At 44.7% G+C, this 72,089-nt stretch overlaps 3 pseudogenes; 2 read left to right on the top strand and 1 right to left on the bottom strand.

The window, feature by feature from the left end:
- Window positions 1-15,428: 15,428 nt before the first annotated feature.
- On the top strand, window positions 15,429-28,972 carry LOC148511586 (uncharacterized; annotated as a pseudogene).
- Window positions 28,973-30,534: 1,562 nt separating this feature from the next.
- LOC148511585 (5S ribosomal RNA) lies at window positions 30,535-30,653 on the bottom strand (annotated as a pseudogene).
- Window positions 30,654-49,955: 19,302 nt separating this feature from the next.
- On the top strand, window positions 49,956-65,730 carry LOC148511584 (fucolectin pseudogene; annotated as a pseudogene).
- Window positions 65,731-72,089: the final 6,359 nt, after the last annotated feature.

Here is a 72,089-nt window from a genome sequence, read left to right as displayed (position 1 = left end):
AGCAAGAGGTTGTGACGCGGTGGAACTCAACCCTCTATATGCTTCAGAGGATGGAGGAGCAGCAAAAGGCCATACAAGCCTATACATCCACCTATGACATAGGCAAAGGAGGGGGTATGCACCTGACTCAAGCGCAGTGGAGAATGATTTCCGTGTTGTGCAAGGTTCTTCAGCCCTTCGAACTTGCCACACGTGAAGTCAGTTCAGACACTGCCAGCTTGAGTCAGGTCATTCCCCTCATCAGGCTTTTGCAGAAGCAGCTGGAGAAAGTGAAGGAGGAGCTAAGACGGAGCGATTCCGCTCGGCATGTGGGACTTGTGGATGAAGCCCTTCATTCGCTTTGCCAGGATTCCAGGGTGGTCAATCTGTTGAAATCAGACCACTACATTTTGGCCACCGTGCTCGATCCTAGGTTTAAAGCCTATGTGGTGTCTCTCTTTCCGGCCGACACAAGCCTGCAGAGGTGCAAAGACCTGCTGGTGAACACACTGTCAGCTGAAGCGGAACGTGACACGTCAACGGCTCCTTCTTCATTTTCTCCCGCAACTGGGGCTGCCAGGAAAAAACTTAGGTATCCTAAGCAACCCGCTGGCGGTGATGCAGGGCAGGCAGGACCAAGTTTGGACATCTGGTCCGGACTGAAGGACCTGGCAACAATTTCTGACATGTCTACTGTCACTGCATATGATACTGTCACCATTGACAGAATGGTGGAGGATTACATCGGTGACAGCATCCAAGTAGGCATGTCAGACAGTCCATACCTGTACTGGCAGGAAAAAGAGGCAATTTGGAGGCCCCTGTACAAACTGGCTCTATTTTACCTGAGTTGCCCCCCCTCCAGTGTGTACTCCGAAAGAGTGTTTAGTGCAGCCGGGAACCTTGTCAGCGAAAGGCGTAGGAGGTTGCTTCCACAGAATGTGGAGAAGATGATGTTCATCAAAATGAATTATCAGCTCTTCCAGGGAGACCAGCCTCCAGAAGGTACAGAGGGACCTGTGGTGGTGGATTCAAGTGGGGACGAGTTAATACTTTGTGAGGATGAGGATGTACACACTGAAGAGGGTGAGGAATCGGTGGATGAGGAGGATGAGGATGACATCTTGCCTCCGTAGAGCCAGTTTGTGCAGGGACACATTAATTGCCAGCTTGTTTTGTGGGGGCCCAAACGAACCAATCATTTCAGCCACAGTTGTGTGGCAGACCCTGGCGCTGAAATGATTGATTTGTTAAAGTGTGCATGTCCTGTTTATACAACATAAGGGTGGGTGGGAGGGCCCAAGGACAATTCCATCTTGCACCTCTTTTTTTCTTTGCATTATGTACAGTTTGGGGCCTAGTTTTTCTAACTGCCATCCTGCCTGCCACTGCAGTGTCACTCCTAGATGGGTCACGTGTTTGTGCCGCCCACTCGTGTCGCTTAGCATAGTCATCCAGCTACCTCGGTGCAACCTTTTGGACATAAAAACACTATTGTGAGGTGTGAGGTGTTCAGAATAGACTGGAAATGAGTGGAAATTAAGGTTATTGAGGTTAATAATAGCATAGGAGCAGAAAAACCTACAAATTCTGTGATTTTAGCTGTTTTTATGCTTTTTTTCAAAAAAATACAGATCCAAAACACAAAACCCAGAACCCAAAACACGGAAGGGTGGTTTTGGCAAAACCAATCCAGATCCAAAACACGAAGAAAGATCCAGATCCAAAACCAAAACACAAAACACGAAAAGTGGCCGGTGCACACCCCTAATATATATATATATACACACACACACACACACACTGTAGTTTTGGTGAGTGTCCTCACTCCACGTTCTTTTTTGTGTGTGGTATTTGTATATATTATTGAACTGGCCTTTTGACCTGAGGAGGAGCACCCCCATACACTATTTTCACTTGATGAGGATGTGAGTGCAGAGATGAACTGTTCATATATACATATATATAATTAGTGTGTGTATGTGTACAAGTATTGATGAATATAATTAACCCACTAAATATATTGTAAAGATATTAGAAAAATTCAAACAAACACAAACCATGTATTGATGAGGATGTTATTGTGAACCTAAACCACTGCCGACGTTTCATCTCTTAATCAGAATTCTTTCAATTTATCATTTACTCATCGATACAGTTCTAACCACATAGACTTTCTGGATATAACCCTTGAAATCAGGGACGATGCTATTCATTCCTCAAACTACATGAAATCAGTCAGTACTCCATCTTATTACACTATAAGAGGGCTCATTACCACCCTTGGAAGATGAATATCCCCAAAGGTCACTTAATGAGACTGCGGAGGAATTGTTCTTCTCTAGAAACTTTCCGCACACAAGCAACAAGTGATATTTTAGTCTCGTTTAGAAAAAGAGGTTATCCAAAATATATTTTACATAAAGCTCTCGATGAGGTTTCACTCATGGAGAGATCCAGCCTATAAGAGAATAAAAAGAAGGACCTCTATACGACCAGCTGAAAATACAATCAATAGATGGATTTCATTTATATGTAAATATAATTCCCCTCATAAAGAAATTAGAGATATTATTCACAAAAATGACCTTATTGTACAACAGGATAACATCCTGAGCGATATCCTACCCCCCAAACCCACAATCATTACGGGAAGATCAAATCATTGGATCTATCCTACTGTTAGTATTGTCTGTATGTGTTATCATCCTTGTGTATGCTTTGTCACCAGCAGGGGTCACTAGTCCCGTCAGAGATGTACTGCAGTGCTGGTCCCTGCCAGAGGTGGTGCTCTATGGACATTTCTTGATCAAGTTTCCTGTTGAATTACTGCTAATTAGTATCATGAGCTACACGTGTTTGCTAGGGTTATAGGCTGCTTGGAGCCAGCTGGTCATTGTTTTGTTATCCTTGCATTTAATTTGTTCTTTGTTTCAGTTCTGCCTGTCTAATGGTACATTCACACGTAACGATTTTGTAACCAACGATTTTCTGTGTAATGAATGATTTTTTGAACGATGAACGAATAATGGCCCTGATTCAGAGACGGGCGCTCTGAAAGAGCGCTCGCTCTGAATCTGGGCGTTTTTTTTTTGTGCGGCCTCCTGGCCGCTCGCATAGCTGTGGGTGACCACCCACAGCTATAGCGAGCGGCCAGGATGATGGTTGCGATGGTCAAGACCATCACGACCATCGGGCTTGCGACGAGACCCTTGTGGTAGGGTCTCGTGGCCGCAAACCCAGAGAGCTTCTGGCTCTAATAGAGCCGGAAGCTCTCCCACTGACATCACTTGTGATGTCAGTGGGGCCGCCCCCAAACGGCAAGCGTTCCTTTGGGAACACCTCCGTTTGGCCAGCCACCCCCCCCTGCCCGCCTACCAAATGGGGCAAGCTGTCAATCACCATCGACAGCTCGCCCCCTTTGGTGTGATACCCGGAGCGACGGAGCACCCGTCGCTAGCCGGGTCTCGCGCATGCGCACGACGGAGCTGGCTCCGTCGTGCGAATGCCCAGTGGGCATACATCGACCCGGTTGCGAGCGTTCAGCGCTTGCGACCGAGTCTGAATCAGGCCCAATGTTCCTTCCCTTAATGAAAATCGTCATGTTGGACAGTCTGAAATGGACGATGAACGGTAACTACAAACGGGAGTGCGCATTTGTGATTATTGTTCATCGTTATAACTCATAAACTGAACAAGTTTTTTGAACGATTTAACGATAACGACGTCGTTATCGACAAATCATTCAAAAACTCGTTACGTGTGTATGCACCTTAAGCCATTGGAATCTCCCTGTCTGCAAAATGAAGGTATCCCTGCAAGTTCTATGTGTTTCCAGCATGTGGATGTCTCTGGACTTTTTTGCAAATATGAACCATTACATTAGTCAAGATTTAGGAACCTGTATCTACTTACCAGTTTGCTGTCTAGCATTTTTAAGAAAGTGGTGAAGAATAGCAATAGCAATTTGCAATCGATTGTGTACAAAAATCTTTTCCTTTTTCAACCGATTGTGGCAATTCTGCAATCGATTGAATAGGGGAAAGATTTTTATACACAATCGATTGCAAATTGCACAATTGCTGCAATCAATTGCTGATGTATGGGGACCTTTAGTCATGTTTGTATTTCAAGTTCATCTGCATTAATTACCCTGACATCATTTTCCAAACCTTAGTAAACATTTTGTGTTTAACTATTATTTTCTGACCTTGTGATTCTGCAGTACTCCAGGGGTTCTCATGACCCTTATGACCTCATTCAGAGACGGTCATTACGGTCGTACGCCACCGATGTTCGCTAAACTGCGCATGCGTAAAGTTCGCAATGCGCGTGCGCAAACTAGCCGCTACGATCAGAAATTTCTCTCTCCTTGAACACAGCCAGGTCGGTAGTTTGAGTGACAGATGGAGGCGTTTGTGGGTGGTAACAGGGGAAGGTGCTTGAAAACGGGGGAGTGGAGATCCGAACGCAGGCGTGCCTAATTATCCAAACGGCGTTTTATGGGAGTGCATAATTAACAAAGTAGCGTCATGGCACACGTGACATGGGAGGTTTTTACACTGACATGATCGTAGAGCTTAAGAGAGGGTATGGTCAGCCTTAAGCTCTACGACCAGTTCCGATGGTTCCCGATGGTCTCGATTAATCCTTATATGCCCGGAGATGACGTGTAATGCGTACGAGAAGGGGGCGTATTTTTTTGTCTTCCGGCCTCTTCCTCCCCTAGGTCGGCCAGCTAACGATCCGAACTTAGGGACGCAACTTGCGAGGGAATCATTTGCATATCCAGCCCCTTTTCCTGTGCGGCCGCAACGACCGACTCTGAATGAGGTCCTTAGCTCCAAGTCATCTTACATTATGCAAAGATTTAACTTCTGTCAATTTACAGTGGTTACCATATAGACCTCCTGGCGTTCACCATTGTGGGAAGACCAGATACACAATGTGCTCTTTTACACCTAAGAAAACCACAACAATATATACAAATGACAAGGATCTCTATACAATAACACATTTTATATATTGTGATTCAACGTATGTCATTTATTTGATCACTTGTGGATGTGGCCTCTGTTATGTGGGTCGCACCGCAAGACCTCTTAAGAGATGATTCATGGAACATCGTCATAATATCCTTAATAAGGTTACCACACATAGGGCCTGATTCAGAGCCGCTTGTAAGCGGCAGTACGCTCGTTCCGTGTGATGTTCGCCCATCTGCTCATGCGTACGGTTTTTAATACGCATGCGCGAACCAGTCAGTGCGGCCGAAAATCGTTTGTTCGCTATATAGCGAATGCCTGCTATTTTGAGTGACAGGATGAGGCGTTAGTGGGTGGTAACAGGGGAAGGTGCTTGAAAACGGGGAGTGGAAATCAGAACGCAGGCGTGCTTAAAGGTCAAAGCGGGCGTTTTATGGGTGTGCATAATTAATACAGCAGCGTCATTGCCCACGTCACCTGGTTGTTTTAAAGTCAGAACTGCTCGCAATATAGTTGTAGGAAAAACCAACCACAAGAATAGCGAGCAGTTCATACGCTGTTCGATGTACTCGATTAATCTAATATATAGCGGACATGGTGTATGATGCGAGCGGCCAGGGGGCGTATTTTTCACATAAACGTCCGCATGTTTTGTTCGCTCGTTCAGACATGGAGGCAGCAACAGACCGCAAGGAGCGAACGGTTCATTTGAATAGCCACCCCCTTTTCCTGAACGAGCGAGCGCTAATTGCGTCCGGCTCTGAATCAGGCCCATAGGGCCATATTCAATTAGGCTGCGAATAGCCGTTATCGGCGATACTTTATTGCCGATGACATAATTTTTATATTTCTCACTTATCCCCGTATTCAAGTTTCCCGACTTTTCGCCGGTGTGAAAGGTCAATGCATCAGACCCTGCGAAAAAGTATCACCTATCAATAGGTGGCGAAAAAAAGTGGAGAATTGGGGTTTTGGGGTACAAACTTCCAAAAATCACCCTGCACCCCTTGGACAGTCCTCCAAAGGTATTCTGTGTCCAAATGTATTTAAAAAGTACCACAGGAGACCCCAATAAAGGTACTTTCATTTTGGGGGTGAACAATTAAAAGTAGGGGGACAAACTTCTAAATTAGCTAAATAGACTCGGGGGACCCCAAGTATACGCCAGGTGTTTTTTTGATTGCAGGTGGTTGCAGCAGGTGGATTTTTCACGATTTTTCAAAGGTCACATTAGCCACTTTTAAATATGCTTGAACCCCTTTTCATGTACCCCAAATTTGATAGAACTACTTTTTTTGCCAAAAATAAGTCGTTCTAAATGCTATTCTTCACCACTTTCTTAAAAATGCAATATAGCAGCTATTGAGACCATTTAAAGACCCCACAAACCTTTAGTAGGGCAATTCGGGGGTACCCATAGTGAACCCCCATGTCAGACCATCTTTTGGGAGGTGTCAGGCTGATTTCCCCAAAAATGACAGAACTTTACGCAGATTTCCCTTTCGCTGGGTCCTGTTTTCACCAAATTGAAATTGAATACGGGGAATCACGGGGATGAGCGCGATACTTTTTCGACCTGGAATCTAGTGATGACGGCGAAGTCTGGCAACGGACTTTTCGCTCCAGATTGAATATGCCCCATAGACTTTCATTAGGGACCATTTTTGCTGGATTTGGTTTTGGCTATGGATGTGCAGGCTCGGATAGGTTCGAGTATGCACGTTGAGTTCTGATTTTTCCCTCCAAAAAAACGGAACTCAAAAAGAAACTAAACGTCATCTTACATGGACGAACATCATGTTTAGCCTCTTTCTGAGTTCCGTTTTTTTGGAGGGAAAAATCAGAACTCAACGTGCAAACTCGAACCTATCCAAGCCTGCACATCCCTAGTTTTGACTCTGATTCATCGTCCGGATTTGGATTTGCCAAACCTGCTGTGACTGCCTTTTGGATTTGGATTTTTTACAAAAATTTACAAAAAAAGATAAAATCACACAACTTTTTTTTTTTGTTCCTAGAGTATTATTAACCTCAATAACATTAAGTTAGTCAATTTAGACCACCTCACAGCATACAATATTGTTTCCACCATTATTGGCCAAAGGCTGCAGTGAGCTGGCTGGTTACTAAGCAACAGAGCAGCGGCACAGACACCACAGTATAAAGCACATCTATGACACATTGCTACACAGCTGTGGCAGAAATGAAAGGTAGTGCAAGATGGAATTGTCCTTGGGCTCTCCCACCCACCCTTATGTTGGATATTAAAAAGGACATGCACACTTTAACTAACCAAGCATTTCAGCGACAAGGGCTGCCACTTTTGTGGTTAAAGTGCTTGGTTTGTTTTGGTAGCTTGCTTTGTGGGGGCCCAATTGGCTTAAGGCAACAGCTCTACAGTGGAAAAATGTTACCGTCTTTGCCATCCTCACTCTCATCAGTATGTACATCATCCTCACACAATATTAATTCATCCCTGCTGGAATCCACCATTACAGAAGACTCTGTACTGTGACGTAGTTGCCGGGAAAGGTCTTCACCGTGGAATTTCCAGTTCATTTTGATGAACATCATCTTTTCCAAATTTTGAGGAAGTAGCCTCCTACGCCGCTCACTCACAAGGTTCCCAGCTGTGCTGAAAACTCTCTCCGAGTACACACTGGAGGGAGGGCAGCTTAAGTAATGCAAAGCTAGTTCATACAAGGGCCATAAAAATTGCCTTTTTTTTTCCTTCCAGTACTCGAAGGGACTCTGTCTATTTGTACGTTGTCATGAAAATAATCCTCCACCATTCTTTTTATCAGATGGAGTTATGGTAGAGGTGTCACTAATGTTGGCCAATTCTTTTAGACCTGACCAGGTGTCAAAATGTTGGGTTGACTTATCTGCATCACCACTGGGTCTTTTGGGAAAGCTGATTTTTCTTTTCTGGCTGCTGCTGAAGAAACTGAAGGAGGAGACGTTGTAGTACTTGTGACACTTGCCAACTTGCTCACCAGTAGCTCTTTGCATCTTTTAAGATCTTGGTCAGTTGAAAAAAAGACACAGCACACGACTTAACCCTAGGATCAAGCACGGTTGCTAAAATGTAGTGATCAGATTTTAAGACCATGGCTACCCATGGATCCTGGTGAAGCGAATAAAGGACTTGATCTACAAGTCCGACATACTTTGTGGATTCACTTTGTTTAATCTCCTCCTTCAATTTTCCAAAAGCTTAATTAGAGGAATCACCTTACTCAAGCTAGCAGTGTCAGCACTCACTTCACATGCAGCTACTTCAAATGGTTGGAGCACCTTGCACAAGACAGAAAGTACTCTCCACTGTGCTGGGCTAAGGTATATTCCCCCTCCTCTCCCAATGTCATGGCGTGCTGCATAGCTATGGATGGCTTTTTGCTGTTCCTCCATCTGCTGAAGAATATAAAGGGTGGAGTACCACTTCTTGCTTCAGATGATGGCAGGGCAAATTAAACTGTTCTTGCAGGTGCTGCAATCTCCTGCATTATGTCACTGAATGCAGAAAATGTCCCGAAATTTTTCGGCCCACAGACAGCATCTCCCGCACGCCCCTGTAATTTTTTAAAAAACCCTGCACCACTAAACATAGAAACATAGAATTTGACGGCAGATAAGAACCACTTGGCCCATCTAGTCTACCCCATTTTAAACATATTGTTACCTCAACCCTTATTGATCCTTACTTCTTCTGAAGGATATCCTTATGTCTATCCCATGCATGTTTACATTGCTCTACTGTCTTAGGCCCTCATTCAGAGCCGCTCGTAAGCGGCCGTTCGCTCGTTCCGAGCGATGTTCGCACATCTGCGCATGCGTACGGTTTGTAATACGCATGTGCGAACCAGTCAGTGCGGCCGAAAATTGTTTGTTCGCTAAATAGCGAGTGCCTGCTAATTTGAGTGACAGGAGGAGGCGTATGTGGGTGGTAACAGGGGAAGGTGCATGAAAACGGGGAGTGGAGATCAGAACGCAGGCGTGCTTAAAGGTCAAAACGGGCGTTTTATGGGTGTGCATAATTAAAACTGGAGCGTCATTGACCACGTCACTTGTTTTTTTTTTACTCAGAACTGCTCGCAAAATAGCGGTTGAAAAAACCAACCACAAGAATAGCGAGCAGTTCATACACTGTACGATGTACTCGATTAATCAAATAAATAGCGGACATGACGTATGGTGCGAGCGGCAAGGGGGCGTTTTTGTCAAAATTACAACCGCAAGTTTTGCTTGCTCGTTCAGGCTTAGAGGCGTGAACAGACCGCAATGAGCGAACGGATCATTTGAATAGCCACCCCTTGTTTTTGAACGAACGACCGCAAATAGCGAGCGGCTCTGAATGAGGGCCTTAGCCTCTACCACCTCTGATGGAAGGCTATTCCACTTATCCACTACCCTTTCTGTGATGTCATTTTTCCACAACTTTCCCCTGAACCTACCACCCCCCCAGTGTCAGAACATTGTTCTAATACTTCTCTTTGAAGAATGTCTCCTTCCTTTACCTTGTTAAAAAAAAACCTGTATATATTTGAATGTTTCTATCATGTCCCCCCTTTCCCTTCTCTGCTCCAAACTATACATATTAAGATCTTTTAGTCTTTCCTGGTACGTTTTGTGGTGTAGACATCGCACCATTTTAATTGCCCTTCTTTGAACAGTCTCTAATGTATTAATATCCTTCTGGAGATATGGCCTCCAGAACTAAACACAGTGGGCCTGATTCAGAGCCGCTCGCTCTGACAGAGCGCTCGCTCTGAATCAGGACCGGTCTTTTTTTTTTATTTATTTTAGAACGGCCTCCTGGCCGCTCACATAGCTGTGGGTGACCACACACAGCTATAGCGAGCAGCCATGATGATGGTCGCGATGGTCAAGACCATCACGACCATCAGGCTTGCGACGAGACCCTTGTGGTAGGGTCTCGTGGCCGCAAGCCCCAGAGAGATTTCGGCTCTAACAGAGCCGGAATCTCTCCACTGACATCACTTGTGATGTCAGTGGGGCCGGCCCCAAACAGCAGGCGTTCTCATGGGAAAGCCTCGGTTTGGGCAGCCACCCCCCCCCCCCCCGGCCTGCCCACCAAAGGGGACATGCTGTCACTCAACATCGACAGCACGCCCCCTTTGGTGCGAGACCCAGAGCGACTGATTGCCTGCCACTATCCGTGTCTCGCGCATGCGCAAGACGGAGCCGGCTCCGTCGTGCGCATGCGCTCTGGGCCACCATCGACCCGGTTGGGAGCGCTCAGCGCTTGCGACCGGGTCTGAATCAGGCCCACTATTCGAGATGAGGACGTACCAATGACCTATACAGTGGTATTATCACTTCTTTCTTTCTGCTACTGATTCCTCTCCCTATGTACCAAGCATCTGACTTGCCTTCCTCATTACTTTGTTACAATGTTTGCTTGCCTTTAAGTCACCTGAAATAGTGACTCCTAGATCCCTTTCCTCCTCAGTACTTCCAGTATAGTGCCATTAATACTATATTTAGCCTTTGGACTTTTGAGACCCAAGTACATGATCTTGCATTTTTTGGCATTAAACTGTAGTTGCCACATTCTTGACCATTCCTCTAGTCTACCTAGATCATCAATCATTTGTCAATCATAGATCATCATTATGGGAGTGTCATGGGAGTGTCATGGGAGTGTCATGGGAGTGTCATGGGAGTGTCATGGGAGTGTCATGGCAGTGTCGTGAACTTGTTATGTGAGTGTTATGTTTCTGGCAAACTTGCAGCTCAGGAGTTTGAGTGTTTGAAACTTCATTTGCTCTGCGAGTTTGCTCCAATCTCACCCGAGATTGTAATCTCGATTCTTAGTAAATTTGCAAGTTGCATCTTTTTCATGAAAAGTACTTCCAAGTTTGGCCGATGGTGAGTTGATTCGAGTTTACGACCTCACCCGAGTGAGAAGAGAGAACTCTTTCCTAAACTCACCAGAGTTTGTCTTTAGTAAATGTGTGAGATGAAAAACATGGCTAAACTCACCCGAGATTATCATCTCAGCCAAACTCGAATCTTAGTAAATGTAGCCCCTGGTATCATTCATTTTGCAATTTTATTGACAATCATTGACCCAGAGAGACAGATTATTTCTTAATTTTGACTTTTTTTTTACATATATTGTTCAATATGTGAGTCAGGGATCTATTTATCAAGCAGTGAAAAGTGTGTAGAATTGGACCAGTGGAGAAGTTTCCCATAGCAACCAATCGGCTTTGAAGTAGCATTTATCAAGTACAGTCTATAAAATAATAGGATGGAGCTGATTGGTTGCTATGGGCAACTTCTCCACTGGTCACTTTTCCACGCTTTTCCCTGCTTGATAAATAGACCCCTCAGTGTCTTCTCTTTAATGAGTGTCCTCTGTCCTCTGACGATCTTTGGCCCTCATTCAGAGCCGTACGCTCTGAGCAGAGCGTACGGTCTGAATGAGGGCCGGGCTCCATTTTCATGGAGCGTCCTCCTGGACGCTCGTATAGCTGTGGGTCACCACCCACAGGCTATACGAGCGTGCATTTTGATGGCCGCGATGGTCGTGACCATCGCGACCATCGAAATTGCGAGCCGGAGCCTGCGGTTGAGGTTTTCAACCGCAAGCTCCGGAGTGATTTTGGCTCTATCAGAGCCAAAATCACTCCCACTGACATCACTAGTGATGTCAGTGGGCCGGCTTCTGACGGGAGGCGTTCCCGTGGGAACGCCCCCGTCAGGGAGGCACGCCCCCGGCACGCCCACCAAAGGGGGCGTGCTGTCAATCAACATAGACAGCACGCCCTCTTTGATCGGACACAACGAGCGAAGGAAAGTCCTTCATAGGGTACCCTATGCAATTTTTTCCCCCTATATTTAAAACCAGGACTGGCCCTGCAGCCTGGTGCTGGTTCTTAAATTACGGTGGAACTCTACTCATTTTGTTGCCAGTAATTGTAGGAACCAGGACTGACTTATTTTACAGGTTCAATACACAAGCAGCCTTCACATATTTCACTGATATGTGCTGGTTGCTTGCTCGGGTGAGTTTTGCAGAGAGAAAACTCTGCAATCTCGCGTAAGTAATCTTATCTAAACTCTCATCTAAACTCTCCACCACCGAAAAACTCACTTTCAGCTAAACTCACTTCTTAGTAAATTTGCGAGTTTTAAAAGGGAAAACACTCCCGAGTTTTGGTGAAGTAAAGTGAGTTTAAAGACGAAAAAACTTGACCAAACTCGATTCTTAGTAAATTTACCCCTGTGTTTCTGTTATTAGTGTACTGTAGCTCATAAACCCTGTAACATGCTGTGATGTCTGTTATTAGTGTACTGTAGCTCATAGACCCTGTACCATGCTGTGATGCCTGTTAGTAGTGTACTGTAGTTCATAGACCCTGTAACATGCTGTGATGTCTGTTATTAGTGTACTGTAGCTTATAGACCCTGTACCATGCTGTGATGTCTGTTATTAGTGTACTGTAGCTCATAGACCCTGTAACATGCTGTGATGTCTGTATTTAGTGTACTAAAGCTCATAGACCCTGTATCATGCTGTGATGTCTGTTATTAGTCTACTGTAGCTCATAGACCCTGTATCATGCTGTGATGTCTGTTATTAGTGTACTGTAGCTCATAGACCCTGTAACATGCTGTGATGTCTGTATTTAGTGTACTAAAGCTCATAGACCCTGTAACATTTAGTGTACTAAAGCTCATAGACCCTGTATCATGCTGTGATGTCTGTTATTAGTCTACTGTAGCTCATAGACCCTGTAACATTTAGTGTACTAAAGCTCATAGACCCTGTATCATGCTGTGATGTCTGTTATTAGTCTACTGTAGCTCATAGACCCTGTAACATGCTGTGATGTCTGTTATTAGTGTACTGTAGCTCATAGACCCTGTAACATGCTGTGATGTCTGTATTTAGTGTACTAAAGCTCATAGACCCTGTATCATGCTGTGATGTCTGTTATTAGTCTACTGTAGCTCATAGACCCTGTACGATGCTGTGATGTCTGTTATTAGTGTACTGTAGCTTATAGACCCTGTATCATGCTGTGATGTCTGTTTTTAGTGTACTGTAGCTCATAGACCCTGTATCATGCTGTGATGTCTGTTATTAGTGTACTGTAGCTCATAGACCCTGTACCATGCTGTGATGTCTGTGCCCCAGTTTAGTAGCACTTGTCTCATCTATGTCAGCTTCTGTGTATGTATGTTTGGCCTCTGGGAGCACCCCCCCCACCGCCCCCGTTTGTATAGTTTTTGGTATCTTATATGTTTATGTCACAGCCCAGCGTCTTTAGGGCCTGATTCAGAAAGGGACACAAAGGAGAGAACGCACGCATACACTTGGCCGATGTTTGTGCACTGCGCGTGCGTGACCTAGCCATCAATGCAGTGTGTACGCAGACCCTTCCGATATTGATCGACAGGTAGTGCCGTTTGTGGGTGGTCAGGCGAACGTAGGCTCGCCTGTGCATTGGGACGCTATTATAGGCGCGTGCATAATTAAGGCAGTGTGGCATCATACGCAGCCATACCGTAAGCTGTACACAGGTAGCGGGCAAATTCCTGCGGCAGCTCAGGTCAACCACTATTGTGCATATGGGTCCGATGGTACTCGATGTTACCGATGTTGATGCTATCTTGCGTACTGATTAGACTTAAATGACCAGGGAAGGGGGGAATAGCGGGATATAGTTTGAGCACAGGATATAATATATTGGATATAATTAGTCAAAAGAATAATGAAAATCCACAATTTATAAATATCAAACCCTAGTATAGGTGTCAAGCAAAAATATTGTAAAGTGTGGAGGTGCTCCCCATGAGAGTATAGATAAACGTAGTATGGGGGAGAAGAAGAAAACTCTCTTGTTGGGGGCACTCGAATGTAAAGGTTATAATAAGAATAATATATAAAAAATAACTTTTTATTAGATATATTTTAAAATACCAAAAACAAGTCTGTTATTTATTGGCATTACTGTTGGAATAACAGCTATAAATTATCACAAGCAGAACACGAACATACATAGAACATAAGACAACATATAATACAATACTTATCACAATTATGTGAAGCTAAGTGAAATATTACAAATAGGTCTATAATTCTCTGTCTCATACAATATTGAGACCTATATAAAACATTTACTAGTTCAATGACCTCATAATGTCGTCATAGCACAATGGCTAATCAGAATTACGGCAGAAGCATACAAGGAAATCTTCTAGAAAAGAATGTGATAATAACCATACAATATTCAATATAGGTTACGTGAGATATCACAGCACAATAACACTGAACAGTAATCAGAGAAATACAATGATAAGGGGGTCAGATGAAATAATAGCTGACCCTGCAAATATCAAAATGAATATAAGTAAATCACAGGTTGTAATGAGAGGCAGATCACACGTAGGTCGCCTGTGATGCCACCCAGGTACTTGTAGACAGTAAGGTTATAGGAAAAAGTAAAGCTACTCCTTTATGTGGAGTTTACAAAATAGCAGCTGCTGCATGCCATTGTATAGCCATTGAATGGCATGTGAGCGTACTATAAAGGTACTCCCAGGGTAGGGAATAAGTACAATGAGTATCTGCTGTTGGACTGCGTTAAAAAGAAGGTCCTGGTGTAAAAATTGCAGGAACCTCTAATAGGCGCACCCCAATGAGAGTACTCATAGAGACAATAGTTATCGTAATGAAATAACACAGCATAGGTTTGCGATCTGTGCTGCTGCCAGTCATATACCAAAGGTAGTGGTGAGTGGTGGGAAACCCAGATCGCATATGCAGTGATAGGAAGAAAGAGTATGAGTGTAGCTGCACTATGGCTAGTACAGGACAAGTGGAGCTCTGTTGCCCTAAAGGTATGGCAGGGTCACAAACTTGTCTCTGTTAAATAAAGTCACTCAGTGCGCTAAAGAAAGTGTAAGTATGAAAAGTACCTGAGCGCTCACCTCCAGGGAGCCGGTGTGTAGTATAGAAAATCTGCCGCTAGAAGAGCCTGTCAGTATGCTGCCATGACGAATCCCGCCTGGACACAGCCGGATTCGCGGGTCTGAGACGCGCGTTTCACTGTCGCTTCCTCAGTCAGAGGCATGGTTACTGATTAGACTGTAAGTAAAGGGGGCTGGGCGTCTGCATCTTGTGCTGCGATCTCCGTGCGTATGCATTGATTAGCATATTCTTGCAGCGGACGGGTGCGTGGGTCTGCTTGCGTGCGTTCCTTGCTGAATCAGGCCCTTATTAGCTGACTCGCCCACGTGGGAACTGTGAGGAGCCGGAGCCGGAGCCAATCAGTGGCTGCTCTACAGTCAGTGGCCGCTGATTGGCTGGCGGCTCCTGACTCTTCTCACTGTTCAGTCAGGAGCTGGTTAGTGGGGTATGTGGATCGGGTACTCTGTTTGTTTTTTGCAAAGCCCCCCCGCCTGGATGCTACGGAGTCCAGCACAAGGATGGAGGTGAGTATTTGATCTTTTTTGCAGGTCATTCCACACAGATACTGTATCTACATTGGAGAAGAGGACAGACCGGCTGGTACAGGTAAGTATGTGTGATTGATGTTTGTGTGTAATAAGCTTGTACTATCTAAGGTGTGTGTGTTATGTCTTTATTTAACTATTTATTTTACAGTGGGGGTATGGGTGCTGGCCGCATGCTGGCACTTGTAGTTCCACAAGTGCCAAAGGGCAGGCATGCTGGCACCTGTAGTCCCACTGAAAAATGCAATAGTTTACTTATTTATTACTTTATTACCCCCGTACCCACAGCCCAGGGGTGCAGGGAAGAGCCCCGGGCTTCACACCAAGCCTGGGGTTTTGGGGGGGGACCACTTCCCCTGAGATCCCTGGCTTGGCTTGACCGGCTTGGGGTGATAATGCTTTGGCCACGGAGTCCCGATGAAAGGATCTCCGGGCTGTGGCATTATAACCCGGTCGGTTTGGGTCCAGTGCTGGTTTTAATTATAGGGGGACCCCTACGCATATTTTTCTCCCTTATAAGAAAAACCAGGACTGGCCCTGCAGCCTGGTGCTGGTACCTAAATTATGGTGGAACCCTACTCGTTTTGTTCCCCGTCATTTTCGGTACCAGGACAGGCTGCCAAGTCTGCGGCTGGTTAGGCTTTTTTTGAAACAATTAACACGTTTTTTCCAGGTACAAAACACAAGCAGCTTACACATATCTCACTGATATGTGCAGGCTGCTAGCTCGGGACAGTTTTGCAGAGAGAAAACACTGCAAACTTTGGTGAGTAATCTCCTTCCAAACTTGCTACTCGGGGGAGAAATCTCGATCTGCTTCACCATTGTCCATCTCACTCTCAGCTAAACTCACTTCTTAGTAAATTTGTGAGTTTCAGGAGCCTCAAATCACCCGAGTTTTGGCGATGCTAATGGAGTTAAAAAAAAAAAAAACTCGATCAGACTCGATTCTTAGTAAATTTACCCCTAGGAGTTAGCAAATAATCTACCAGCTGCTGGAAGTCTAGAACTATGCAGTGCAGAATACACAGCCGTTTCGGTGACTATAACTACCCCCTGTAGCTGCAGTAAAGACAGTTCAGCTGTACAGATAATTTGTGAGAGTTATAAGAGAAGTTCCTATCCGGCTAGTTATCTGAAATAAATCATCCCTCCGCAGAGCTAGGAAGAACTCCGGTATAACCTCTTCAGGAGCTCCACAGGCATCAGTTTCAGCAATACCTGTAATTGAAGCTACCTTTAATACACAGCAAGCATCAGGACACAGGGACCTTAACGTTTAAATAAAGGAAACTATTACGCAGTTTGGATTATTACGAAGTTCAAACGTTAGTAATTCTAACTAAAACCGGGGCACCGTTACCACATTGCGCAATGCTAAAATAATAACTTGTATGTAGTAATAAAGGGTAATTGACTGAGCGTAATAGGGACATTGGACTCATGTGTTACTTTTGCAGCTAATGTATTGTGTTATGTTGTGAATATGCACTAACCCTTCCCTCCACAGTTCAAGGCAAGTGCAAAGTCAGTCTATTGTTCCAGATTAAATAAAATTACCCTGGACCTGCGTGTACCTTTACTGTGTGTACCTTTATTGTAATGCTTGGCATATATGTATTGTACTGTGTTTTTTATTGTTTGCTATTGTATTGTATTAATTGACTCCTTAGGGAGATTGTAGTCTAGTAAATAAATTCACCTTTGTTGTATACGTGTTTGCCTGCACCTTACTGAACCCGAGCCAGAATTCAGGTGGCCGCTGGACAAGGTAAGAACACTCTGCACCACATCACAGGTTGGGTTTAGGGTGTTACACTATATGCCGCTGATTGGAGATGGGACTCCTCATGCTGGGTGGGCTGCTGCAGTAGCACTGAGCCTTGGTGTCAGCCAGGGTTCGCACAGGGCACCACAGGTCACCACAGGGCAGGGGGCACTGTTTGGGACTGTCAAATTTCTGTTTATTATCATTCTCACTTGTAGCTTCCTCTTCTTTTATCCCCAGCATCTCCTGGCCTCCCCTATCTCTTCCCTGACCCTTCCCCATGAGGCCATGGCCCTCTCTCAGGTGCACTATATTATGTCCCTATTTATCCCCAGCATCTCCTGGCCTCCCCTATCTCTTCCCTGGCCCTTCCCCATGAGGCCCTGGCCCTCTCTCAGGTGCACTATATTATGTCCCTATTTATCCCCAGCATCTCCTGGCCTCCCCTATCTCTTCCCTGGCCCTTCCCCATGAGGCCATGGCCCTCTCTCAGGTGCACTATATTATGTCCCTATTTACCCCCAGCATCTCCTGGTCTCCCCTATCTCTTCCCTGGCTCTTCCCCATGAGGCCATGGCCCTCTCTCAGGTGCACTATATTATGTCCCTATTTATCCCCAGCATCTCCTGGCCTCCCCTATCTCTTCCCTGGCCCTTTCCCATGAGGCCATGGCCCTCTCTCAGGTGCACTATATTATGTCCTTATTTATCCCCAGCATCTCCTGGCCTCCCCTATCTCTTCCCTGACCCTTCCCCATGAGGCCATGGCCCTCTCTCAGGTGCGCTATATTATGTCCCTATTTATCCCCACCATCTCCTGGCCTCTCCTATCTCTTCCCTGGCTCTTCCCCATGACGCCATGGCCCTCTCTCAGGTGCACTATATTATGTCCCTATTTATCCCCAGCATCTCCTGGCCTCTCCTATCTCTTCCCTGGCCCTTCCCCATGAGGCCATGGCCCTCTCTCAGGTGCACTATATTATGTCCCTATTTATCCCCAGCATCTCCTGGCCTCTCCTATCTCTTCCCTGGCCCTTCCCCATGAGGCCATGGCCCTCTCTCAGGTGCTCTATATTATGTCCCTATTTATCCCCAGTATCTCCTGGCCTCCCCGATCTCTTCCCCGGCCCTTCCCCATGAGGCCATGGCCCTCTCTCCGGTGCACTATATTATGTCCCTATTTATCCCCAGCATCTCCTGGCCTCCCCTATCTCTTCCCCGACCCTTCCCCATGAGGCCATGGCCCTCTCTCTGGTGCGCTATATTATGTCCCTATTTATCCCCACCATCTCCTGGCCTCTCCTATCTCTTCCCTGGCTCTTCCCCATGACGCCATGGCCCTCTCTCAGGTGCACTATAATATGTCCCTATTTATCCCCAGTATCTCCTGGCCTCCCCTATCTCTTCCCTGGCCCTTCCCCATGAGGCCATGGCCCTCTCTCAGGTGCACTATATTATGTCCCTATTTATCCCCAGCATCTCCTGGCCTCCCCTATCTCTTCCCTGGCCCTTCCCCATGAAGCCATGGCCCTCTCTCAGGTGCACTATAATATGTCCCTATTTATCCCCAGCATCTCCTGGCCTCCCCTATCTCTTCCCTGGCCCTTCCCCATGAGGCCATGGCCCTCTCTCAGGTGCACTATATTATGTCCCTATTTATCCCCAGCATCTCCTGGCCTCCCCTATCTCTTCCCTGGCCCTTCCCCATGAGGCCATGGCCCTCTCTCAGGTGCACTATATTATGTCCCTATTTATCCCCAGCATCTCCTGGCCTCCCCTATCTCTTCCCTGGCCCTTCCCCATGAGGCCATGGCCCTCTCTCAGGTGCACTATATTATGTCCCTATTTATCCCCAGCATCTCCTGGTCTCCCCTATCTCTTCCCTGGCCCTTCCCCATGAGGCCATGGCCCTTTTTTGGGAGCATTATGTCACTTTGAAAAATGAGGGGGGCGCCAAAGCTCTTTCTGGCACAGGGCACCAAAAAGTCTAGTTACGGCTCTGGTGTCAGCTATAACCATTGTGCACATAATCCGGGTGTGAAAGCAAAGTAATAGACAGACAGTATAACATGCTATCACGCGCTCTATAAGGACTGTATAAAAGCCCTTTATAACCGTGAGGAGCAGCAGCTGATCATAGTATTATAGAACAGATTCATAATACAAGGCTTGAAGGGATTAAGCTAATTAGAAATATATTCATGATTGTCCAAGCAGATGGAGACAGGGTATGTTCCAGTTAGGCAGTGTAAGTATAAGTATTGCTACACCTCACAACCTTCCTGCAGGAGACCCAATTTAAATAAGGAATTACAGTGTAACTACTCGCAATTCAGGGAAGATATTTCTTATTAAATTCTATAGACTGAAACTAAATATCTAAGTGACATCTACGGCAGCCAGGGAAATACCATTATAACCGTGCCTACACCCTTGTTCTCTGGTTTTTGCGATTATAATCCCACGGGAGATTATTTTAATGGTTTTTTTTTGTGAAAAATATATGTTCACAGAGATATTTCAACACAAGTACTTTATATGAATCTCACATTAGTGCTAAAGGGAGAGAATTTATATTCATTTTAAGGATAGTGTTGACCACAACCTCAACAAGTGAAGGTATGGGACAATTAAAGAAGAAGGACAATTAAAGGTGCTGAGCTGGAAGTAACCATATGGGACCTGGACTATTAATATACCATAGTTCCTTGGCTCAATTTATATATATAAGATCTAATTGTATTATGGACTATTGAAGGCTTATAATCAGTCATATCTAACTGTTGTGGAAACGTGGTTTAGTGTTTGTGTACTAAATGTTATATATATATATATATATATGTAATGGTGTATACATATCTTTTCATTTTATCCCTTTATAAAGGATATTTGAATACAATTCTGTTAATGTATATACTTACCTGGTGTAGACAGCGCGAGAATCCCAGCACAAAGAGGCCTGAAATAGGAAAGAGACAGGTGGTAAATGTAAAACTACTGATATATTGTTATACTGTATTTGCTTGCCAAATATACATCACACTATACACTACATTGTTAGGTTTTCCCAGGTACTTACATTAGCTTGGGTAGAGGCACTTTAATGAGCTATTAAGTCATTTGTGACCAGGGGTTACATTTTGGAGGCAACCTGCTGAGATATGAAGATTACTTAGGAATAATATAATGAAAACTTGTCTGAGATACCCATACAACCCTTAACGGGATTAGTTATATGGGGATTGAGGGCCTGATTCAGACCCGCTCGCAAGCGGGTCGATGGTCGGCCAGTGCGCATGAGTGGCGTGCGCAATGTGCGTGCGCGGTGTGCACAATGTGCGTACGCGAGCCCTGGAGCGAGTGAGAACTTCACTCGCTCCAGGGCTCGCTACAAAACGCGGGCGGCTGTCGATGTTGATCGACAGCTCGCCCTGTTTTGTAGGCAGGGAGGGGGGGTGGCTGGACGGACAAACGGAGGCTTTCCCGAAGGAACGCCTGCAGTTTGTGGGCGGTCCTACTGACATCACTCGTGATGTCAGTAGTGAATTTCCTGCTCTATTAGAGCAGGAAGTTCACTCTGGCTTGCGGGAAACGAGACCCTACCACAGTGGTCTCGTCGCAAGCCCGATGGTCGCGATAATCGCTACCATCGCCAGGCCGCTCGCAAAAGCTGTGGGTGGTCACCCAGAGCTATGCGAGCGGCCTGGAGGCAGATTTATTTTTTTTTTAAATCCGCCCTGATTCAGAGCGAGCGATCGCAAATAGCGAGCGCTTCTGAATCAGGCCCTCAGTACAGAAGAGTATCCTTATTTGGGCTATATACAAGCAACCTTAGAATTTACAGATGATAATGAAGAAAAATGACAGGTTCCATTCATTGCGCTAATTTGCCCAGAAATTCCTGGGGGGAGAGATGAGTTGCCCATTATTATTGGGACCAATACTAAAATGTATCATATACTTACTGAATGGTGCCAAAGGGAAGCTGAAAGATTTCAAATCACCACATTAAATGTGCAGATGGGGGTGGGAGATGGAGATTTTGATGGTGAGGGTAGATTCGCTATGTGTTTCCATGATAGTGACATTTCCATTGAAGACGGCCAAAGTTTAATAAGTGAATTAATAAAAAGAGGACAGGTATTCTCTTTGGGGGAGTGGGATTTAGGGAAAGCAAAGGGGGTTGAACATCAGATTAGGCACACAGATGAGACCCCATTTTGGGAACATTCTCGCAGGATAGCTCCTGCTGACTTTAACAATGTAAGACTACTGTCATGTTTGGCTTTGGGAAATCCCCTACTGAGGGGGTGAAAGCTGAGGTCCCGGGCTGAGGGAGGGATCGGAGGTGAGGGGCCTATGTATAAGATCTCCTCATCCACGACTATCGGATGTTGACGAGACCTGACTAAAGGTGCGGAGTATAACCTGCTGGTAGGTGTTCAACAGTGACCCCACCAAGCGGGATATGGGTTTAAGCTGCACCCAGCTGGCAGGTCACGGTCCTTTGGTCAGGTATCCGATACCCATGGGAACGGAGAAAGTACAACAATGGCCCAAGAGAAATACTTCAGTAAGAACTACAGCTGCACCTAGAGTTAGTATTTGTAGTTGTACACAAGTAAAGGGTTTTAGATGCACTATTGCACCAAGGAGGTGGCACTTGAAATGGCACACAGGTGCTATGATGCACTGCTGCACAACGAGTATGGTTCTTGTATAGCACACATGTTAGGACGCACTGTTGTACACTGAGACAACACTTGAAGGGCACACAGGCAGGATGTTTAGATGCCCTGTTGTAAATAATACGGATGCTGACACTCTCTCTAGAATGCCGAACCAGCCAGCTGATGAAAAAGAAGACGAGTGGGTGGAGGTGCCAGTTGGAGACATCAAAGGGACGTGTCGTACAATAAACACTAGAACTGACAGTGGGCAAGAGCAAATAAGTAGTTTAGGGGCATCTTACAAAGCACTACCCTTGTCATATTGCTGGCTTAGTGTGGTAGAACTTAAAGGGGTTCCTAAAATTAACCATAGGCAATAACGATAGGAACAAATGCAAGATCTAGATATAGGATATATGTATTCAATAATGACTAGGACTGCAGCCACCCAAACCTCAGGTCAAAATTCAAAAGATACTCAGATATTGATTAAACAAAGGAAGAATTTATACATAAAAAAAGGGATTTTATACCCCGAGATCAAATGATAAGGGAAAATCCCAGATAGTATTACCCAAAAAGTATCGGACATTGGTGATGCAGAGATTGCATGGCAACCACGGACATCTAGGATTTGAGAAGACCTTCGGTGGTTTAATATCCGATAGATTCTATTGGCCAGGCATGAGGATTGCCATTGAGAAGTACAGTCATTCACGTGGGAATTGCATTGTACAAAAATCATTGCCAGCTAGGGTAGCCCCTTTAGTTAACATTCAAAGCAATGGTCCCATGGACCTAATACAGTATGTGTAGATTATCTCCCTTTGGAAGTGGAACCAGGGAAGAAATGCAATGTGCTAATAGTGAACGACCACTTCACCCGGTATGCCCAAGCGTATGCCACCCCTAACCAGAAAGCCTCAACCGTGGCTAACACTTTGTGGGACACATTTTTCATCCACTATGGCTTACCAAATAGACTGCATTCCGACCAAGGACGGGATTTTGAAAGCAGGTTAATTAATGAACTTTGCACCATTTGCGGAATCCCGAAATCCCGCACAACTCCCTACCACCCTTAAGGCGACCCCCAACCTGAGCGGTTCAAACACACATTACTTAATGTGTTGGGTACTCTAAACCCATTGGACAAGTACAAATGGAAGCGTTATATAAATAAGTTAGTACATGCTTATATGTTAATGTTTGGGAGGGAGGCTGAACTTCCGATAGACGTTTGTTTGGGGATTACTCCAGGAAATAAAACATGCATATCCCATACGAAATGTATTGAAAATGTAAGGGAAGAGCTGAGGAAAGCCTATGAACTAGCAAATGAAACAGCTACCAAACTGGGAGAGAAGGATAAAACCTATAATGACCGGAAGGTACGTAATCAGGGATTAGTTATATGGGGATTGAGGGCCTGATTCAGACCCGCTCGCAAGCGGGTCGATGGTCGGCCAGTGCGCATGAGTGGCGTGCGCAATGTGCGTGCGCGGTGTGCACAATGTGCGTACGCGAGCCCTGGAGCGAGTGAGAACTTCACTCGCTCCGGGGCTCGCTACAAAACGCGGGCGGCTGTCGATGTTGATCGACAGCTCGCCCTGTTTTGTAGGCAGGGAGGGGGGGTGGCTGGACGGACAAACGGAGGCTTTCCCGAAGGAACGCCTGCAGTTTGTGGGCGGTCCTACTGACATCACTCGTGATGTCAGTAGTGAATTTCCTGCTCTATTAGAGCAGGAAGTTCACTCTGGCTTGCGGGAAACGAGACCCTACCACAGTGGTCTCGTCGCAAGCCCGATGGTTGCGATAATCGCTACCATCGCCAGGCCGCTCGCAAAAGCTGTGGGTGGTCACCCAGAGCTATGCGAGCGGCCTGGAGGCAGATTTATTTTTTTTTAAAATCCGCCCTGATTCAGAGCGAGCGATCGCAAATAGCGAGCGCTTCTGAATCAGGCCCTCAGTACAGAAGAGTATCCTTATTTGGGCTATATACAAGCAACCTTAGAATTTACAGATGATAATGAAGAAAAATGACAGGTTCCATTCATTGCGCTAATTTGCCCAGAAATTCCTGGGGGGAGAGATGAGTTGCCCATTATTATTGGGACCAATACTAAAATGTATCATATACTTACTGAATGGTGCCAAAGGGAAGCTGAAAGATTTCAAATCACCACATTAAATGTGCAGATGGGGGTGGGAGATGGAGATTTTGATGGTGAGGGTAGATTCGCTATGTGTTTCCATGATAGTGACATTTCCATTGAAGACGGCCAAAGTTTAATAAGTGAATTAATAAAAAGAGGACAGGTATTCTCTTTGGGGGAGTGGGATTTAGGGAAAGCAAAGGGGGTTGAACATCAGATTAGGCACACAGATGAGACCCCATTTTGGGAACATTCTCGCAGGATAGCTCCTGCTGACTTTAACAATGTAAGACTACTGTCATGTTTGGCTTTGGGAAATCCCCTACTGAGGGGGTGAAAGCTGAGGTCCCGGGCTGAGGGAGGGATCGGAGGTGAGGGGCCTATGTATAAGATCTCCTCATCCACGAATATCGGATGTTGACGAGACCTGACTAAAGGTGCGGAGTATAACCTGCTGGTAGGTGTTCAACAGTGACCCCACCAAGCGGGATATGGGTTTAAGCTGCACCCAGCTGGCAGGTCACGGTCCTTTGGTCAGGTATCCGATACCCATGGGAACGGAGAAAGTACAACAATGGCCCAAGAGAAATACTTCAGTAAGAACTACAGCTGCACCTAGAGTTAGTATTTGTAGTTGTACACAAGTAAAGGGTTTTAGATGCACTATTGCACCAAGGAGGTGGCACTTGAAATGGCACACAGGTGCTATGATGCACTGCTGCACAACGAGTATGGTTCTTGTATAGCACACATGTTAGGACGCACTGTTGTACACTGAGACAACACTTGAAGGGCACACAGGCAGGATGTTTAGATGCCCTGTTGTAAATAATACGGATGCTGACACTCTCTCTAGAATGCCGAAATAAGTAGTTTAGGGGCATCTTACAAAGCACTACCCTTGTCATATTGCTGGCTTAGTGTGGTAGAACTTAAAGGGGTTCCTAAAATTAACCATAGGCAATAACGATAGGAACAAATGCAAGATCTAGATATAGGATATATGTATTCAATAATGACTAGGACTGCAGCCACCCAAACCTCAGGTCAAAATTCAAAAGATACTCAGATATTGATTAAACAAAGGAAGAATTTATACATAAAAAAAGGGATTTTATACCCCGAGATCAAATGATAAGGGAAAATCCCAGATAGTATTACCCAAAAAGTATCGGACATTGGTGATGCAGAGATTGCATGGCAACCACGGACATCTAGGATTTGAGAAGACCTTCGGTGGTTTAATATCCGATAGATTCTATTGGCCAGGCATGAGGATTGCCATTGAGAAGTACAGTCATTCACGTGGGAATTGCATTGTACAAAAATCATTGCCAGCTAGGGTAGCCCCTTTAGTTAACATTCAAAGCAATGGTCCCATGGACCTAATACAGTATGTGTAGATTATCTCCCTTTGGAAGTGGAACCAGGGAAGAAATGCAATGTGCTAATAGTGAACGACCACTTCACCCGGTATGCCCAAGCGTATGCCACCCCTAACCAGAAAGCCTCAACCGTGGCTAACACTTTGTGGGACACATTTTTCATCCACTATGGCTTACCAAATAGACTGCATTCCGACCAAGGACGGGATTTTGAAAGCAGGTTAATTAATGAACTTTGCACCATTTGCGGAATCCCGAAATCCCGCACAACTCCCTACCACCCTTAAGGCGACCCCCAACCTGAGCGGTTCAAACACACATTACTTAATGTGTTGGGTACTCTAAACCCATTGGACAAGTACAAATGGAAGCGTTATATAAATAAGTTAGTACATGCTTATATGTTAATGTTTGGGAGGGAGGCTGAACTTCCGATAGACGTTTGTTTGGGGATTACTCCAGGAAATAAAACATGCATATCCCATACGAAATGTATTGAAAATGTAAGGGAAGAGCTGAGGAAAGCCTATGAACTAGCAAATGAAACAGCTACCAAACTGGGAGAGAAGGATAAAACCTATAATGACCGGAAGGTACGTAATCAGGATCTAGCTCCAGGGGATACAGTTCTCCTCCTGCAGCTAGGAACGCTCAGGAAATTCAAGATTGCTAACATAGTCACAACCCCGGTCTGTTTACCCTGTCACTGGGTCACTTAACAATTCTGCCAGCGTTCTCTATCACATCCCAGACACACAGGCTTCAGTGTTTCTTGGGCTGCTAGGCCTCAAGCAAGATCTAAGCCCAGAGTACAGAGTACTGCAGTGACAAGTCCTGATCACCTGTTTGCAACAGCCAATCAAGCCTGAGCCTCACTGTACCACCTGTCTCTGCTCAGCCTATCCCGGGTAACCCAGGGGTATATATCCCAGCTACTGACTCTACCTAATTGCCAGTACATCATTATCTAACCTCAGTTCCTACTGAGCTCCTGTTGCTTACTTGAATCCAGTTTCTGCAGTTTTAGGTTCTTCTGTTATATGGATTCCGTACTGGGCAGGTGCTGGACCCGTACTGGGCAGGTGCTGGACTGGTACTGGGCAGGTGCAAATAGCAAGTGCCTCTGAATCAGGCCCAATGTACCAGGCAGCCACCGTCGCTGCCACCATCTGTTGCCAGTAGGAGGACACAAGAAGACCAAAGACCGACCACGCCAATGACACCTCCCCGTGCGCATCCATTTGGTAAGTATCTGTGATGAACAAGGCATGCTTTAGCATTTTTAATTTCAGCCAAATGTCTTGAAAAAAGAAACGTAATACATGTCTGGGTTTCCTAGAAAAAGTGCCAAACCACCTCATATGTTACACTTCATCAAAATTCAACATAAAATACAAAGTCTTGGTGAGAGATGCTTGTGTACAGCTCTGTGATTATGATGCTGCACTCCACAATATATCATGTGTTTACATTTGGAAAAAGCATCATACATACACCTCTTTTCCTTTCAAGCACTAAATTAAACATCTGCATTTTGGAATGGCCTTTTTGGGATTTTGTAAAAGGGTGCACCTACCTGTTTAAACTTTTTTTTTTACTTTTCGGAGGCAGAATCAAACATTTCTTATTCTGTTGTTTGTGTGTTGACTTGTTTGTCAGGTATGCACTCATACTAACATATTATTTTCCCTTAGATCCACACACTGAAAGTTTTCAGTCACCAACAAAAGAGCCATGTTGGTCACCCTGAGGAAACTAAAGAGGAAATAGTGACTTTAAATCTGTTTCCCGCAACACCACAACGATCCCAAACACCAAGCCCACCCAGCCCTGACTTACAAGAGTCAGCAACTAATATGTCAGGTGATGCTGTCTCTGCATTTCATGACCGACATGTTACTCTAATGGACAGACAAATGGGACACTTGTCACATATGACAAGGCTAATGCATTGGCATGACAGCAGATTTTCTGCTACTAATGCTACTCAGATGAGCCAAAATGAAAATGCTACCAGGCATAATAACCACACAATATAAGTTATCTCTGCATGTTGCAAACTCTCACCAATGTGGTAAGGGGACATGAATGGAAAAAATCTGGTCACTTTAAATGTTACCATAATTAGTAGATTCCCTGCGGCTACAAGTACTAATGATAGCAGTTTAAACCCCTCACTGTGATGTGGGGGGGAGGGTTAGTTTTAGGCACTCCCAGGGGGCACTTAGAGTTAGGCACCACCCCAGGAGTTTTAGGGTTAGGCACCCCTAAGGGAGGGTTAGGGTTAGGGGGGGAGAAGGATAGGGTGAGGGTACTTACATACTCGATCGGGATTCTCCTCTGTTGGGCTTCCGGCATCTGCATTTCATCCTGGGGGCTATTGAGCTGCCAGGATTTTATACCCAACCTGATGTACCTTGATTTTCACTGCTCGGTGTTAGTGAACTGACCCTTTTCCTGTCCTTTCTGGGATCAGACAAGGCTTCCCTTTTTCACCATTTATTTTTGTTTGTGTTATAGAGCTCCTGTCTGCATGCATCAGACAGAATCCAGAGATCAGGGGGATCACCGCACCAGGTCCAGATTGACAAGAGGCCAAGTGTTCGCTGTACATGGACGATGTCACTGTCTTCTGCAAAGACCAGTGCTTGATGACAACACTTGTCCAGACCTGTGAGAACTTTGGCCGAGCTTCTGGAGAAAAGGTCAACTGCTGGAAGTCAGAGGCAATGCTCTTCATCCTCTGCACCATTTCCCTTCACTATCAAGCCTGACTTCATCAAAATCCTGGGAGTGTGGTTTGGTGGAGAGGTGCAGACCTGAAATGTTGGGACAAGAGATTGGCAACTATTAAACAGAAATTTGGACTGTGAAGCCTGAGATACCTCAACATCCAAGGAAACACTTGTGCTGCACAATGAGACCTTTCCTGTTCTGCAGTACACAGTGCAGGTGTGGTCACCTCTAGTCGCGGTCTGCAGGACCATCATAAGGGCAGTGTTTCATTTCATCTGGGGCTCCAAGATGGACAACATTAAACGATCCATTATGTACAAGGAGCCCCTTAAAGGTGGGAAGGGAATTCCCAATATCCGACCATGCTGCAAGACTTCTTGGTGTGTAACTGCATCCGCAGGCCTCTGCAAAAAAACCAGCAGCTCTGCAGGGAACTCCATGTCTCACTTTTTCCTTCTCCCCCTTTCGAGGCGCCTCTCCTGGGACAGGTGGGACAGCTCCATTCCTTACAACTGGGACACTCCCTGGTCTGTACCTGGACGTGGCCAAGTTTGTGAGGGAACACCAAATGGAGGGAGTTAAACCTGACTTGTGGAAAATAAAGACAATCCACCAGCACAGCAAGGGAAAGGACACGATGGAATCTATTCCAGGGTTCCCAGATGCAACAACCAGGCATGTTTGGGAGAATGTGGCCTCCAAGAGGCTCACAAATAGACATAAAGACATGTCATGGATGGCCATCCAAGGGGGTCTGTCCCTCAGGTCATTCATGTATTCTCGGAAACCTGTGCAGATACTGACATTGCCTCTGGTACATCCAACATCTATGCACTTGTTTTGGGACTGTCCCTCTGCACAGGCATTGGTGGATGCCCAGGAACAGCCTTTGGTACCACTCAGTACTTAACAGACTATTTCCTGGCACCCATACTGTTGTAATACCCCTAAATTGTTTATTGGCTAAATTATATAGAATGCATTTCTACTTTAATGTCAAAGATAATTAATATATTTACACTGTGTTAAAGAGTAAAAAGTAGGCTAATTGATGTGTATGCCCAGTCCACTAATTCCTATGTCAGTTCATTTATACAGTATATACGTAACCCCTCACAGAGGGGAACGTGGAATGGCCTGCCCTCGCTGGACTGTGGCAGCAGAGAGGCTCATGGCCCAGGATACTGCAAATATAGCCGCAGGAGAGAGGGGGGAGAATGGCCCCAGGAGAAGCCCAGTACGTTCAGTGAGCTAAAGCGGTGCATGCGGGTGGCGGGAAGAGGACCACTACTATATGAGGGACTCTTGGTAACTCAAAGGCAAAAGTGCAGCTTCCCAACGCGTTTCATCCAATGGGACTTTTTCAAGGGATGATAGCTAACAAACATTAGTCCATATTTATACCAGGTTTTAACAGAACTGATTAATCCACCTTAGGTCAATTGATGACCTCATATCCGGTCTAACGATGGGATTTAACAAAAAGGAAATTCCAAAGCACTCCTATGTGGTAATGCATTATTTAAAAAATAAAAAAGGATTCCAGTAATGTCCAGATAATGCTAAAAATATATAAAAATAAGCATTTAGCTTGGCGGTTACGTCCGTCCAATAGAGGTGAATTTCCGCCCTTAGCACCAACATCCGCCCTCTTCCGGATCTAGACTGAGACTCATGGCAATGAGGTCGACATCCGCTTGATGTACACGACTTCCGCCCTCACTGTAGGCTCCACGCAGCGTCCATTCTCCTAGTAAGCGTCCGGGAATAGTATCGCAGGTGCACAGCTCACGTCTGGTCCATGTGACTTCTGCCCTGGCTTGATTGTCCACCATAGATTACGTAAGTGCATCCCGCCGAGGTCCAGCACTTTCTTCCCTTAACGTGGTCAGGATCTTTAATAGGCAAAAGACTTAGTAGTTTTTTCGAATTTACAAGTGCCATTTTGGAAAAGGGTAGCTTAACCCATAATTAAGAGACACACCAATTAAATAGGCATACCATAATAATAATAACAACAGTGAAACATGGTCTAAAACTGAGAATGACAGTGAAACACGGTCTAAAAACACAGTTTTGGAATCATAAAATTATTAATTAAAAGTGATATAAATGAATATAATTAAAAATGACGACATTAGCACGATAATAAAAATCTAATTAGATAAAAATAGAAAAAAATAAATAACTGAGAATATTAAAAATAAGAATATTAGCAATTTGAATATTAATAGAGAGCAATAGTGAAAATGACGGAGGAGGGGATTGTAGATACAACTCATATTTAACCATGGAACAAGGGTAGAGAGTTAGATCCATACAGAGACCCAGTGACTGTCTCACGCCCTGTTGTAAATATGCATGGACACTACAACACCTGGTATTCCCAGGAGGTCTCCCATCCCAGTACTGGCCAGGCCCACATATGCTTAGCTTCCAAGATCGGGTGAGATTGGGCATATACACACTGGTGTGGTTGTAGGTCCCTTTTAACATATACAACTACCACCTCGTCTCTTACAAGAATGGAGCAATCTCGTAAGTCTCATTAAATCCTTGTGGGGCCATGGTATTCAACTCAAAGATCCAGAACATTTCTCTTCTTGAAAGTTTGTTCCCTAAATCACCCCCTCTCTCTCCTAATTTCACATGCTCTATTGCTTTAAAAGTAAGGTCCTCTGGATTGGAATCATGGTGAACAGAAAAATGCTTAGACACCGCATGTCCATCATCCTTGTTCTTAATATTTCCGACATGTTCTTGAATTCTCAACTTTAATGGTCTCTTAGTTTTCCCCACATACTTCAAGCCGCACTTGCAGTCTAAGAGGTATATGGTGGAGATGGTATTACAGTTCATGTAATTCCTGATTTTATATTCCTTTGAACCATCAAAGTTGTAAAATACTTTTCTTCGTGGGTGAATGAACTTACAAACATTGCAATGTCCACACTTGTAACAACCTAAACATTTGGGGAGGACTTCATTAGTTTTATATGTCCCACTCTTAATTATGCTTGGTGCTAAAATATCTTTCAAGTTCCTGTTTCTTGTAAATTATGTCAGGCCTTGAGGGGAGAACCTCTTTTAAGACTGGGTCCATGAGTAAAATATGCCAATGTTTCTGTAAAGAATTCCTTATTTTATTCTCATGTCCATTGTAGGTGGTCACGAAAGGCACACAATTTTTCCTTCCCAGATCTTTATTTTTATATTTTAACAATTCATCCCTTGCCAGGTCCTTGTTTTTTTCTGCCGACTGTGATAATAATTCAATTGGATAACCTTTGTTGATAAATTTCTCAGTATAAATCTTAATTTGTTCTTACTGAGAGTAAGGGATGTTGGTTTTCCATCTTTTCAAGTGTCCACTTTTAAAATGTAAATAACTATTAGTGTCAACTTCTTTAATGTAGTTATTTGTAATGATCTCCCCATTTTCATTTAGTAAAATCAAGTCTAAAAATTCCACCGATAAAATGCTAAAATGGGACGTGAACTTCAGATTAAAATTGTTATTTGCAATGTAAGTTAAAAAATCTTTAAAAACTTCCTCAGAACCTTCCCAGATAATTAAAATGTTGTCAATATATCTTTTGTACAGTACAATATTCTTATGAAATGGGTTATTTTTGTAAATATAATTGTCTTCCCAGCACCCCATAAAAATATTCGCAAAACTGGGGGCAAAAATAGTACCCAAGGCCGTGCCACATATTTGTTGATAAAAGACATCCAAAAATTTGAAATAATTATGAGTGAGAATAAAAAGCATTAGGTCACATAGAAACTCTCGATGGAGGGGACTAATGGATTCGTCCTCTTCTAGGACTTTCCTGCATGCATTAATTCCTTTGTTATGCTCAATGCATGTATACAAAGCCTGTACATCTATCGTGACCCAGGAAAATGTTGGTTGCCATTTAATCCCCTTCAAACATTGTAAGACATTCATAGTATCTTTCAAATATGAGTCCAATAGGATAACATATTTCTGTAAAAATACGTCAACGTACTCGGAGAGATGGGAAGTAAGCGAGTCTATGCCAGCCACTATAGGGCGCCCAGGGGGTGAAGTCATCGATTTATGAATTTTGGGCAAAAAGTAAAATATAGGGGTAGTGGGGTTGGTCTGCATGAGAAACTGAAATTCGTCTTTAGTTACAACTCCATTACGAAGACCGCATAACAAAAGTGACCTCCTGGATGGAGTGAAATGAACAGTATTTCTGGAATTCTGGAATCTCGACCATTGTTTAATTCTATTGGTTTCATAGTCCTTAACTATGGACTAAGCTACCCTTTTCCAAAATGGCACTTGTAAATTCAAAAAAAACTACTAAGTCTTTTGCTTCCGCAGATGTATGGCTGTGCCTATTAAAGATCCTGACCACGTTAAGGGAAGAAAGTGCTGGACCTAGGCAGGATGCACTGACGTCATCTATGGACGGATGCTCGCTGAGATGGTGGACAATCGAGCCAGGGCGGAAGTCACATGGAGCGGATGGAAGCTGTGCACCCGCGATACTATTCCCGGACGCTTACTAGGAGAATGGACGCCGCGTGGAGCCTACAGTGAGGGCGGAAGTCGTGTACATCAAGCGGATGTTGACGTCATTGCCATGGGTCTCAATCTAGATCCGGAAGAGGGCGGATGTTGGTGCTAAGGGCGGAAATTCACCTCTATTGGACGGACGTAACCGCCAAGCTAAATGCTTATTTTTATATATTTTTAGCATTATCTGGACATTACTGGAATCCTTTTTCATTTTTTAAATAATGCATTAACACATAGGAGTGCTTTGGAATTTCCTTTTTGTTAAATCCCATCGTTAGACTGGATATGAGGTCATCAATTGACCTAAGGTGGATTAATCAGTTCTGTTTACACCTGGTACAAATATGGACATGTTTGCTAGCTATCATCCCTTGAAAAAGTCCCATTGGATGAAACGCGTTGGGTGGCTGCACTCTTGCCTTTGAGTTACCAAGATAAGCACTTTTATCTACTGCTGTTTTTAGAACCTAATTCTCTGTTTATTTGATATTAGTATATATTATTGGGCCTGTGCAATATATACTATTGTCTATCTGCACTTTATTCAATTATTATGGTGCTGAGACTTGTTGACCTGTATTTTTAATATAGCTTATGATTAATTAGTTTCATCTTTCCTCCTTTATATTATACCAACTAGCTTGACACTTTTAAAGGATCAATTCGTATTTTTTATCATTCTGTGCACTTTATTTGTTTATTTATATTATGTCCTTATGAATTTTGAATAAATTGTTTTTATTTTATATATTTATTGCACTGTGCACTTTAGAGATGCCTGTCGCTGTATCTTTCACCGTTTCCATATTTCTGTTTGGGATTTATGCCCCTATCCATATCACTGATATCCAGCCGACACCTTTAGGTAGAGCGTCCTGTTGTATTCTTCACTATAGTAAAATATTCATAATTGTTTAAATTTTATTTCTTTATATACTGTTATTGGCTGGCGCCATAGCTATCACATTGGTTCATATACCCACCAGTAGATTTGCATTAACAGCAGACAGTATTTGCGTCCCCAGTAACTGTACTAAGGAGTAGGAGCAGTCAGCTAAATGTAAAGAAAGGACTGAACCCAGCTATTCATTTGCCTTCAGTTTAATAACTGCCTGGACCTGCAGCCAGATTCAGATAGTGACAGTAAGGCCCTTTTGTTAAAGTCTGTTACCTACACGCAGGACTACTCCATCCAGATTCCTAAGGATATAGTGAGAGTAATATTAGTCATTATGTAGTAAAGCTTTCTTCAGCTACTGTCCAAAGTTAACCCTACAGTGAGGTCATCTCTACAGCCATGCAACATTAGGATTACGCAATGTACACAGGGAGAGAAGCTGTAAGTGTTTCAACCATTGGCAACTAGTGTACTACCTTTGGAACACATTCCTACTACTGTTACAAATGTTGCAATAGTTGACCCACTTTGTTGCCATCACATAACAGTATTAAACTGGTCCTTACTAAATAGTGCAGACTTATTACAAAAAGGAACAGGAAACTGCAGTAACTGATATAACAGATTTGCATCACACAAACTCTTAATTGTATCCACACCTCTCTAAGGAGCATAGGATTACTTAGTCGACCCATGTGCACCACATATACAGAGGTAGCTGGCCAGCATTTGTGAACTAGAGTGACTTGATATCTTGAAGTGTACAGTAATTACTTAAGGTAGTTTGACAGTTATAGAATATTTTGTGAAATTGTATTGGTAACTGTTAATTGTGCTGCTTTAACCCATTTCATTTATAGACGAACAGCCATGGAGTTGACGCAGTTCCAGTGAAATAAAAAAACATCTGTTCACGTGTAATTTATCTACATTGCATTGTTGCTACTTGTAATGTGTTGAGGGGACTAATTTTGATTCCAAGTGTTTGCAAATGTCATTGTACAACTGTTAATAAAATTTCATTTGTTCGGTACCAATTGGTGTGCGATACTTCATAGCCATCTGGTTACGTTCATGCTAACAAACAAGAGAAGCAGCTACAGAAGTGTTCCTGAGAAAGGGAGATTCGAGTAAGTGGTTTGGTACTCTACACGACAGTACCAAACTGATCCACCAGATTGAGGGTGTTACACTATGAGGCAACCCAGGAGGCCTGGCGCCATATGAACTGAGTTAAGGATGCTTTGTGGCTTTCCAGGAACTGCCTCATCCTGAAAAGGGAGAAGATGTTGATCCAGGACTACCGCAGGCTGATTCACAGCCTGAAAAGAGACGATTCCATCATGGACAGTACTCAGGAAAAAGAGGATTAAACTCCACTTCTTCTCCAATATATGTGTCTGTCCTCCAAAAAAGCTTTGGGCATGTGACTCCCTCCCTCACCCTTTTCCCCTAACACACCCATTGACCGGTAAGCAATCGGAAAGCCGACTGCCTAAATACCGGCAGCCGGCTTCCCGACTGTCTTATCCCAGCAAGGGTGAAATGCCGGGCGTCTAGATGTAGACGCCCGCATTTCCCCGATGCCGGGAGACCGGCGCCCAGCATCACGATCGTAGTGATGCCAGGCACCACGAGCGGACAGCCGCGGGGGGGAAGGGTTAGGTTTAGGGCTCCGGGGGGGGGGACTTAGGGTTAGGCACCCCCCCGGGAGGGTTAGGGTTAGGCTAGGGGGAGGGAGGGTTAGGGTTAGGCACCCCTGGGGGGACTTATTGTTAGGCACCCCCCTGGGGGACTTAGGTTTAGGCAGCGGGGAAGGGGGTGGTTAGGGTTAGGCACTTAGAGGGGGCATTAGGGTTAGGCACTTGGGGAGAAGTTAGGGTTAGGCACCCCTAAGGAGGGTTAGGGTTAGGGGGGTTAGGTTAGTCTATACTTACCTATACACGATCGGGATTTCCAGCGCTGTTGGGCTTCCGCTGCTTTGAACTCTGCTCCTGTCGGGCTGCCGCTGACGGGAATCGAACTGCCGGCCATGCGGCCGGCGGTATTTCATACCCATTCCCTTTGACCTTGTTGACTGTTATACAGTTTATGTAATGAGTGAATAGTGCAGTACATGATATATAGTGTAGGATATCTTATGCCATATGTCTAGTATTGCCCTATAATGTATGAATGATTCATATTTAGGAATGTATTGTGTTTTTGGTTGTGACACAGTACACTTGAATGAAAAGTCTTATGTGTGTTTTGTATGTAAATGTAAATAAAGACTGCTTTTTTCAGTCAAAAAAATATCGCCGGCAATTTGGCCCACTAATCCGTCTGATATATTATATTACCAGCTTGGAGGGTAATAACGGAAATTGCCGGCAGTGCTTAGAGGTGTGTAGGGGTTTTACCCTTAAATCACATTGCAGGGAAACCGCTATCAGTAATGTTAAAAAAAACAGATCTCTCTCCTTCAATAATGGGTCACGTGCTCATCATCATCCACAGTCCTCTAGGGGAGGGGGATGCCCTGCCCAATGCACTGGGCTATTTCCAGGTACCCCTTATCAGAGGGTGTAATAATTCCCATGTTGTGTATGTAAAGGTGAATCCAGCCACAGCCTATAATGAACAGAATACCAACATACAGTGATAGATTGAAAAAGGTGACAACCAGTAGATGTCACATCAGATTAATTTCTTTGCAAGGTTTTATACCTGTTGGAGAGATAATCCTTCAGGTAATAAGGGAGGGGACAAGTCACTATTTGCATTCACCATTATACAGATCATCACCTGAGGGGAGGAGAGAGGAGTAAGATGCCCTATAAATGCCCAGGGCTGAGGCTGTTACAGGTACAGAGGCTACAGGACGTCTCCCATGTAAGTATCTTCTTATCTCTCCTAAACATACACAATAGTTAGATAGTGCTGATGTCTGATCACAAAACCTTAGTCCAGCGCAGGGTGATGAGCAGTGAATGTAGTGTGAGGCTGGGCCTGTCCTCTATAATACTCATTATCCATTCTCAGGACAGTTACTGGGGTGTTACCAGTATATATCAGCCATTGCTAGAAGGGGAGTACCGCCATTCTCTGCAGAGATAAAGGGAGCGCTGTTCTTACATAGTACTCATAGCTGATGGGAACCGTTCCTCGGATCTATAACTCTTTCTATAAAAGTCATTTCAGTCTCTCACCCTCCGATTATAAAGTATATTTCCATGTTCTACAACTATCTTTTAGGGCCATATTCAATTTGGAGCGAAAAGCCGTTTTTGGCGAATATTTTTCGCCGATGATGTCATTTTCGCCGTTTTCACTTTTCCCCGTATTCAATTTCAAAGACTTTTCGCAGGTGGGAAAAGTCTTTGCAAAAATCCAGGGAAAAGTTTTCACCATAGAATAGGTGGCGAAAAAAAGTGCAGAATTGGGGTTTTAGGGTACAAACTAAAAAAAAACAACCTGCACCTCTTGGACTGTCCCCCAAAGGTATTCTGTGTAAGAAAAAAATTAAAAGTTCCACAGGACACCCCCAAAAATGTACTTTCGTTTTGGGGGCAAAAAAAAAAAAAAAAAGTTGGGGGACAAACTTTTAAACTAGCGAAATAGACTGTGGGAGGGTCCCCAAGTGTGCCCCAGGTGTTTTTTTGATTGTGGTTGGTCGCGGCAGGTGGATTTTTAACAAATTTTAAAAGTTCACTTTAGGGAATTAAAAATGTGCTTGCACCCCTTTTCATGTACCCCAAATTTGATGGGACTAGTTATTCTTCACCACTTTGTCAAAGACGCATAAAAGAACCTATTGAGACAGTTTAAATACCCCAAATACCTTTAGCAGGGCTATTCGGGGGTACCCATAGTGATCCCCCATGTCAGTGCATATTTTGGGGGGTGACAGGCTGATTTCCCCAAAAATGACCGGACTTTTCGCTAATTACCTTTTCGCCGGGTCCCGTTTTCACCTATTTGAAATTGAATACGGGGATACACGGGCAGGCGCCAGATAGTTTTTCGCCCAGAAAAGCAATGGCCCTTTCACCGCGGCGCTGGGGACACCAAGAAGGCACAGGTAAGTAGGCAGGCTGTAGCTCAGGAATGCCGGCTGCAGAGGCCCGTAGGGACTATCGAGCAGAACCCAGACCACCCATGACGAAGGTAGGTAAAAGAAGGCTATAAAGTGGGGTGAGGGGGAGAAATGAATGAAATATATAAGGAGAGGGGGTGAGTGGGAGAGAATCTGAAACATATGGGGAGGGGCTGAACAGTTGGTTGGAGGGGGAAGGGGCCATATTTTATATATATATATATACTGAACTACATTGGCTCACAGGAACATATGCCCAGGTGCCCTCCACACTCCACACAACAAACTGGTGAATATATAGACCAGGAGCGTCGGCTCTCTTAGGACTTATACAGATCAATAAATCACAGTATTAGTGGCTCCTTCGCTCTGATAGTTTTCCTCCAAAGCTTTATCCTTGTTAGAGCAAAGGAGCCACTTATAGCGTGATTTATAGATGTGAATAAGTCATAAGAGTGACGCCTGTCCTGGTATATATATATATATTGTGTAATGTGATCTGTTAGTGCGCTGATCATATAATAGATCCACAATAGTATATATAAACGAAAGTCAAGTCAGTTCCTCTAGATGGAAGAATTTCAACTGAAATCATTGGCAATGTACGCGTTTCGTCACTAGGACTTCATCAGAGGGCTGGCTTGGCTGTCTTTACTTTTTTTTCTTTATACTCGGCAGTATTTAAATAGTAACCGTTCCTTTGTTACAACTTTAATTCTTTATAACTATTTTAGTTTATAATTGTTTGTGTATATATAGAACTGCACTAATTGTATGTATCCGATGTAAAACACACAGTTTTTATGTGAATCTGTTGATGTAAAAATGTGTGTGTGTAAATTGTTTTGTTTTAAGACTGCATATAACATGCCATCGATCAGACTTAAGATTAAGCCTGTTTCATATGATCAGCTAATTAGGTAACAGCTAGCTAGATCATCTGTCTAGCGCTAATAAAAGTTGTAACAAGGAAATGGTTACTATTGGATACTGCCAAGTATAAAGAAAACATGTAAAGACAGCCAAGCCAGCCCTCTGATGAAGTCCTAGTGACGAAACGCGTAGGGACGTGGCTTGGCGTGGACACGAGGACCTTTGGATTTGCTGTAGCCGGAGGCATTCTTGTTTCATGCTGTCACACCTGCGGTGGATGAACCGCTTATATTGGTAGGAGCGCACTTTGTGGTCAGATGTATATGTTTAAAGAAAATCTTTAATATCTTTTAATGCACCATGTGGCGCCCCCTTTATTTGCTTCATTTATAAAATATATATATATAAGACAGGATTAATCACCCTGCGGTTGCCAGGTGGGTGGGAGAGGGAGTATCCCACCCCCTCCACAGACACCGCCCCTCAACAGACCCGCCCCCGTTATGACTGCTACCAGGGTGGGGGAGCCCTGTCTATTTTTTTTTAGTCTCGGGCCCCACAGTGTCTCATGGCAGCCCTGCTGCTAGTGACTGTTATTCCATGAATGTGCTTATAGAACTACAAGTAGCAGCATGCACTGGATTATTTGTAGTGCCACAAATGTTGGCCCCTTTCGGATAAGAAACACCTATTAGCAGGGCAATTTTTCTGGAAAAATAGGTTCAGGAACTGTGGGTGGAGCTATAGAAAATCTATGATATATATATATATATATATATATATATATATATTGATATATACAGTATATACAGTTGTGCTCTTATATTAAGGCTACATCTAAAAAACTGCAATTCCCCCATGGAGAATTCCAGAGAGGGGGGCATGGTCTAAGGGGCTACACCTCAAATGCTATTGGAGGTACCAAGCTGAAATTTGGCTCGGGCGGGTAGAACTGTTGCACGGTGCTGCATGCCAAATTTCAGGGCAAAAACATAAAAAATTAGGATTTGGGAGTAATCTAAAGCTCCAACTGTCACTTTTTCCTGACACTCTCAATTAGGAACCCTTTTCTGCTATTCTCTATATGGAGGCTCTTTGGGAAGGCATAACTCAGGGTAGGGGCCTAATTTAGACTTGGGGTTTGTTTTGTTAGGTAGTTATTGTGCCAGGGTACGTGCTTTTGGGGATCAGGCAAATTAGAAATTGAAAGTTTTTAAACTATTACCTCAAAAATACACCATTGAATAGATAGGAAATTTCAATTTGTTGCGCAGCCTCAGTAGGAGCCTCCAGCAGGTGTACTCACTGTGGCTTCACTTGGGTGCACAAAGATGGCCATCGTTTGCGGGCTTTAGCAGTGGTGGGCTCGGGGGAAGGAAGCTGGCAAGAGCTGCAGCGGGACCCATGGGAAAGGTGCGGGGGGGGTAGTGGGCGTTAGCTGCGGCTAGGAACCGGGGGATGATAGTGGGCCTTAGTAGCGGCGGTGCGGGCGGCAGTGCGGGCGGCGGTGGGGCAGGCATTAGGACCCGGGGGATGTGCAGCAAAATAAAAAACTTTAAAAAATTGTATCTTTTTTTATTTTAATATTTCTTTTGCAGGGGTACTATAGGTACCAGCAGGCCCTTAATACCCCGCCTGCTGGTACTTGTGGTTCTCCAAGTGCCAGTATGCGGGGATGCCTGCTAGGACATGTAGTACTACTGCAAAAGACAATATTTATATTATTTTCATTTGCACCACACAACACAATCAACCCAGCACCCACCAAACAGGGGTGCTGGGGATAGCCCCGGGCTATCAGCCTGGGCCTGGGGTGCCCTGGAGAGGGGGATCCCTTAATGGGGGGGTCCCCAGCTCTCCAGGCATCCCCAGCCTGGGCTGACTAGTGGTCAGGGGTGATGCTTCAGCTCGGGGGCCAGGTGAAAGGACTCCCCTGGCTGTGGCATCGCCACCCCCCCACTAGAAAGAGTCCAGTGCTGGTTCTGGAAAATACAGGGGGAGCCTATGCATTTTTAGCCCTGCATTTCCAGAACCAGGGCCGGCTCAGAGCCCAGTGCTGGTTGCGCTGAATACGGGGGACCCCTACGTCATTTGTCCCTCGGATTTTGGCAACCGGGGCTGGTTCTGACTAGCCCCGGTGTTGGTTGTGCTTGAGTACAGGGGATCCCTACGTCATTTTCCCCCTGTATTTAAACACAACCAGAATTGGCTGTTAAAAGCCTGGTGCTGGTTGTATTTTGGGGGGGGGGCACCTTTTTTTATTTTACACATTCAATTTTTAACATAGATGCGTAGATGCATTCGTGCATCTGTGACTTGTTGATTTTATTTTCTCAGGTGCATGCGCACTACCAGTGAGCCCTCTGTCGCCCACTGATGCCCCCTTTTGCACTGCACCGCTACCACTGCTCTGCAGCAGCGCTGCTACCGGTACCCTGTATGCCTACAGCCGTCTCGCACTCTGCACCTCCCAAACCACCTCCTGTGTGCTGTCCCCTCTTCCACCTGCGCTAGTGTACCATTTTGTTGCCCTTTTCCCCTGCAGGTGGCCCCGTTTGCTCATCCAAACCCTGATAGTTAATACATTTTTAAAAAGCTATGAAATTCCATAGACAAAAAACCTTACGGTTTCATATGTCCCATTAAGGCTGCTTAGACATGATCTGAAAATTCACAAAACCTATTGAATTTCTGCCACTCAAACTCCAAAAACCAATGAAATTAGGATCGTTAAGGCTAACGCCTTAATGCTTGTGTTCCTTGTGTAATACAGATATGGTATGCCATCACACCATGTGGTTAACTGCAGATTCAGCACTGCTGTCACTCACAAAATGGTGGAGCTGCTACTTCACAGAATTGTGTGCTCATTGGAATACACACATGCAGTCTATGCAACTGAGGTCTGAGCAGTTATGTGGCTCCCACATCCCACTCAATGCCCACAATCTTCCCATTCAGTCACTACAATAATCCCACTGGGTTCCAACATCCTTCTAACTCAATACATATTTCTCATGTATTATACACATTCAGCTTCCTAATTGCTCCCTGGTTACCATTACCTTACAACTATGGGCCGTATTCAATTAGCGGCGAAAATCAATTTTTTGCAAAAACATGTTGCCGGTGACAACATTTCGCCGGCGGAAACTTATCCCCGTATTCAATTGTTGCGACTTTTCGCAGGTATGAAAATGTAATCCAATGTACCCGGCGGAAAAGTTTCGCCAATGAATAGGTGGCGGAAAAAAGTGCAGAATTGTGGTTTTGGGGTGTAAAGGTGGGGAAACCACCCTGCACTCTTAGGACGGAATGGGTACTTGCAGCCGGCAGTTCGATTCCCGTCAGCGGCAGCCCGACAAGAGCAGAGTGCGACGCAGCGGAAGCCCGACAGCGCTGGAAATCCCGATCGTGGATAGGTAAGTATCCACTAACCTAACCTAACCCCCCTAACCCTAACCCTCCTTAGGGGTGCCTAACCCTAACTTCCCCCCCAAGTGCCTAACCCTAATCCCCCCTCTAAGTGCCTAACCCTAACCACCCCTTTGCCCGCTACCTAAACCTAAGTCCCCCGGGGGTGTGCCTAACCCTAAGTCCCCCCCGAGGGTGCCTAACCCTAACCCTCCCTTCCCCTAGCCTAACCCTAACCCTCATTCCTCATCCTACCCCATCATTCCTCATCCTGTCCTATCAATCCTCATCCTATCCCATCATTCCTCATCCTATCCTATCATTCCTCATCATGTCCTATCATTCCCCATCCTCTCCTATCATTCCTCATCCTACCCTATCATTCCTCATCCTATCCTATCATTCCTCATCCTATTCTATCATTCCTCATCCTATCCCATCATTCCTCATCCTGTCCTATCATTCCTCATCCTATTCTATCATTCCTCATCCTACCCCATCATTCCTCATCCTGTCCTATCAATCCTCATCCTATCCCATCATTCCTCATCCTATCCTATCATTCCTAATCCTACCCTATCATTCCTCATCCTATCCTATCATTCTTCAACCTGTCCTATCATTCCTCATCCTCTCATATCATTCCTCATCCTGTCCTATCATTCCTCATCTTACCCTATCATTCTTCATCCTGTCCTATCATTCCTCATCCTATCCTATCATTCCTCATCCTGTCCCATCATTCCTCGTCCTACCCTATCATTCCTGATTCTTTCCTATCATTCCTCATCCTCCCCTATCATTCCTCATCTTACCCTATCATTCCTCATCCTGTCCTATAATTCCTCATCCTATCCTATCATTCCTCATACGATCCTATCATTCTTCATCCTGTCCTACCATTTCTCATCCTATCCTACCATTTATCATCCTGTCCTATCATTCTTCATCCTATCCTATCATTCCTCAACCTATCCTATCATTCCTCATCCCACCCTATCATTCCTCATCCCACCCTATCATTCCTCATCCTATCCTATCATTCCTCATCCTATTAATCCCCATCCTGTTCTATTATTCCTCATCATGTCCTATCATTCCTCATCCTACCCTATTTTTCCTCATCCTATCCTATTATTTCTCATCCTGTCCTATCATTCCTCATCATATCCTACCATTCCTCATCCTATCCTATAATTTCTCATCCTATCCTATCATTCCTAATCCTTTCCTATCATATCGTTCCTTATCCTATCATTCCTCATCCTATCCTATCATTCTTCATCCTATCCCATCATTCCTCATCCTATCCTATCATTCCTAATCCTACCCTATCATTCCTCATCCTATCCAATCATTCTTCATCCTGTCCTATCATTCTTCATCCTATCCTATCATTCCTCATCCTATCATTCCTCATTCTATGATATAATTCCTCATCCTATCCTATCATTCCTCATCCTATCCTATCATTCCTCATGCTTTCCTATCATTCCTCATCCTATCCTCCTATCATTCCTCATCCTATAATATCATTCCTCATTTTATGATATCATTCCTCATCCTATCCTATCATTACTCATCCTACCCTATCATTTCTTATCCTACCCTATCATTTCTTATCCTACCCTATCATTTCTCATCTTACCCTATCTTTCCTCATCCTATCCTATTATTCCTCATCCTGTCCTATCATTCCTCATCCTATCCCATCATTCCTCATCCTACCCTATTTTTCCTCATCCTATCCTATCATTCCTCATCCTACCCTATTTTTCCTCATCCTATCCTATCATTCCTCATCCTATCCTATCATTCCTCATCCTATTATTCCCCATCCTGTCCTATTATTTCTCATCTTATTCTATCATTCCTCATCCTGTCCTATCATTCCTCATCCTATCCTATCATTCCTAATGCTTTCCTATCATATCATTCCTCATCCTATCATTCCTAATCCTGTCCTATCATTTCTCATCTTATCCTATCATTCCTCATCCTGTCCTATCATTCCTCATCCTGTCCTATCATTCCTCATCCTATCCTATCAATCCTAATACTTTCCTATCATTCCTCATCCTATCCTATCATTCCTCATCCTATCATTCCCCATCCTGTCCTATTATTTCTCATCTTATTCTATCCTTCCACATCCTGTCCTGTCACTCCTCATCCTATCCTATCATTCATCATCCCATCATTCCTCATCCTGTCCTATCATTCCTCATCCTATCCTATCATTCCTCATCCTGTCCTACCATTTCTCATCCTATCCTACCATTTATCATCATGTCCTATCATTCTTCATCCTATCCTATCATTCCTCAACCTATCCTATCATTCCTCATCCCACCCTATCATTCCTCATCCCACCCTATCATTCCTCATCCTATCCTATCATTCCCCATCCTATTAATCCCCTTCCTGTTCTATTATTCCTCATCATGTCCTATCATTCCTCATCCTACCCTATTTTTGCTCATCCTATCCTATTATTTCTCATCCTGTCCTATCATTCCTCATCATATCCTATCATTCCTCATCCTATCCTATAATTTCTCATCCTATCCTATCATTCCTAAACCTTTCCTATCATATCGTTCCTTATCCTATCATTCCTCATCCTATCCTATAATTCTTCATCCTATCCCATCATTCCTCATCCTATCCTATCATTCCTAATCCTACCCTATCATTCCTCATCCTATCCAATCATTCTTCATCCTGTCCTATCATTCTTCATCCTATCCTATCATTCCTCATCCTATCCTATCATTCTTAATCCTTTCCTATCATTCCTCATCCTATTATTCCCCATCCTGTCCTATTATTTCTCATCCTATTCTATCATTCCTCATCCTGTCCTATCATTCCTCATCATATCCTATCATTCCTCATCCTATCCTATAATTTCTCATCCTATCCTATCATTCCTAATCCTTTCCTATCATATCGTTCCTTATCCTATCATTCCTCATCCTATCTTATCATTCTTCATCCTATCCCATCATTCCTCATCCTATCCTATCATTCCTAATCCTACCCTATCATTCATCATCCTATCCAATCATTCTTCATCCTGTCCTATCATTCTTCATCCTATCCTATCATTCCTCATCCTATCCTATCATTCCTCATTCTATGATATCATTCCTCATCCTATCCTATCATTCCTCATCCTATCCTATCATTCCTCATCCTTTCCTATCATTCCTCATCCTATCCTATCATTTCTCATCTTACCCTATCTTTCCTCATCCTATCCTATTATTCCACATCCTGTCCTATCATTCCTCATCCTATCCCATCATTCCTCATCCTACCCTATTTTTCCTCATCCTATCCTATCATTCCTCATCCTACCCTATTTTTCCTCATCCTATCCTATCATTCCTCATCCTATCCTATCATTCCTCATCCTATTATTCCCCATCCTGTCCTATTATTTCTCATCTTATTCTATCATTCCTCATCCTGTCCTATCATTCCTCATCCTATCCTATCATTCCTCATCCTATCCTATCATTCCTAATGCTTTCCTATCATATCATTCCTCATCCTATCATTCCTAATCCTGTCCTATCATTTCTCATCTTATCCTATCATTCCTCATCCTGTCCTATCATTCCTCATCCTGTCCTATCATTCCTCATCCTATCCTATCAATCCTAATACTTTCCTATCATTCCTCATCCTATCCTATCATTCCTCATCCTATCATTCCCCATCCTGTCCTATTATTTCTCATCTTATTCTATCCTTCCACATCCTGTCCTGTCACTCCTCATCCTATCCTATCATTCATCATCCCATCATTCCTCATCCTGTCCTATCATTCCTCATCCTATCCTATCATTCCTCATCCTGTCCTACCATTTCTCATCCTATCCTACCATTTATCATCCTGTCCTATCATTCTTCATCCTATCCTATCATTCTTCAACCTATCCTATCATTCCTCATCCCACCCTATCATTCCTCATCCCACCCTATCATTCCTCATCCTATCCTATCATTCCCCATCCTATTAATCCCCTTCCTGTTCTATTATTCCTCATCATGTCCTATCATTCCTCATCCTACCCTATTTTTGCTCATCCTATCCTATTATTTCTCATCCTGTCCTATCATTCCTCATCATATCCTATCATTCCTCATCCTATCCTATAATTTCTCATCCTATCCTATCATTCCTAAACCTTTCCTATCATATCGTTCCTTATCCTATCATTCCTCATCCTTTCCTATAATTCTTCATCCTATCCCATCATTCCTCATCCTATCCTATCATTCCTAATCCTACCCTAGCATTCCTCATCCTATCCAATCATTCTTCATCCTGTCCTATCATTCTTCATCCTATCCTATCATTCCTCATCCTATCCTATCATTCTTAATCCTTTCCTATCATTCCTCATCCTATTATTCCCCATCCTGTCCTATTATTTGTCATCCTATTCTATCATTCCTCATCCTGTCCTATCATTCCTCATCATATCCTATCATTCCTCATCCTATCCTATAATTTCTCATCCTATCCTATCATTCCTAATCCTTTCCTATCATATCGTTCCTTATCCTATCATTCCTCATCCTATCTTATCATTCTTCATCCTATCCCATCATTTCTCATCCTATCCTATCATTCCTAATCCTACCCTATCATTCCTCATCCTATCCAATCATTCTTCATCCTGTCCTATCATTCTTCATCCTATCCTATCATTCCTCATCCTATCCTATCATTCCTCATTCTATGATATCATTCCTCATCCTATCCTATCATTCCTCATCCTATCCTATCATTCCTCATCCTTTCCTATCATTCCTCATCCTATCCTATCATTTCTCATCTTACCCTATCTTTCCTCATCCAATCCTATTATTCCTCATCCTGTCCTATCATTCCTCATCCTATCCCATCATTCCTCATCCTACCCTATTTTTCCTCATCCTATCCTATCATTCCTCATCCTACCCTATTTTTCCTCATCCTATCCTATCATTCTTCATCCTACCCTATTTTTCCTCATCCTATCCTATCATTCCTCATCCTATCCTATCATTCCTCATCCTATTATTCCCCATCCTGTCCTATTATTTCTCATCCTATTCTATCATTCCTCATCCTGTCCTATCATTCCTCATCCTATCCTATCATTCCTAATGCTTTCCTATCATATCATTCCTCATCCTATCATTCCTAATCCTGTCCTATCATTTCTCATCTTATCCTATCATTCCTCATCCTGTCCTATCATTCCTCATCCTGTCCTATCATTCCTCATCCTATCGTATGAATCCTAATCCTTTCCTATCATTCCTCATCCTATCCTATCATTCCTCATCCTATCATTCCCCATCCTGTCCTATTATTTCTCATCTTATTCTATCCTTCCTCATCCTGTCCTGTCACTCCTCATCCTATCATTCCTCATCCTGTCCTATCATTCCTCATCCTATCCTATCATTCCTCATCCTGTCCTACCATTTCTCATCCTATCCTACCATTTATCATCCTGTCCTATCATTCTTCATCCTATCCTATCATTCCTCAACCTATCCTATCATTCCTCATCTCAACCTATCATTCCTCATCCCACCCAATCATTCCTCATCCTATCCTATCATTCCTCATCCTATTAATCCTCATCCTGTTCTATTATTCCTCATCATGTCCTAACATTCCTCATCCTACCCTATTTTTCCTCATCCTATCCTAATATTTCTCATCCTGTCCTATCATTCCTCATCATATCCTATCATTCCTCATCCTATCCTATAATTTCTCATCCTATCCTATCATTCCTAATCCTTTCCTATCATATCGTTCCTTATCCTATCATTCCTCATCCTATCCTATCATTCTTCATCCTATCCCATCATTCCTCATCCTATCCTATCATTCCTAATCCTACCCTATCATTCCTCATCCTATCCAGTCATTCTTCATCCTGTCCTATCATTCTTCATCCTATCCTATCTTTCCTCATCCTATCCTATCATTCTTAATCCTTTCCTATCATTCCTCATCCTATTATTCTCCATCCTGTCCTATTATTTCTCATCCTATGCTATCATTCCTCATCCTGTCCTATCATTCCTCATCATATATCATTCCTCATCCTATCCTATAATTTCTCATCCTATCCTATCATTCCTAATCCTTTCCTATCATATCGTTCCTTATCCTATCATTCCTCATCCTATCCTATCATTCTTCATCCTATCCCATCATTCCTCATCCTATCCTATCATTCCTAATCCTACCCTATCATTCCTCATCCTATCCAATCATTCTTCATCCTGTCCTATCATTCTTCATCCTATCCTATCATTCCTCATCCTATCCTATCATTCTTAATCCTTTCCTATCATTCCTCATCCTATTATTCCCCATCCTGTCCTATTATTTCTCATCCTATTCTATCATTCCTCATCCTGTCCTATCATTCCTCATCCTATCCTATAATTTCTCATCCTATCCTATCATTCCTAATCCTTTCCTATCATATCGTTCCTTACCCTATCATTCCTCATCCTATCCTATCATTCTTCATCCTATCCCATCATTCCTCATCCTATCCTATCATTCCTAATCCTACCCTATCATTCCTCATCCTATCCAATCATTCTTGATCCTGTCCTATCATTCTTCATCCTATCCTATCATTCCTCATCCTATCCTATCATTCCTCATTCTATGATATCATTCCTCATCCTATCCTATCATTCCTCATCCTATCCTATCATTCCTCATCCTTTCCTATCATTCCTCATCCTATCCTATCATTTCTCATCTTACCCTATCTTTCCTCATCCTATCCTATTATTCCTCATCCTGTCCTATCATTCCTCATCCTATCCCATCATTCCTCATCCTACCCTATTTTTCCTCATCCTATCCTATCATTCCTCATCCTGTCCTATCATTCCTCATCCTATTATTCCCCATCCTGTCCTATTATTTCTCATCCTATTCTATCATTCCTCATCCTGTCCTATCATTCCTCATTCTATCCTATCATTTCTAATGCTTTCCTATCATATCATTCCTCATCCTATCATTCCTCATCCTGTCCTATCATTTCTCATCTTATCCTATCATTCCTCATCCTGTCCTATCATTCCTCATCCTATCAATCCTAATCCTTTCCTATCATTCCTCATCCTATCCTATCATTCCTCATCCTATCATTCCCCATCCTGTCCTATTATTTCTCATCTTATTCTATCCTTCCTCATCCTGTCCTGTCACTCCTCATCCTATCCTATCATTCATCATCCTATCATTCCTCATCCTGTCCTATCATTCCTCATCCTATCCTATCATTCCTCATCCTGTCCTATCATTCCAAATCCTGTCCTATCTTTCCTCATCCTGTCCTTTCATTCCTTATTCTATCGTAGTATTCCTCATCCTACCTTATCATTCCTCATCCTGTCCTATCATTCCTCATCCTGTCCTATCATTTCTCATCCTGTCCTATCATTCCTCATCCTATCCTATCATTCATCCTATAATTCCTCATCATATCCTATCATTCAACCTATCATTTCTCATCATATCCTATCATTCCTCTTCCTATCATTCCTCATCCTGTCCTAGCATTCCTCATCCTACCCTATCATTCCTCATCCTCCCCCATCAATCCTCATCCTATCCTATCATTCCTCATCCTATCCTTTTATTCATCTTTCTATCCTGCCATTCCTCATCCTATCCTATCTTTCCTCATCTTATCCTATCATTCTTTATCCTATCCTATCATTCCTCATCCTGTCCTATCATTCATCATCCTGTTCTATCATTCCTCATCCTGTCCTATCATTCCTCATCGTTTCCTATAAATCATCCTATTATTACTCATCTTATCATATCAGTCCTCCTGTCCGATCATTCCTCTTCACACATTGTGATAGAATTAATATCTTCTTTCTCTGCATTACTCTGTCTCTTCTAGAATGAATCTGCCGGTGACATTAGCTCTGCTCAGATTCCTTGGTCTGGCTTGGAGCGTTGAAACAGAGGCCGGAGGTGAGAATACAGACAGGATTATTAAGCAGAGACATTTGCATTTGGGTCTTCAGACGCACCCACGGAACTTAACGATACTGTAGTCGGCATTCGTGTCTTGTGACAGGGAGGTGTCTTAGCGCAAGCATGGAGATGGTTCATCTTATGGGCGTGTCATGGCAGTGTCGGAGGCGTGTCGGTGAAAGTAGTTGCATACCCTATCCATAGACAGATGTTCAACTGGTCACATAGGAGTCATGGTCAGACAGAGAATCTGGACCTGCCACAGGGCTGAAGCAGGTTGTGATGGTGTTGATATGTGTGTGCTATTTGGTGGTGATATGCAAAGATAAATAGCAACACCAGTTGAATTGCAGACACACCCGACAATCAACTTTCCTAACTAGGTGTCAGGTTTATTGAAGTGTAGTACTAGCTACTGATACAGCTGCACTCACAGTTACACACTTGTTATTCTGGTTGGAGCAGAGCTTGAGCAAGTACCTTCCGGTGATGTATGTTGGTAGCGGAGCGTAATGCACAGTATATACAGGCCAATATGGAGGGTAATGTAGCAGGGTCTCTATAGCTGAATGGAACACATCCGTGTCCCACTATGGCGCATATGCATACTGACAAGATGGCGCCATACGTGCACAGAAGACCAAATGGATGCCATTTTTGTAAGGTAGAATGCTTCAACTAAGGATCTTTCATGGCAGTAGAGCAATTCATATTTCAACCTAACCGATGGTTTGTGTAAAGATGCACCAACCGGTATTACTTCAAGCATGGGCTCTGACCGTGGGCCTCAGTCCTTGCACATTCTGATGCATGCATGTACACAAGCAGAGGACATTAAAGCAGCATTTGCATAAAGTCGCAGGTGGGTAACTGCCAGTAGATGCAGCTGTGTCCACCTCTAAATCAGACCTTGTATATCCTGGTGCTCGGGGACACTAGGGGTTGTGCAGTTGATTTTTATGGACCCCAGACCTGGAGTACGGCTTCTCCTGACAGACTCCTGGGTTCTGAGACTTCCCTCAGGGGTCACTTCAATGCCAGATGTCCCACAAAATATTATTTATTTATTACCAAGTAATTTATATAGTGTACACAAATTCTGCAGCGCTTTACAGAGAACATTTGTCCATTCATCTCAGTCCCTGCCCCAATGGAGCTTACAATCTATATTCCCTACCACATGCACACACACACACACGGGTTAATTTTGTTGGGAGCGTATTAACCTACCAGAATATTTTTGGAGTATGGGAGGAAACCAGAGCACCCGGAAGAAACCCATGCTAAAAAAGGGAGAGCCCACAACCTCAGTGCTGTATGCAGTAATGCTGCTAGCCATTACACTGTCTGTGCTGTGAGGCAGTAATGCTGCTAACCATTACACCATCTGTGCTGTGAGGCAGTAGTGCTGCTAACCATTACACCGTCTGTGCTGTGAGGCAGTAGTGCGCTAGCCATTACACTATCTGTGCTGTGAGGCAGTAGTGCTGCTAACCATTACACCGTCTGTGCTGTGAGGCAGTAGTGCTGCTAACCATTACACTGTCTGTGCTGTGAGGCAGTAGTGCTGCTAACCATTACACCATCTGTGCTGTGGGGCAGTAATGCTGCTAACATTACACCATCTGTGCTGTGGGGCAGTAGTGCTGCTAACCATTACACCGTCTGTGCTGTGGGGCAGTAATGCTGCTAACCATTACACCGTCTGTGCTGTGAGGCAGAAGTGCTGCTAACCATAACACCGTCTGAGCTGTGGGGCAGTAATGCTGCTAACTATTACACCGTCTGTGCTGTGGGGCAGTAATGCTGCTAACCATTACACCGTCTGTGCTGTGAGGCAGAAGTGCTGCTAACCATTACACCGTCTGTGCTGTGGGGCAGTAATGCTGCTAACTATTACACCGTCTGTGCTGTGGGGCAGTAATGCTGCTAACCATTACACCGTCTGTGCTGTGAGGCAGTAATGCTGCTAACCATTACACCATCTGTGCTGTGAGGCAGTAGTGCTGCTAACCATTACACCGTCTGTTTTGTGAGGCAGTAGTGCTGCTAACCATTACACCGTCTGTGCTGTGAGGCAGTAGTGCTGCTAACCATTGCACTGTCTGTGCTGTGAGGCAGTCGTGCTGCTAACCATTACACTGTATGTGCTGTGAGGCAGTAATGCTGCTAACCATTGCACCGTCTGTGCTGTGAGGCAGTAATGCTGCTAACCATTACACCATCAGTACTGTGAGGCAGTAATGCTGCTAACCATTACACCGTCTGTGCTGTGAGGCAGTAGTGCTGCTAACCATTACAACGTCTGTGCTGTGAGGCAGTAATGCTGCTAACCATTACACCCTGCTAACCATTGCACCGTCTGTGCTGTGAGGCAGTAATGCTGCTAACCATTGCACCGTCTGTGCTGTGAGGCAGTAATGCTGCTAACCATTACACCGTCTGTGCTGTGAGGCAGTAATGCTGCTAACCATTACACCGTCTGTGCTGTGAGGCAGTAGTGCTGCTAACCATTACACCGTCTGTGCTGTGAGGCAGTAGTGCTGCTAACCATTACACCATCTGTGCTGTGAGGAAGTAGTGCTGCTAACCATTACAACGTCTGTGCTGTGAGGCAGTAGTGCTGCTAACCATTACACCGTCTGTGCTGTGAGGCAGTAGTGCTGCTAACCATTACAACGTCTGTGCTGTGAGGCAGTAATGCTGCTAACCATTACACCGTCTGTGCTGTGAGGCAGTAGTGCTGCTAACCATTACACCGTCTGTGCTGTGAGGCAGTAGTGCTGCTAACCATTATACCATCTGTGCTGTGGGGCAGTAGTGCTGCTAACCATTACACCGTCTGTGCTGTGAGGTAGTAATGCTGCTAACCATTGCACCGTCTGTGCTGTGAGGCAGTAATGCTGCTAACCATTACACCGTCTGTGCTGTGAGGCAGTAATGCTGCTAACCATTACACCGTCTGTGCTGTGAGGCAGTAATGCTGCTAACCATTACACCGTCTGTGCTGTGAGGCAGTAGTGCTGCTAACCATTACACCATCTGTGCTGTGAGGCAGTAGTGCTGCTAAACATTGCACTGTCTGTGCTGTGAGGCAGTAGTGCTGCTAACCATTACACTGTATGTGCTGTGAGGCAGTAATGCTGCTAACCATTGCACCGTCTGTGCTGTGAGGCAGTAATGCTGCTAACCATTACACCATCAGTACTGTGAGGCAGTAATGCTGCTAACCATTACACCGTCTGTGCTGTGAGGCAGTAATGCGGCTAACCATTACACCCTGCTAACCATTGCACCGTCTGTGCTGTGAGGCAGTAATGCTGCTAACCATTGCACCGTCTGTGCTGTGAGGCAGTAATGCTGCTAACCATTACACCGTCTGTGCTGTGAGGCAGTAATGCTGCTAACCATTACACCGTCTGTGCTGTGAGGCAGTAGTGCTGCTAACCATTACACCGTCTGTGCTGTGAGGCAGTAGTGCTGCTAACCATTACACCGTCTGTGCTGTGAGGCAGTAGTGCTGCTAACCATTACAACGTCTGTGCTTTGAGGCAGTAGTGCTGCTAACCATTACACCGTCTGTGCTGTGAGGCAGTAGTGCTGCTAACCATTACAACGTCTGTGCTGTGAGGCAGTAATGCTGCTAACCATTACACCGTCTGTGCTGTGAGGCAGTAGTGCTGCTAACCATTACACCGTCTGTGCTGTGAGGCAGTAGTGCTGCTAACCATTATACCGTCTGTGCTGTGGGGCAGTAGTGCTGCTAACCATTACACCGTCTGTGCTGTGGGGCAGTAATGCTGCTAACCATTACACCATCTGTGCTGTGAGGCAGTAATGCTGCTAACCATTACACCATCTGTGCTGTGAGGCAGTAATGCTGCTAACCTTTACACCATCTGTGCTGTGAGGTAGTAGTGCTGCTAACCATTACACTGTCTGTGCTGTGAGGCAGTAATTTTGCTAACTATTACACTGTCTGTGCTGTGAGGCAGTAATTCTGCTAGCCATTACACCGTCTGTGCTGCAAGGCTGTAATGCTGCTAACCATTAGACTGTCTGTGCTGTGAGGCAGTAGTGCTGCTAACCATTACACCGTCTGTGCTGTGAGGCAGTAATGCTGCTAACCATTGCACTGTCTGTGCTGTGAGGCAGTAGTGCTGCTAACCATTGCACTGTCTGTGCTGTGAGGCAGTAGTGCTGCTAACCATTACACTGTATGTGCTGTGAGGTAGTAATGCTGCTAACAATTGCACCGTCTGTGCTGTGAGGCAGTAATGCTGCTAACCATTACACCATCAGTACTGTGAGGCAGTAGTGCTGCTAACCATTACACTGTATGTGCTGTGAGGTAGTAATGCTGCTAACAATTGCACCGTCTGTGCTGTGAGGCAGTAATGCTGCTAACCATTACACCATCAGTACTGTGAGGCAGTAATGCTGCTAACCATTGCACCGTCTGTGCTGTGAGGCAGTAATGCTGCTAACCATTACACCCTGCTAACCATTGCACCGTCTGTGCTGTGAGGCAGTAATGCTGCTAACCATTACACTGTCTGTGCTGTGAGGCAGTAATGCTGCTATCCATTACACCGTCTGTGCTGTGAGGCAGTAATGCTGCTAAACATTACACCATCTGTGCTGTGAGGCAGTAGTGCTGCTAACCATTACACCGTCTGTGCTGTGAGGCAGTAGTGCTGCTAACCATTACAACGTCTGTGCTGTGAGGCAGTAGTGCTGCTAACCATTACACCGTCTGTGCTGTGAGGCAGTAATGCTGCTAACCATTACACCGTCTGTGCTGTGAGGCAGTAGTGCTGCTAACCATTACACCGTCTGTGCTGTGAGGCAGTAGTGCTGCTAACCATTACACCGTCTGTGCTGTGGGGCAGTAGTGCTGCTAACCATTACACCGTCTGTGCTGTGGGGCAGTAATGCTGCTAACCATTACACCGTCTGTGCTGTGAGGCAATAATGCTGCTAACCATTACACTGTCTGTGCTGTGAGGCAGTAATGCTGCTAACCATTACACCGTCTGTGCTGTGAGGTAGTAGTGCTGCTAACCTTACACTGTCTGTGCTGTGAGGCAGTAATTCTGCTAACTATTACACCGTCTGTGCTGTGAGGCAGTAATGCTGCTAGCCATTACACCGTCTGTGCTGTGAGGCTGTAATGCTGCTAACCATTACACCGTCTGTGCTGTGAGGCAGTAATGCTGCTAACCATTACACTGTCTGTGCTGTGAGGCAGTAGTGCTGCTAACCATTACACCGTCTGTGCTGTGAGGCAGTAGTGCTGCTAACCATTGCACTGTCTGTGCTGTGAGGCAGTAGTGCTGCTAACCATTACACTGTATGTGCTGTGAGGCAGTAATGCTGCTAACCATTGTACCGTCTGTGCGGTGAGGCTGTAATGCTGCTAACTATTACACCATCTGTGCTGTGAGGCAGTAATCCTGCTAACCATTACACCGTCTGTGCTGTGAGGCAGTAGTGCTGCTAACCATTACACCGTCTGTGCTGTGAGGCAGTAATGCTGCTAACCATTACACTGTCTGTGCTGTGAGGCAGTAATCCTACTAACCATTACACCATCTGTGCTGTGAGGCAGTAATGCTGCTAACCATTACACCGTCTGTGCTGTGAGGCAGTAGTGCTGCTAACCATTACAACGTCTGTGCTGTGAGGCAGTAATGCTGCTAACAATTACACCGTCTGTGCTGTGAGGCAGTAATGCTGCTAACCATTACACTGTCTGTGCTGTGAGGCAGTAATCCTACTAACCATTACACCATCTGTGCTGTGAGGCAGTAATGCTGCTAACCATTACACCGTCTGTGCTGTGAGGCAGTAGTGCTGCTAACCATTACAACGTCTGTGCTGTGAGGCAGTAATGCTGCTAACAATTACACCGTCTGTGCTGTGAGGCAGTAGTGCTGCTAACCATTACACCGTCTGTGCTGTGAGGCAGTAATGCTGCTAACCATTACACTGTCTGTGCTGTGAGGCAGTAATCCTACTAACCATTACAACGTCTGTGCTGTGAGGCAGTAGTGCTGCTAACCATTACACCGTCTGTGCTGTGAGGCAGTAGTGCTGCTAACCATTACACCGTCTGTGCTGTGAGGCAGTAATGCTGCTAACCATTACACCGTCTGTGCTGTGAGGCAGTAGTGCTGCTAACCATTATACCATCTGTGCTGTGGGGCAGTAGTGCTGCTAACCATTACACCGTCTGTGCTGTGGGGCAGTAATGCTGCTAACCATTACACCATCTGTGCTGTGGGGCAATAATGCTGCTAACCATTACACCATCTGTGCTGTGAGGCAGTAATGCTGCTTAGCATTACACCGTCTGTGCTGTGAGGCAGTAGTGCTGCTAACCATTACACTGTCTGTGCTGTGAGGCAGTAATTCTGCTAACTATTATACCGTCTGTGCTGTGAGGCAGTAGTGCTGCTAACCATTGCACTGTCTGTGCTGTGAGGCAGTAGTGCTGCTAACCATTACACTGTATGTGCTGTGAGGCAGTAATGCTGCTAACCATTGCACCGTCTGTGTGGTGAGGCTGTAATGCTGCTAACTATTACACCGTCTGTGCTGTGAGGCAGTAATCCTGCTAACCATTACACCGTCTGTGCTGTGAGGCAGTAGTGCTGCTAACCATTACACGGTCTGTGCTGTGAGGCAGTAATGCTGCTAACCATTACACTGTCTGTGCTGTGAGGCAGTAATCCTACTAACCATTACACCGTCTGTGCTGTGAGGCAGTAATGCTGCTAACTATTACACCGTCTGTGCTATGTACATGGGAGACATTGTTGGCTTCTGTAAGTTACCTGCCATCCTCACAAATACAGACTGTTATTACAAGATAATTACTTTGAAGGTGTCAGCGTCACAGTTGTGATTATTTCACCTGTATTATATCGGAATTGACCTGGCTACACATTATCTGTATAATATCACTTTAGTTTATGTTAAAATAGAACACAGTGCTATCTTTCCAAAAGGCCTCATTCTCTGCAATACATTTTGTCATCTTGATTTGTATATTCTTCTATTCAGCCCATGTATGATAATTCCTAGACTTTACCTTCTCTGTCCCTAAATCATGTTACATGTCGTTAATTAATTCATCAGGGACTAAACTTTGGGAATTGACTGTGGGAATGAGAACATCGTCATAGTACTGCCATAGAAGGTACAATGCTTTAACTAACAAACTCTTCCACCTTGTCTCAGGTATTAATCTAGCCCGGAATGGGGAGGCCACGCAGAGCTCTCTTTATGGAGAGTCCATAACAGTTTTCCCCGAGAAGGCCATTGATGGCAATAATGATGGGGATTTTCACGCGGGCTCCTGCACTCACAGCAATGAAGAGAACGATCCATGGTGGACAGTTGACCTTAAAACAAGCTACAATATTGGAACCATTGTTGTGGCCAATCGGCAAGATTGCTGCTCTGAGCGGATCCTGGGGGCCGAGGTCCGTGTTGGGAACTCTCCAGACAACAACAATCCTGTGTGAGTATATTTTAGGATAAAAAGGGGGAAAGGGGGTAGGGCACTGGCTATAGTAAGTATGCACGTGTTAGAGCCGCTATTCCCAATGGTGCGGCTGAAATGCACACGCTAATTAATGGTTGTGGTGTTGCTCCTTAAGGGGAAATAGATAATTACTGTATGTTAAGGGGCAGATGAAGCAAAATACCCTGATATAAGGGAACTCTTTTATGTAAATATAGTAGTAAAAAAAACACTTTTATTACAAAATACAACAAATACTTAAAAAAGACTTACAAAAAGCACCATAATCACAAGGTAAAGTGTATATGCTGGGAAGTGCGGGGAAGAATGGGGGATATTTAGTCCTAATTCCTAATGGGTGACAAAGTACTGAAAAATACATAAATTAAACACATATAATATAAATGTACAGTTAGCACACACATATATTAAAAGTATATAACAGGTGCAATATAGCCCTTTGGTCATTAGGGGAAATGGATTATGCAATGTGCCGAGGTCTTCCTGAACCTATCGGACACAATTTATAGATTCTGAATAACCAGTCCTGTAAAAAAAATAAAGACCATCGAGTCCCACTCAGCCATCAATGGCGGACAACCATCGATGGCAAAACCATCAGCAGTTAACCATCAATGGTTAACTATCGATGGTCAATGAGCAGCCCTACTCAGAGAAATGATTCAGGGCCTGATTCAGCAAGCAACGCAAGTGAGAGAATGCACACACTTGACCGATGTTTTCACACTGCGCATGCGTATTCATCACACTGCGTGTGCGCAAGCTATCTGGTGCAATCGAATAAGCGTATGCAGACTGCACGCAGCGTGTACGCAGACCCCTTCCGATAGTGATTGACAGGATGTACCGTTTGTGGGTGGTGACGGGGCGTGGTTGGGCGAACGCAGGCGTGCCTGTGCATTGGGATGCCATTTTAGGCGCGTCCATAATTAAGGCAGTGCGGCGACGGATGCAGAGAGGAGACTCCGTACACGCAGGAAGTTGCCAAGATCCTGCGCGAGGTCAGGTCAACCACTATTGTGTGTATGAGTCTGATGGTTCTCGATGTTACCGATGTTTATGCTGTCTTGCGTACTGATCAAGCTTTGTGTAAAGGGAGATGGGCGGCTTTGTATGGAGCTGGGCGTCTGCCAGGCTTGCCGACTTTCTGGCTGCCCCTTCCGGGAGGGAGCAGCCAGATCGGCATTACAGGGGGCGTGGCCATCGTGAGGAGGCGGGGCCATCAGGTGATGCACGTATGTGGGTGGAGCGGGGCGGGGCCACTCGATTGCATCATTTTGGCCCCGCCCCCGCTACACAATGCCGATATTATAGGCATTGTGAAGCAGTGGGCGGAGCCAAAATGAGGCGATTCGGTGTGAATCGCTTCACGGCCCCCCTCGCTGCGGGAGTTTCTAAGGTAAGTGCGGGGGGTTAAAAGGGGTGGGTGATAATGATAATAATAAAATAACTGATTGGAACTAAAAAAACTGTGTGATGGGGTGTAATTGAATGGTGTATTATTCTCTCTCTCTAATACATATATAGACCCTTTCTCACCCAGGATGCCACCAAAACCCTCATACACTCACTGGTCATCTCCAGATTGGACTACTGTAACCTTCTCCTATCTGGCCTCCCCAACTCCCATCTCTCTCCTCTCCAGTCTGTCCTCAATGCTGCTGCTCGACTCATCTTCCTCTCCAAACGCTCTACATCTGCCTCCCCTTTCCTATAAGCCCTCCACTGGCTCCCCTTCCCTTTTAGAACCCAATTCAAGGTTCTCACACTTGCTTACAAAGCCCTCACCCATTCCTCTCCCATTTACATCTCTGACCTCATCTCCCTTCACTCTCCTGGCCGCCCCCTTCGATCAACCAATGCATGCCGCCTTTCATGCCAGCTGATTACTTCCTCCCACTCCTGCCTCCAAGATTTTGCCCGGGCTGCTCCCGACCTTTGGAAATCTCTCCCTCTCCCTATCAGACTCTCCTCCTCTTTACAATCCTTCAATGGGCTCTCAAGACCCCACTACTTCATCAAAGCCTTCCAGCTCCCATCCTAACTTGCTGCAACATGCTCCTTCATCCGTTTAACCCATCTGTGTCACACCTGTTTGTCTGCCCCTCCCCTTTAGAATGTAAGCTCTTACGAGCAGGACCTCTACCCTCTTGTGCTTCTCCTTACTTTACTTTCACCTACTTCTTACCCCCCTCCAGGGCACCTAACACTTGGTTGCTTACGCTCTGTTGCATATCTGGGTGTTATGGTCACTTATGTATCAATGTATATTATCCATGTCCTTGTCCTATTTTGTACTGTAAGTCAGTTGTCAAATTATTTGTTTATGTACTTTGTAAGGCGCTGCGGAACACTTGTGGCGCCATATAAATAAAGGATAATAATAATAATAATAATAATATATATATATATTTATATATATATACATACAGGGAGTGTGTGTGTGTATATATATATATGTGTGTGTGTGTAAAAATTAATTTAATAATGATAATAAAGCAACATAATATATATATATATATATATATATATATATATGTGGTAAGTTAAAAGTGAATTTGTGTAAATACAGTGGTAAATAACTATGTGAATGGAATAAGTGAAGTATATTGTAGGGCATATCCAGTAATATGTGCTTACGGTGAGTGAGTGCCAATATCATCATCAGAGTGTTGGAACAACAGTGAATAAAAATAGGGCACGAGTGTGAGAATAAATGTGAATCACCTCAGGTACTGTACTATGTATCATATCTCCGAGGAAGTAACAGTAATAGGAGGTCTTGCTGTATAAAAGTGATGGAGTGTTATCTCCATGGCTGGCAGAAGGTATAACACAAATTACCAAGTACTAAGCAATGGGCTGTAGCTATTGCGCTAATTTAATCCTTGGAGTGCCGAGGTACCCATCCTGATATCCATTATGTCTCCTTTTTTAATAGGGCAATGCTCAATTCTCCTCCTCTAACGCCCATTCTGACGCTCTCTAGCCGGCAGGCCTTCAGGTGCTGAGGTTCACTGTTATGTCTGTGTGAGAAATATTTAGTCACAGAGATTTTCTTCATCTGTATTTTCTATCCAGACCGGAGTTTTTCATGTTGCTGACATGTTACAGAATACGTAGTTTGAAAGTCCTTGTAGTCATTCCATCATACAGATGTGACCGTATACATCTATCCTCCATGCGCTACAAGTCACGCTACACAACGCGGGAGCTCCGTGTGACTCGGTAGCGCCGAGCGTCTTTACGTATGAATATTTAGCACGAGCAGCTTCATGCCGCATATCATTTTACTCAGCAGAAGCTGCTTGTTCTAACTATTCGCAATGCTGCGCGAATAAGACGCATTTGAAAGTAAAAAGTCACACGGGTGCGAATGCAGTGTGGGTATCCGCTCGTGGGCACACGCCTCACGCCATGCGTGGCACGATTTGCTGTGTACGCAGCAATGATGTAACAGGACACATCTGTAAGCACAGACTTTGCGGCCACCACAAGGGTATGTGCCCATTATCTTTGGTATTGTGTGTGGCATATTTTATGACTGTGGAGATTCCTGGCCCTTCACCAGCTCAGACTTTTCCATTTAGATGTTTTTTGAGATCTGTATCCAAAGAGAAGGATTGGCCAATGGTTTTCTATTTGTATAAGTTCTCCCCAATCTTTGCTAATTAATCTGATCATATTTTTTTATCCTCTGTTGTTTTATGTTTGGGAACAATGTGGGTGTCTTACCAATCGCTGATGCCCGTGACGTCACCCGCGCCATCTTACAGTATGTTATAGCCTGGTGCACTGGAAGTATTCCATTCATTTACATCAATCTCCTGCAAGGTTTGGGAGATGTCCTGGAGACCTTACACTGCGAATCAGCCAAACGCTTTCCCTGGTCAATAAACATATTAAACAGAAGCTCTTAACTAAGGCCCTGATTCAGAGCCGGACGCTCTGACCAGAGCGCTCGCTCTGAATCAGGGCCCACCTCCATAAATATGGAGCATCCTCCTGGATGCTCATATAGCTGTGGGTCACCACCCACAGCCTATACGAGCGTGCAGGATGATGGTCGCGATGGTCTTGACCATCGCGACCATCGCCAGTGCGAGCCGGAGCCTGCGGTTGAATTTTTCAACCGCAAGGCCAGGAGTGATTTTGGCTCTATCAGAGCCAAAATCACTCCCACTGACATCACTAGTGATGTCAGTGGGCCGGCTTCTGATGGTAGGCGTTCCCTTGGGAACGCCCCCGTCAGGGAGGCACGCCCCCGGCACGCCCACCAAAGGGGGCGTGCTGTCAATCAACATCGACAGCACGCCCCCTTTGATCAGACACAACGAGCGAGGGAAAGTCCTTCGCTCATCGCGTCTTGCGCATGCGCAGTGCACACCATCGACCCACTTGCGAGCGGACAGCCGCTTGCGAGTGGGTCTGAATGAGGCCCTAAGTAAATAAAACACAGAGGCCTGAATTATCATAGTCATTGTGCCACATAATGGGGTCTAGAAAGTGGCCTTCCACGTATCCGTGATTCCAGGCCAGCTTCTGAGGGGTCTTTGCAGGTCACACTAGGTCATGTAACTCAGTGATCAATGGGCCTGATTCACTATGGATGGCTATTGTGATCGCGAGTTGCCATTACGCACGCAGGTCCACTTCGAAAATATGCTAAGGTTTGCAATCGCCTAACCTAAGGACGCCCACTTCCCCTGACATCCGTAATATTTAGCAAAATAGTGAAACCATCGGTAACATGGAGTACCATCGCAGCCTCACGCACAATTGCACAACGTCAGAAATTGCTAACCTCATTGCACGCAGTGGGAACTCAGGCTGCGTATACCATTGCAGTGGCGAATTTATGCACGCCCCTGTAACTGCGTTCAAATGCAGACACACCTGTGCTTCGCTGACCACCCCCCATCACCCCCCCCCCCAAATGCTCTCTTTTTGTCAACCACTCTGCAATGGGTCTGCATAGTGACTGCGATCACAGTGATCCCTTCATGTACATGCATTGCGATGCATGCCGACGCTGGAACCTGGAACACCGGCAGTGAAGATCCCGACAGGTAAGTATTTTCTCTATTTGCTAACCTAAACCCTCCCCCCTAACCTTAACCCTCCCTTAGGGGTGCCTACCAGTAACCCCCCCCCCCCAAGTGCCTAACCCTAGCCCCCCCTTCTCCGCAGCCTAAACCTAAGTCTCCCAGGGGGGTGCCTAACCCTAAGTCCCCCACCGGGAGCCCCTAACCTAACCCCATACTTACCTACCTTGCTGGGCAGCTTTCCGGGAGCAGCAGGTGGGGACTTGCTGCTCTCCTCTTCGGGGGGCGGGGCCAGACGATAGACGGCACGAGTGATGTCAGTAGGGCCGCCCACAAACGGCAGGCGTTCCTACAAACGCCTCCATTTGCCCACTTCCGAGCGGGTCTGAATCAGGCCCACAGTGCCTCTGATTCACATTACACCATAAAGTAGTGTCTCTTATATATGTTACGACACACAGTAGTGCCCCTTTTACACAATATCCACATTAGTGGCCCTTATACACAAAGCCCACAGTAGCAATGCCCCTTATACAATGCCCACAGTAGTAGTGCCCCTTACACAATGCCCCCAGCAGTGGTGCCCCCTATGCAGTGCCCTTAGTAGTAGTGCCCCCAGTAGTTGTGTCCCTAGTAGTATGCCCCCAGTAGTAGTGCCCCCATTAGTTGTGTGCCTAGTAGTAGTGGCCCCAGTAGTATGCCCCCTTACGGGTGGACTCGGATCCCTGATTTTCGGAGCGGTTTGGATCCCACAGGTTCCGAACCGCTCATCTCTAATTACAAGTGTCTTGTACATTAGTGATATTTTATGAACCACACATCCATGTACACATGATTACATGTAGTGTGTGAACGGCATGTGTGTGTGTGTGTGTGTGTGTGTGTGTGGCAGGTGTGTGTGTGTGTGAGGCAGATGTGTGTGTGTGTGAGGCAGATGTGTGTGGGAGCAGCAAGTGTGTGTGCACCAGATGCGTGTGTGTGTCTGAGCGGCAGGTGTGTGTGGGAGCGGCAAGTGTGTGTGCACCAGATGCGTGTGTGTGTGTGAGGCAGGTGTATGTGTGAGTGGCAGGTGTGTGTGTGTGTGTGTGTGTGTGTGTGTGAGCGGCAGGTGCGTGTGTGTGTGGCAGGTGTGCGTGTGTGTGAGTGGCAGGTGTGTGTGTGTGTGTGAGTGGCAGGTGTGTGTGAGTGGCAGGTGTGTGTGTGTGTGTGTGTAAGTGGCAGGTGTGTGTGTGTGTAAGTGGCAGGTGTGTGAGCGGCAGGTGTGTGTGAGTGGCAGGTGTGTGTGTGTGTAAGTGGCAGGTGTGTGTGTGTGAGTGGCAGGTGTGTGTGTGTGAGCGGCAGGTGTGTGAGTGGCTGGTGTGTATGTGTGTGTGAGTGGTAGGTGTGTGTGTGAGTGGCAGGTGTGAGTGGCAGGTGTGTGTGTGTGAGTGGCAGGTGTGTGTGTGTGAGCGGCAGGTGTGTGTGAGTAGCAGGTGTGTGTGTGTGATTGGCAGATGTGTGTGAGCGGCAGGTGTGTGTGAGTGGCAGGTGTGTGTGTGATTGAGTGGCAGGTGTGTGTGAGTAGCAGGTGTGTGTGTGTGTGTGTGAGTAGCAGGTGTGTGTGTGAGTGGCAGGTGTGTGTGTGAGCGGCAGGTGTGTGTGTGTGAGTGGCAGGTGGGTGTGTGTGTGTGAGCGGCAGGTGGGTGTGTGTGTGTGTGTGTGTGTGAGTGGCAGGTGTGTGTGAGTGGGAGGTGTGTGTGTGAGCAGCAGGTGTGTGAGTGGCAGGTGTGTATGTGTGTGTGAGTGGCAGGTGTGTGTGGCAGGTGTGTGTGTGTGTGATTGGCAGGTGTGTGTGAGTAGCAGGTGTGTGTGTGTGTGAGTGGCAGGTGTGCGTGAGTAGCAGGTGTGTGTGTGTGTGTGGCAGGTGTGTGTGAGTGGGAGGTGTGTGTGAGCGGCAGGTGTGTGAGTGGCAGGTGTGTATGTGTGTGTGAGTGGCAGGTGTGTGTGTGTGTGAGTGGCAGGAGTGTGTGTGTGTGATTGGCAGGTGTGTGTGTGTGAGTGTGTGAGTGGCAGGTGTGCGTGAGTAGCAGGTGTGTGTGTGTGCGGCAGGTGTGTGTGTGAGCGGCAGGTGTGTGTGTGTGAGTGGCAGGTGGGTGTGTGTGTGTGAGCGGCAGGTGGGTGTGTGTGTGTGTGTGAGTGGCAGGAGTGTGTGTGTGTGATTGGCAGGTGTGTGTGTGTGAGTGTGTGAGTGGCAGGTGTGCGTGAGTAGCAGGTGTGTGTGTGAGTGGCAGGTGTGTGTGTGAGCGGCAGGTGTGTGTGTGTGAGTGGCAGGTGGGTGTGTGTGTGTGAGCGGCAGGTGGGTGTGTGTGTGTGAGCGGCAGGTGGGTGTGTGTGTGTGTGTGTGTGTGTGTGTGAGTGGCAGGTGTGTGTGAGTGGGAGGTGTGTGTGTGAGCAGCAGGTGTGTGAGTGGCAGGTGTGTATGTGTGTGTGAGTGGCAGGTGTGTGTGGCAGGTGTGTGTGTGTGTGATTGGCAGGTGTGTGTGAGTAGCAGGTGTGTGTGTGTGTGAGTGGCAGGTGTGCGTGAGTAGCAGGTGTGTGTGTGTGTGTGGCAGGTGTGTGTGAGTGGGAGGTGTGTGTGAGCGGCAGGTGTGTGAGTGGCAGGTGTGTATGTGTGTGTGAGTGGCAGGTGTGTGTGTGTGTGAGTGGCAGGAGTGTGTGTGTGTGAGTGGCAGGTGTGCGTGAGTAGCAGGTGTGTGTGTGTGCGGCAGGTGTGTGTGTGTGTAAGTGACAGGTGTGTGTGTGTGTGTGTGTGTGTGTGTGTGTGCGGCAGGTGCGTGTGTATGGGCCACTGACCTGATCTATATGATGTAACTATAAAATTCCTGCATATACTGTAATGTCTCATTGTGCCAATCACACAACAACTCCCATCATCTCCTCTTCTCCTGTGTCCACAGGTGTGGGGTCATCTCTGAGACCGGTCACATCACCACGCTTTGCTGTAACGGGATGGAAGGTCGCTATGTCAGTGTAGTCCTCCCTGGCGCTATGAAGTTCCTGACCCTGTGTGAGGTGGAGGTCTATGAACAAGAGCAGGGGCCACTGCCCTTTCCCGTCTGCTAGAAGACGATATCCATCATGCTCTTTATACACACTTATAGCTTGTAGCTTCTTCAGGAAGTTTTGTCAGTTTTTACTGCTAATAAAGTTCTATAATCCTGAATTGTAAAGCTGATTCCTGGCTGTTCTCCCTGCAGAGGGAATGGATACACTGTGCCGTATGCTACATTTATCAGCTTGCAGAGCATTAATAAACTTTTTCCTATGTCAATATTGATGACTCCCTGACTGACTCATTAGTTATTATCAGTTTTTATGTAGAACCTTTATATTATGCAGAAGTTTACCGAAAACAATCAGTCGCATCAGTTCTGGCCCCAGCAGAGCTTGCAATCTATATTCCCTACTGCTGTGCTTCTCAAACTCCTCATGGAACCTTAACAGTACATGTTTACAAGATATCCTCAGGAATAATTAACACTACCTGTAGATTGGTTGTGCTAGTCAATTAACACACCAGTGCTCCAGCTAGATGATCTGGAAAACATGTATTGTTGGGGTCCTATGAGACCCGGATTTGACAAACACTGGTCTGAAATCACTATCTATCTTATGCATATCCAGTGCCAAACTATGGCATAAAGGTCCCACCAGCGAATGCAGTCGTGATAACTGTAGAGACTTGTAATCTTGTCTTCATATGGTTAGAATTTTGCTTTGCATTAATGTAATCTTGATACAGAGTTAAAACACCCAGTAAGTACAGTAATGTACACTACCTCTCAAACACACACAATCCTGACAAAGCCCATAATGAAAAGTGGGGCACGATAGAATTATCCTTGGGAATCATGTTGTAATTTAAAAATGACATGCACAGTTTAACAAACCAATCACTGCAGCCACAAAAGTGGCAGTCCTTGTTGCTGAAGTGCTTGGTTTGTTTTGATCCCCTCAATAGAGTACATCTTAGTATTTTGGTCAAATCAAGCTACCAATTGGCTTAAGGCTAACAGTGTTAATCATCCTCAAAGTTCAAGATGTCATTGTCCTCATCGTCACACATTATTAGCTCAATACCACTGGAATCCACTAATCCGTTACAGTCTCTGTTTGTAATTGGCGGAAAATGTCTTCCTCATCGGATTTGTATTTCATTTTCATGAACATGAGTTTTTTTCACATTGTTTGGAAGTAGTCCCCTATGCTGATTGCTCACAAGGTTCCCAGCTGTAATAAACAAGATGCCCAACCTCCTGTGTAAACCATAGTTAGTTTGTACAAGGGGCTCCAAATGTCCTTTTTTTTCCTCCCCGTAATCAAACGGTCTATGTGAGATGCTAATTTGTACATTATCATTATGCATTGATGCTTACTGTATTAGATTGAGTCACAGTAGAGGTGTCAATATATGTGGACCTCTCTCTTAAGCCTGACCAGATGTCATAATGTTTCTTTGGTACGCAGAATTGATTCATCATCATTAGTGGGTCTATTGCAAAAGGTTTATTTTTCCTGGCAGTAGCATTTGCAAGAGAAACTAAAGAAGGAGTCTTCAGGTCATGCCACTTGAGCTGTTAACTTGCTTGCAAGGAGCAGTTTGCATTTCTTAAGATATGTAACAGTTGGAAAGAAAGACAGTACATAGGACTTAAATCTGGGATCGAGCATGATTGCCAAAATACACTGGTTCAATTGTGAGATGTTACAAATCCATTGGTAATGGCAAAGTGAATAAAGAAGTTGATCTACAAGTAAAAGTTTAATCTCCTCCTTCAGCTTCTCTAGCTGCTTTTTCAGTAGTTTAATTAACGTTATGACCTGACTGTCTGAAATCACTTCACAGGTTACAATTTAAAATGGTTTCAGTAACTTGCATAAAACTTATTTTCTCCTGGGTGCTGCATTAAGGCAACATGTCCCTCATCCCAATATCACATGTACATCATGATGGCTTGCTGCAGTTTCCGCCAGTCGCTAGAGCATATATAAGGTGGAATTCCACCTGGTTATTACCTCTTGCTTCAGTTGGTGACATGGCAAATGGAACTGTTTTTGCAGTTGCTGAATATCGAAAATGCCCAGACATTTTATGGACCACAGACAGCATCTCCTGCATTTTTTTTAAAAGAAATTCTGAACCACCAAGTTTATGGTGGGTGGGGAAAAACATGGTACTAGTTGAAATTGACCCAGTTGCAATGCGCGTATGTTACAAACATTATCAGAAATGACAAATCCTGAGGGGAGTCTTAGAAGGCACTAAGGAGTCGATTTACTAAGCAGTGTTAGGAGACAGAGTGAAAAGTGATAAAGGTACCAGCCAATCAGCTCCCAACTGTCATCTCACAGGCTGTGTTTGAAAAATGACAATTGGGAGCTGATTGGCTGGCACCTTATCACTTTTCACTCTGCCTCCTAACACTGCTTAGTAAATAGACCCCTAAGCCATTTTGTATCACATCCCTGAGTTTTTCAGCAGATTAATACCACTATTAGGGGTATTCAATATGGGTGCGATAACATCGTTTTTTGCGTTAATATCGCATTTTTTAATGTTTTTGAATTAATATCACTTGTTTTAGTTTTACACCGTATTCAATTTCAAAGACTTATAGCAGTTTTGAAAAGTCTTTGATAAAAAACAGTGATAATTTTTCACCATTGAATAGGTGTCGAAAAAAAGTGCAGAATTGGGGTTTAGGGGTGCAGGCTTTAAAAAAAAAAATAGCCTGCACCCCTGAGATTGACATTTAAAAAAGAACTGTCAAAAAAAGTAAAAAAAAAAAAAATAATAGGGACACCCCAAAAAATTAATAAAAAAAATTGGGGTGAAAATAAAAAAAAAAAAATGGGAAAAAAATTGTTAAACAATAGGCAAATAGGTTCAGGGCTATTCTGCAAGTATGCGACAGGTGTTTTCTAGAATAGAATTATAGCGGCAGGTGCACAAATGCAGAATATTTAAAAACTAACTTTAGGGACATCAAAATATGCTAGTACCCATTTTCATGTACCCCAAATTTGATGGGACCATTTAAAAAAATGAAAAAAATAACCTACAGTAAGTGCTCTTCTGCATCACTTCTTCAATGTCGGGAAAAAACACCTGCTGCGGCTATTTATATCCCCCACTTTCAATTAAAGGCTATGAAACGTTAACTTAGATATAGAGGGGTATTCAAAATGAAATGTTAACTTCACTGTCTATGAATGATAACGTTAATTTTTATGCAGTGAATGACCAACAATGTGCGTTCCCGCATGAACCATAATATGTATGATCACCCGTACACGCAGCCCAACTTACACGATATTGTCAACTTCGCCTGGGCAGAGATGGGACAGGAGGACTTCACTGAAAGATATCCATCAAGTCGTTGGTGGTACAGATCGTACCGTGTGTATGCAACTTTATTTATGATTTTTCAGACTGAGAATTAGCTTGAACGAACTTACTGCAAATGACCTAACATGGACCCTACCCCTATTTACTTTGGCACTACAAATGTGATCAGGATTATCCTCCTTAATTTTATCAATTCTTGTCCAACACACAAATCATCCTCCACGTGTCAGAGCACGATGATCTCTCTCCTCCTCCTGTTACACATTTACAAATTCCATAGTAAACAGCCTCAATTCCTAAGTCTAAACCATCATCATTACTTTTACTACTACTCATCCTGACATTTGCATAGGGATCACCGTGTCAGACCTGGCAATCGCGGTCACCATCAGACTCTCCTCAGGAATCTGACCACACAGTTTGTTCTTTAGCCCTAATGTCCTTTTTCTGCACTGATCTGCCCATTTTAGAGGTGACACCTCTAGGCTGAGAGGGCTCGATTCACTTGAGCGCAAAGTAAATAGCACTGGGAGGGAGCTCCCTGCGCTATTCAATTCTGCGCGGTTAGGTCAGGGAATGCCCGTTCTCCCATCCCTTGCGCCTTAAACAGGGTGTATCATCGGAGAATGCCCGTTCTCATGACTAAACTTCCTGGCGCGATGCAATTTTTCTGGCGCTAAGGGCAGAAAACAGCATTGCGTCTGTGCTTTTGTTGGATTTCTGCTTGCACCCCCTGGAGGGTAGCGAGAAGAAGACCTTAACAGTGCGCTGAATTGAATAGTGCCAGGAATTCACTCCCGGCACAATTTACTTCATGATCAATAGAATCGAGCCCATCGTGAGACGCTGCGGCATGCGATATTACAGAAGATGCTGGGCTTGCCAAATTTTTAACCTATGACCTTTTTATTAAAAGAAATTGAAGTACTATGACTGCCAGCACGGTTATTGAGTGACCCCTGTTCTTCTATAGATATTTCATGATCGATTTACACCAGGACAGAAGTAAATATACTTTACTTGAACTTGTAGCTGCCACCAGAGCAAGTGAAGCACTGCCACTCGCACATTCTGAGTGGCTGTGCAGACTGCAGGGGGTCTGCTTAGAGCATCCAAATGGCACTGCAGCAGTGATACTGACTGCAGGGTGCCATTCCAGGCACCCAGAAGTAGTGGCTGTGGGGCAGAGACTGGTACCCACACAGCTCTACGCGATGGTACCACTTGCTCACCTCTAGTTACAGCCCTGTCTGCCACCATACCAAGGGAACATACAATGAGAAAGGGAAATGATGGCCTGTTACATTTACCGTGAGGTTTTAGCAAACTACTAGAGAATTTTATTTAAACCAGATTTTTTTTTTTCAGCTTTCATTATTTTGGGGTGTAGCTGATGGGGACACAACACCCAGTATGTACAGTAATATACGCTGCCTCTCAAAAAACACAATTGTCCCTTGAGACATATAAATTGAATAAAAGAATTGAGGGTTTTTTCCCCCCACTCCAACAGGATCAGCGCTACCATTAAGCAACTGCTCAGAGCACCAGGCCACTGGAGGGCAGCGCTGGGTCCAGAAAACAACACCACCACATTTCTGGTCCCAGTCAGTCAAAGTATTTAGAAATATGATTTGAACTAGAAACACCAAGCTTCTGTTTAACCTTTAGCTGATGCAATTAATATGAAATGTTAACAAGCAGGCATATTCTGCAACAGATTAAAATGTTATCTTTGCAATTATTGAATTGTTATGGTTAGCTAACGCAGCTACCTGCCAGTGTTTCTCAAAGTCCCTAATATCCAAGTTGAGAACAACAAAAGTTGGCACTGAGGAGATACAAATTCAATATGTGATGTACAGAAAAGGACGGGGAGTTCACTGTTTGGGTGCATACACAAGCTGCCACTGATCAAGTCTAAATCCCTACAAAAATCTCACCCTGATTTTAAACATAAAATACAGAATGGAAAATAGACAAAAACTGCAGCGTTAAGAGGATGTGTGACAATAATACATCCCTTAATAGTGGATAATGGCCCTCATTCAGAGCCACTCGCTATTTGCGGTTGTTCGTTCTAAAACAAGGGGTGGCTATTCAAATGAACCGTTCGCTGTTTGCGGTCTGTTCACGTCTCTATGTCTGAACGAGCGAGCAAAACTTGCGTTTGCTTTTTGGAAAAATACGCCCCCTGGCCGCTCGCATCCTACGTCATGTCCGCTATTTATTAGATTAATCGAGTAGATCGACAAGGGTATGAACTGCTCGCTATTCTTGTGGTTGGTGTTTGAAACCACAATTTTGCGAGCAGTTCTGACTCTAAAATAACCCAGTGACGTGGTCAATGACGCTGCTGTTTTAAATATGCACACCCATAAAACGCCCGTTTTGACCTTTAAGCACGCCTGCGTTCTGATTTCCACTCCCCATTTTCAAGCACCTTCCCCTGTTACCACCCACATACGCCTCCTCCTGTCACTCAAAATAGCAGGCATTCGCTATTTTGCGAGCACATGAATTTCGGCCGCACTGACTGGTTAGCGCATGCGTATAACGATCCGGACGCATGCGCAGTGGGGCTAACATCGCTCGGAACGAACGAGCGGTCGCTTACGAGCGGCTCTGAATCAGGCCCAATGTTCTCTTTATGATAGATCGGGTGTATAGTCCTCTGCATATATCTCTAAATTCTCAATGGAGAAAATACATTTTTAACCAGGAATCATAGTGTACCAAACTCACTTCTCCCACTCATAGATGAATACACATCAAAGTATCTTTATTCCTTCCTTCTGGTCAAATACCACAATAAGATGTATACAGAATGAGCCCACAAGGAAAAACAATAAGTTAGAGGAGGACGTTTCTTTTTGAATAGCGTACCCCAACTCGCACTTAATAATTGATGCTAATTCATATCAAGGTTTCTTTATATATAAAAGGTTGATTCGTACCCCAACTCACGTATAGTGATGTGATGGTGCTCCTATAAAAGGTATCTTTATTTACAGTTTCTTATATAGCGCAGCAAATTCTGTTGTGCTTTACAATTTGAATCAACATTAACATT

This window comes from Taudactylus pleione, unplaced genomic scaffold, assembly GCF_031769625.1.
Source record: "Taudactylus pleione unplaced genomic scaffold, aTauple2 ptg000304l, whole genome shotgun sequence".
NCBI classification, from domain to species: domain Eukaryota; kingdom Metazoa; phylum Chordata; class Amphibia; order Anura; family Myobatrachidae; genus Taudactylus; species Taudactylus pleione.
The sequence above is the reverse complement of the archived record's forward strand: the minus strand, read 5'-3'. Positions and strand labels throughout refer to the sequence as shown.